General features: G+C 41.7%; 5 protein-coding genes and 1 pseudogene across 8 annotated transcripts; 3 read left to right on the top strand and 3 right to left on the bottom strand.

Moving 5' to 3' along the window:
• The first annotated feature begins 615 nt into the window (after nt 1-615).
• LOC101258668 (two-component response regulator ORR24) lies at nt 616-6,124 on the top strand. 4 transcript variants are annotated; one of them, XR_011221922.1, is made up of 8 exons: nt 623-1,497; nt 2,005-2,157; nt 2,568-2,960; nt 3,055-3,131; nt 3,896-4,283; nt 4,389-5,107; nt 5,248-5,411; nt 5,884-6,124. XR_011221922.1 is itself a non-coding variant. In XM_010324872.4 (7 exons), exons 1-7 carry the CDS (start codon nt 1,344-1,346, stop codon nt 5,926-5,928), a joined length of 1,929 nt encoding a protein of 642 aa, XP_010323174.2. In that variant the 5' UTR covers nt 623-1,343; the 3' UTR covers nt 5,929-6,124. The 4 variants fall into 4 exon arrangements, 2 of the variants coding, with proteins under 2 accessions (XP_004242565.2, XP_010323174.2); XR_742160.4 differs by having other exon boundaries at nt 3,896-5,107; XM_010324872.4 differs by lacking the exon at nt 5,248-5,411.
• A 1,161-nt stretch (nt 6,125-7,285) lies between these two features.
• LOC101244680 (receptor-like protein Cf-9) lies at nt 7,286-11,878 on the top strand (annotated as a pseudogene).
• Nucleotides 11,879-12,045: 167 nt separating this feature from the next.
• On the bottom strand, nt 12,046-14,739 carry LOC101244967 (pentatricopeptide repeat-containing protein At4g02750-like). The gene has a single exon (XM_004242934.4). The coding sequence runs from the start codon at nt 14,535-14,537 to the stop codon at nt 12,567-12,569; it is 1,971 nt and encodes a 656-aa protein (XP_004242982.3). The 5' UTR covers nt 14,538-14,739; the 3' UTR covers nt 12,046-12,566.
• A 1,761-nt stretch (nt 14,740-16,500) lies between these two features.
• On the bottom strand, nt 16,501-21,732 carry LOC101258969 (uncharacterized). The gene is made up of 3 exons (XM_004242518.5): nt 21,272-21,732; nt 17,905-17,928; nt 16,501-16,992 (listed from the first exon to the last, which is right to left on the bottom strand). Exons 1-3 carry the CDS (start codon nt 21,456-21,458, stop codon nt 16,694-16,696), a joined length of 510 nt encoding a protein of 169 aa, XP_004242566.2. The 5' UTR covers nt 21,459-21,732; the 3' UTR covers nt 16,501-16,693.
• Nucleotides 21,733-22,279: 547 nt separating this feature from the next.
• On the bottom strand, nt 22,280-27,323 carry LOC101259262 (uncharacterized). Its single transcript, XM_004242519.5, has 10 exons — nt 26,776-27,323; nt 26,048-26,228; nt 25,195-25,328; nt 24,680-24,792; nt 24,256-24,379; nt 23,612-23,767; nt 23,375-23,527; nt 22,961-23,040; nt 22,613-22,662; nt 22,280-22,502 (listed from the first exon to the last, which is right to left on the bottom strand). The coding sequence occupies exons 1-10, from the start codon at nt 27,148-27,150 to the stop codon at nt 22,372-22,374; spliced, it is 1,497 nt and encodes a 498-aa protein (XP_004242567.2). The 5' UTR covers nt 27,151-27,323; the 3' UTR covers nt 22,280-22,371.
• Nucleotides 27,324-30,244: 2,921 nt separating this feature from the next.
• LOC101259553 (VAMP-like protein YKT61) lies at nt 30,245-34,560 on the top strand. The gene is made up of 6 exons (XM_004242520.5): nt 30,245-30,989; nt 31,882-31,979; nt 32,071-32,175; nt 32,291-32,356; nt 33,288-33,374; nt 34,254-34,560. Exons 1-6 carry the CDS (start codon nt 30,797-30,799, stop codon nt 34,302-34,304), a joined length of 600 nt encoding a protein of 199 aa, XP_004242568.2. The 5' UTR covers nt 30,245-30,796; the 3' UTR covers nt 34,305-34,560.
• The last annotated feature ends 37,529 nt before the right edge of the window (nt 34,561-72,089 follow it).

Consider the following 72,089-nt stretch of genomic DNA (forward strand, 5'->3'; position numbering starts at 1 on the left):
ATAATTTTCGTGACCAATGAATGGCCAAGATTTCTTGAATTGTGAGTGTGTACATATGTGTCACATGGTGTACTTTTCTTAAATTCATAATACATAAAACGTGTCCTTTTTAACTTGATCTTAATAAATTATTTATGTTCGTCAGTTTTGAATATGTGAAAATAGTCACTTACCTTTTATGAAGTTGAATAATAAACACACACATTGTATATGGCTTAATACAAATAAATTTGAGTGTATTGAATTGTTAGATGCGTGGTTTTACTTGTTTAATTTTATACACATTCATATGTCAACTCGTGTAAATATTATTGTATGATATAAATATCAGCTAATACTAAGTTAAGTACATGACAAGATACTAATCAATTCGAATGTATATCACATGAATTACCAATATGTATATCTATATATTTAATTATGCAAGTGTAATATGTACATACGATAGATGTCAACTGAAATTAAATTAAAGAATACATTATTATGTTTTTTTTTTAATACAAATCTAAAAAAAGCTTACTTCCAAAAATGCATGCTTCAAAAAAGGTTCTATAATAAACAAACCTCTATTATTCACTTTCATTATATTATATAATATACATATATTCTACTATTATATAACACACACCAATAAGCAATATTTTATTACCCACCAATGGAGTAGAGGGGTATAGAGGGTAAGGGGGTGGGTGAGCATATTAGGAAAAAAAAAGCAAAAAAGACAAACACAAACAGAAGAAGAAGAAAAAGTCTAGTTGTGATGACTAGAATTTTTTTTTGTATGATTTGTTGTATTGTTGGGTTATAACCAAGCCATAAACCATCATTGTCCACACGTACAGCTTTATTACTTTCTTACTACAAACCATTTCAAAGTTTCAATCTTTGATCTCTTTTTTATGTGTTTGGATTTATTGAGGCAATTGAGGTTTATGGGATTTTGACAAAGATTTAAGAAAGTGATTTGTTTTGTGTGTTTGGATTCATTGAGACAATTGGGGTTTATGGGGTTTTGAGAAAACTCAAGAAAGTGATTTGTTTTGTATGTTTTGTGGTAAAGTTTTGAACTTTTTTGTGTGTTTGGATTTATTCTGGCTGTTGGAGTTTATGGGGTTTTGAGTAAGATTCAAGGAACTGATTTGTTTTGTGGTAAAGTTTTGAACTTTTGTGTGTGTTTGGATTTATTCTGGCAGTTGAGTTTATGGGGGTTTGAGAAACATTCAAGGAAGTAATTTTGTCTTGTGTGTTTTGTGGTAAAGTTTTGAACTTTTTTGTCTGAGATTCTTGATTTTGAGGTGCAATCTTTTTTTTTCTTTTTTGGTGTGTGTGGGGGGTTCAAGAAAATGACTGTGGAAGAAATTAGAGGGAATATGAGTGGTGGTGAAAGGGGAAATAATTATGATAATTTTCCTATTGGTATGAGAGTTCTTGCTGTTGATGATGACCCTATTTGTTTGAAGCTTTTGGATGGTTTGCTCAGGAAATGCCAGTATCAGGGTAAATGCTTGATGCTATGGATTTATTTGTTTTTGGTTAATTATGATAATTTGCCAATTAGGTGCTTGATTTCTTGTTTGTGAGGACTAGTTTTGAAGTAGTTTTTCTGTTTTTATGTGAGAAAAAAACAAAGGAACTCTTTTTCTTGTTTTATCATTGTTGTTTCTTGTTTTCAACACTCAACAGGAGCATTTTAAACTCTTTTGCCCTGGAAAATATAGTACAGTTTCTATTTGATTTTGACCATGTCCTTTCAATAATCATTGATAGAACAACAAGGGAAATTGGAGTTCTTTTGATTTACTTTTTTACTTTTGCTTTTGTACACATTCAATTCCCAAATTCTCTATTTTGAATCATTTGCTATCTCTCATTTCAAGTTTTACTAGCCTAGATTTTCCTGATTTATTTTGAGATCTTTCTAGCTTTATGAATCTTTTGTCTTCTCCTCTTCATGATTGTTGATAAATTGCATTATTATTCTGAAGATCTTTTGTTTTTGCACAGTAACTACAACAAGTCAGGCAAGGATGGCATTGAAGATGTTGAGGGAGAATAGAGATAGATTTGATTTGGTCATCAGTGATGTTCACATGCCTGATATGGATGGCTTTAAACTTCTTGAACTTGTTGGTCTTGAGATGGATCTTCCAGTCATAAGTAAGTAAAACATCTTCATTTATCTTATTTGCATAGATCTATCGTTTTCAACTTTTTGATCCCTTTAGCACTAATGGATATTGTGGGATGTATTGGATCTCTCCACCCTTGACTGGAGTTCTCGGGTTCAAATCCAGGGAATGGAGAAATTCCTGATAGGGAGAACTTACCTTTTTGATGAGATTACGTGGAGTGAATTTCGATTAGTCGGACCAGTAGGTCTTGGATACCATATGGTTAAACCAAAAAAAAAAATAGAACGTTTTTTGCTCCCTTGTGATTCTATATTAGCTTCGAGTAACTAATTGCATTTTATTTCACTTGTAATAGAGGATCTTTAGGGTAATGTTTGGATTTAACACTTAAGAATTTCTTAATTAGTTGATGTTTGAACTTTTTCTTTGGTCCAGTGTTGTCTGCAAACAGCGATACCAAACTTGTAAAGAAGGGAATCGATCATGGTGCTTGTGACTATTTGGTGAAACCTGTTCGAATTGAGGAGTTGAGGAACATATGGCAACATGTTATCAGAAAAAAGAAGGTTGAGCCTAAGAGCCAGAGCAAGTCTAATGATCAAGACAAATCTTATCAGGTAAGTGGAGAAAGTGGTCGAGGGCAATCACCAACAGGTAATGCATATCCAAGTGGAAAATGTAACAAGAAAAGGAAGGATGAAGAAGATGAGAACGATGAAAATGGAAATGACAATGAAGATCCAACAACTCAGAAGAGAGCTCGTGTCGTTTGGTCTATAGAACTTCACAGGAAGTTTGTTGCAGCTGTTGGTCAGTTGGGCATCGAAAGTGAGTTCTTTAGCATTGTTAAGTTTTTCTCCGACTATGCTTGTTATGAATTTTCCTGTATTAAATGGATATTTCTGTCCTATTTCTATTGCAGAAGCTGTCCCAAAGAGGATTCTTGACTTGATGAATGTTGACGGGCTTACAAGGGAAAATGTGGCAAGCCATCTGCAGGCACTAGTCTTATCTCCTTCTTCTTTGTTATTTCATTTGTTCTATTTGATCCTTTTTCTTTAAATCATTACACAATTAGTGATCTATTAGACATGGCTTGGATAGTGGATGTGAATAAGGTCAATATTTTTGAAGCACTGGCCAATAAATGTTTCACAATGATGAATCATTTGTGAGAGTATCGGATTTTGCACTCTTGCCTTGGATTATGCTTTCATGTGGCTAATAGGGCAAAATATGAAATAACCTTGCTATGTTCTAGGAATGATAATTAGCAAATGGCTGCAAATTATGCTTCACATGTCGGGATATTTTGTAGAAATTGGGAAGTAGTAATGCGGTAGTGTCTGAATCTAAAACAGCTATCTGTTAACATTATACTGATTTAATGGAGCTCAATTCTCTTTGTTGAGTAATTTAAGAGCACGTGATGAATAGCTGTGAGCATGCGCCAGTAAGGAGGTATGAGAGGTTGATTTAGCAAGAGTTAGTAGATGTAGCGGTAGGCCAAAGAAGAACTTGGGGAGGTGATAGAAGGTGAGTAGGTAACTGAGGGGGGGTGGAGGGGGCAGAAGAACTGGATGTCTATTTTCTTACAATACAGCGTCGGATACCTTTCTTTTGAGCCGAGGATCTATTGGAAACAACCTCTCTACCTTACAAAGGTAGGGGTAAGGTCTGTGTACATCCTACCCTCATTGTTGCTAAATGAAAAAGATTACAGTTTCAGAATTCTTAATCTGGTTTTCTTTTCTGTTCTGCAGAAGTATAGGCTTTACTTGAAAAGGATCAATTCAGTTCAAACCCAACAGGCAAACATGGTTGCCGCATTAGGGGGAAGGGACTATGTGCGAATGGGCTCACTGGATGGGCTTGGAGATTTTCGAACATTGGGTGGATCAGGACGGTATACTCATGCTGCCTTGTCATCGTACAGTTCAGGGGGCATGCTTGGCAGACTAAATAGTGCTGCTGGTCTAAGTGTGCGCAACCTTGCAGCACCTCAGCTACTCCAACCTAGTCATGGTCAAAATTTGAGCAATTCCGTTAATGCTTTCACAAAACTAAATCCAAGCATTCCGCCTGCCAGCCAGAATGCTAGTTTATTTCAAGGCATTCCTGCATCATTGGAGCTTGATCAATTGCAGCAGAGTAAGTCCTCAGCGCATATTCCTTTGGACGAGTCGAGACTGCTAACAACTGATGTGCTCGGTTGCTCGAATAACTCCTTACCCAATAATCCGATGTTGCTTCAAGGGAATCCCCAGCAACCACTGACTGGGGGAGGATTTGGAAATCAGCACTCTCAAAACATAACTCCCTTTAGCTCAGACTCGTTCAATACTGGTGTTAATGGATCTTCCAACTTTCTGGAACATGGTAGATGTAATGACTGGCAAAATTCCATTCAGCTATCAAAGTTCCAGTCTAATTCTTTCCCATTGACTGAATCCTTCATTAACAGCCATTTGCCACAAAATAGTGTAAGGGAAGCGGCGGCTCATTTACAGAATAGCCCTCTTGATTTTACTTCCACCGCCTCAGTTTCTCCTCCTTTTGAAGATTCAAGGGGAGAAATCCAATACCGTCAAAGTATGGCTAGTGCTGTTCAGAGTATGAATCAAACACCATCTCAAGCATGGGCTGATAATAAACAACAATATTCCCACAACTCAAATAATACTTTCGGCAACAACTTGAGTTCTCAGGTTCCCAACGATGGTAGCATGGCTTCTTTAAGCCACAGTATGAACCAAAACAATGAGAACTTTGGCAGAAGGATGGACATGTCATTGATTGGTAGATCAAGTGGAGGTTCTTCGACACTCGTGCAGCACACCGAGCATGAAAAGTTGACCCCAGATTCAAGGACAAGGTCAAATGAAGAATACCTCTTGGAGCCAACAAAGCAACAAGTTGGTTTTAGTCCACAAGGCTATGACTCCCTGGATGATCTTATGACTGCAATGAAACGGGTATGATTACCTTCTCTAATCTTGAAATGTCCAAATATTACTTTTTTCAGCATAAACAATATACATAGAAAACACTAGTTCAATGTAAGATAATGTATAGCTGGATTTTGCATCCAACTCATGAAAAAAAAAATCTGCAGAGGGGGTGATGACATATTCTTGCTTCACCAACAATAGCGATCAATACCACAAAAAGCGGGGCTGAATCAAATGGCTATGTTGGTTATCTCTTCCTATAACTTCTCAGGATTAAACACTGTTTCCCCTTTGGGATTCATCTGGCACTAAATCTGATGTCAGTAAGGTGCATACTTGTATCGACCTGTACACCTATATGAAGCTATAGTCAATGTCTATTGTGTTCTTCTACTCCGAGTACATTGTTCATTTCATCTCTTTTCAAGTTGAATCAGTCTAGTAATCAAAAACAGTATACTTCTCAACTATTTTTGCTCTTGCTAGTGTCCCAGAAAAATCATGAATTTCTTGCAATATGAGATTGAATGCCATGACTCTTATTTGTATACCGTCAAATCCTAGTTTCCAAGATACCACATCAGTCTAATCACCACTAGTCTTAGGTTATCAGAGGTCGCTAGGCATCAAAATTCAAAAAGTTCTCTTTTTTATTTTTGCCAGCACTTTTCGCTCATCACATTCTTGTCTGACATTCTTTTCTCATTTAACATACATTACCAAGAAGCAAAAGGGAATGCTTTTCGAAATTTTGTGCTCTTCAGACTTCATTTTAAAGGAATTTTTGTTATGCAATGCAGGAGCAAGATGGAGGTATGTTAGATGAAGGAACAATATGGATTTAACCATGAAGTTTTCTATAGCTGTCAGCAAAAAGAGGATCTAGCTAGGTTGCAGCATTACTAATGTTCTCCCTTTTAGGAGTTATAGTGTCAATATGTAGTAGTACTCCATCCCACCTTCTATTTCGTTATTTTCTTCTGGAAATGATGTTATTGACAGTACCATTTCTAATGCAAATTGCTTGCAGCTTCTTAGCTCCATGACTTCTCCAAGATCAAAGTTTTTTTTCTTTGTCATTTCTCTTTTCATGGCATTCTGCAGATAAATTTTGTGCTGTGATAAAGTTCAGATTACTTTAACGTGGTGATAAATCTAACAATATCTTGGAAAAAAATTAATCTTTCACAGCTAAGTTGCTTGGACTCTTTGAAAATGTCATTAAGTGTGTATTTGGTCCTTCAGAAGTAGTGTATATGTGAAGGATACGGCATGATTATGACAATATTTTGAAGAGTCGGAGTAAAATTGTTTTCAAAGTTATGAGTAAAATAGTCTATGTAATATTTTGTTGTTTTTGTACACTACACTCTGAAGAAAGAGTTAATAGCCTTTGATTGTTATGAGAATATTCGTCTTAAACTATCTTCTATGACTTCTTAAATATTTCACTTAATTGACACTCTACTTGTTGAAAAGAGAATAATAGAAAGTAAAAGCATAATAAATTCATCTGAACAGTAAGCATAACAAAATTATACGATTATTAATGTACAAGAAATATAAAAACTATAAAAACAATACTATAATTACTAATTTATCATAAATAAATATTTAATAAAATAAAATGTATGTTAATATTGTGAATAAATTTTTATAAGTCCACAAATTATAGCATAATAAATATCCAATTTATAGAAAGAAAACTACATTGCCCAAATTTCTTACTTGACTTGTTCCTAAAGATTAACTAGTCAATTTACTAGCCATTTTGTCCAATAAATTAAGATAGTGCATCCATCGATCAAATAATCCAAAGACCAATAAATAAACAAACAAAATAATCCAAAGACCAATTATTATATGAGACATTTTCCCAATCAAAATAGTGCATCCACCAAAAATCAAAAGGAAAAAATAATAATAACTAAAATGTTTGTTACAAAATTTTCATGAAGTATCCTTTTTTTAAATTTATGAAGTAATTTGATCTCAAATTTTGATGAACTGAGCTCAACTAATAAATAGGCAGCAGGGTAATCATCAATTCAAATTCATACTACTCGAGTTGTTATAGTTTCATGAGCTAATTTGCCTCCATAAGTAAAATCTACAAGTTCGTTATACATATACAATAATAATTGATTATTTACAAGTATTGTTGTGATAAATACATTATGAGAATAAAAATTATTGCATTCGTGTGAACGCACCAAAATCAGATGTTTTCAGTTTTGGAGTACTTCTTCTTCAAATCACAAGTGGAAAAAAGAATACATGTTACTATGGTCCAGATGACAATTTAGACCTTCTTGATTATGTGAGTTGTGAATATAAATTCATATATATATATATATATACCATTGAGATTTAATTTATAAATACCAGCAATTAAATATTTTTTTTAAAAAATATACAGGCATTTGAGATGTTTAAAGATGGTGATGGCATGGAATTTATGGATCAATCACTTGATGATACAACACATTCTTGTAAACTATTAAAATGCATGCAAATTGCATTATTATGTGTCCAAAAAAATCCATTGGATAGGCCTACAATGTTGGAAATTTCATCTATGTTCAAAAATATTGAAAATTTAGTTATGAATACTCCAAAGAGGCCTGCATTTTCTACAAGACAAGATGAAGATCAAGTTGGCAATAGTATTCCAAATGGGGAATTTGAAATTGACAATGCAACAATTACACAATTGGTTGCAAGATGATATATGCTACTCTTTGCAATGTATTTGATTTGTCTTATTTTAGAAAGTATGAATCTCAATTATAAACTTGATCTTAGTCAAAAGGCCGAGAAAGGTATGCTTTAATTAGTGCTCAGCCTACAACTTGTATACTTGCTTTTCTTCTTTGAGTAAATGTAGGGTAAGGTTGCGTACAATAGACCCTTCTGGTCCGATCCTTCCTCATATCCTGCTCGTGCATAGCGAGAGTTTGGTGCACCAACCTGTCTCCATTTTGTAATATTAGAGGGATGAAACATTACTCTAGATGTATACTTAAGGGACTATCTTGATATTTTTCTCAACGTGACAGGTAGGGATTACCAATTGACTAAATAACATATATGATATTATATACTCTATATAGACAAACCTGTATGGAGCTTTAAATACTTCTTAATTACATGTTCTAGAAGGAGTCAAGGAGAGATTTATGAGCCATCCTGGATTTGAATCCTTATCTCTCATGCACTTTATAGACCACTAGATCAAACCACTGGGGTGACGGATGACTAGTCATTTATATATAGAGTCGCAATCATCTGAATTTATCAAGTTTGAATGTCAAAGATACTCCTAGCGCGATCAAACCGTCAGTCAAACAGAAAAAAATAGAGTTGACATTTAACATATACACACACAAAATTATCTAACTATGAATGCAAGCTGCATAATGATTTGACCATCAATGAGGCTGGATTTTATTACTTGTTCTAGAAGGAGTAAAGGAAGATAGTTCATACCTCAAGTATATAAAATCTTGTGAAGTATTCCTTCATTTCTCAAGAACTTATTGCTTTTGTGTATATCATGAGCTCTCTATTTCTTCTTCTTCTTCTTCTTGTGTTGCAATATCCACTTGTTATCTTTTCAAGTCATCTATGTCGACGAGACGAGAGTTTGGTTTTGCAAAACCTGAAGCTTAAACTGTCCATAGATGACTCTGCTTCTACTGATTGTGAATCCAATGGTTACTTTCCCTATCCAAAGACACTTTCTTGGAATAGAACCACTGATTGTTGTACTTGGGATGGTGTAACATGTGATAAAGTTACAGGTCGAATAACTCGTCTTGATCTTAGTTGTAGCCAACTTCATGGAACAATTGACTCCAACAGCACCCTCTTCCAACTTTCTCATCTTCAAAACCTTAATTTAGCTTACAATGATTTCTCGCCTTCCCAAATTTCAAGCAAATTTGGCTGGTTTCCGAGTTTGACACATCTTAATCTATCGCGTTCTGGTTTTTCAGGGACAGTACCTTTACAAGTCTCATATCTATCTAAGTTGATATCACTTGATCTTTCTGCAGGTATTGAGGATTTGAGAGTTGAACCTCACACTTTCAAAATGCTCCTTCAAAACTTAACTCAACTAAGGGAGCTTTACCTCACCTCAACATATATATCTTCATCACTCCCATCAAACTTGCCCTCTTCCTTACAAAAGCTGAATCTTGTCGGAACGGAATTGTCTGGGAAAATCCCTGATGACATTTTCCATTTACCAAGATTGCAAATGCTTAACTTAGGGAGCAACTTGTATCTCACAGGGCATTTGCCAACAACTCAATGGAACTGCAGCAACTCTTTAAGGGAATTAGATCTTTCTTCCTCAGGCTTTTCGGGGAATATACCAGATTCTATTGGTCACCTCAACTCTTTGAGGAAATTAGATATATCAGGCTGCTACTTCTCTGGTATCATTCCTCCAACTATCGGTGATCTCACCGAGCTCACAAATTTGCAACTCTTCTCCAACAACTTCAATGGTCAACTACCATCAACAATATTAAATCTGGTGCAACTTGTTGAGTTTGATATCTCATCTAACAACCTTACAGGCAACATTCCAGATATTTTCGGTACTTCACCAAGCTCAAATCTCTGTCTCTTTCATATAACCTCTTTACGGGACTTTTTCCATCCTCTGTTACAAACCTAACAGAGCTAGAGAGTTTAGACCTCTCAAATTGTTCTATAACTGGTCCAATTCCTTCTAGCATCAGCACCGGATTCCCTAACCTCATCTTGCTCTTCCTACCATATAACTCCCTTAGCGGAGAAATACCATCTTGGATATTCAATCTTCCTTCCTTAAAATACTTAGTTTTGAGAGGCAATCAACTAACTGGTCAACTTAAGGAAGTCAGATACAACTTGTTAGAAGTTGTTGATGTCGGTGACAATAAGCTGAATGGACCTATTCCAACATCATTCTCTAAACTAGTGAACTTGACAACACTTGATCTTTCTACAAACAACCTTTCTGGTGGTCTAGATATTGGGTTATTTTCAAAATGCAAACAACTTCGACGTCTTGGCCTTTCTTTTAACAATCTGTCTGTATTTTCCAGTCAAAAAGATGCGTCCTTGCCTACTTCTCTTGGAAGTTTGTATGCATCTTCTTGCAACATAAGGGAGTTAAATTTCCTACGAGCTGCAAAATACATTGGTAACTTAGATCTTTCTAACAACAAGATGCATGGAAATATTCCTGATTGGGCATGGTCCAATTGGCAAGTCTCAGTGTCTTATTTGAATCTTTCTAGCAACTTTCTAACTGCTATTGACCTGCTTCATAACTTTGAGAGTCTTTACTATCTTGATATTGGATCTAACTTTATTCAAGGAGAATTACCTGCTCCACCTCCCTTATTGTTCCTCTTCATAGCCTCGAACAATAACTTCACGGGGAAGTTACCTAATTCACCATTATGCAAAATGCGTTCCCTTGTGATTCTTGATTTGTCCAATAACAGCCTGAGTGGAGTAATTCCAAAATGTTTAGTGAACATGAGCACAAGTCTCTCAGTGTTGGACCTGCACAACAATCATTTTAGCGGGGCAATTCCAAATAACTTTGGTAAGGGAAGTAGTCTGAGAAGTCTCAATTTGCGGAAAAATAAACTAGAAGGAGTGTTACCAAGAAAGCTTACCAATTGCAGAGGGCTCGAAGTAGTTGATCTCGGAGAAAACTTGTTGAATGATACATTTCCCAAATGGTTAGGATCACTTCCTAGGCTGCAAGTTCTCAGTTTGAGATCCAATAAGTTACATGGCCCGATTACCATTACAAGAAACCAAGTCTTATTCTCAAAGCTGAAAATCCTTGATCTCTCTTATAATGACTTCACTGGAAACCTGTCAGAAAGGTTCTTCAACAACTTGAAATCCATGATAATAGAAGATCAAACGGGAACTCCTTTAACTTATATTGGAGAAGTTCGATACCATGATTCCTTGACATTGTCTATAAAAGGACAGCAGATTGAACTTGTGAGGATTCTTTCTATCTTCACAACCATTGATTTCTCAAATAACAAATTTAAAGGTGATGTACCAAAATCCATTGGCAATCTTGGTTCACTTCGCGGGTTGAATTTGTCACACAACAGCCTTGTTGGACCTATACCTCAGTCTTTTGGAAATTTATCCGTTCTTGAGTCGTTAGACCTTTCGTGGAACCAACTTTCAGGGAACATTCCTCAAGAAGTTGCTTCACTGAAATCTCTTGCTGTCATGAATCTCTCACAGAACCGCCTGATGGGACGCATACCTAGAGGTCCACAGCTTGATACATTTGAAAATGATTCATATTCAGGAAATGCTGGATTATGTGGATTTCCGTTGTCAAGAAACTGCGGAGACGATGAGATGCCTCATTCTACTGTACCTGATATTGAAGACGAAGAAGATTCAGGTTTTATGGATTGGAGAGCTGCAATAATAGGATGTGGTTGTGGATCAGTGTTTGGGATGTTTATAGTATATATCATTTTCTTAACAGGGAGACCAAAATGGTTTGTAAACATTGTCAACCAACACATCAACAGGATCCTTTTGAAAATTGAGGCAAAGAGAAGAATTCAGGCAAAAAAGAGAAGACGACACAAAAGAAGAAGGATGAAGTTTTAGTATATACTTCATGCATTATTGCCTCGCAACATACACAGTTTCAGCTTACACCTTGTTTTGGCTGGTTATTACCTGTTGTATTGTACTGTATTGTTAGTTTTAATACCATGATTGTGTTGGTTGTTAAGTAAATTTATTGTTTTTTTTTATTGTTAGTAGCAAGCTACCTTGATGGATCTCCCCCTTAAAAAATCATATCTTGCATTAGAGGCCCATTTCGTGCAAGACCAGTAACGATAGTGTCCAAGAAACCTCATTTCTCCATGGCACCACATTAAACAGTTCCAAAGCTTCATCCACCCTGTTATCCTTTAAACAACCTTGAATAACAACATTCCAAGAATACAAATTACGTTCTGGCATCTTATCAAATAGCTCAAGAGCTTGATCGACTTTATATGCACAACAGAGAACAAAACAGTATTAACTCGTTTACACACAAGAATTTATGATAGAGAAATGTACATATGTGATTTTCTATTGCATCAACAAAGAAATGTTTACATGTGAATTTTGTTAGTATAACCCAAAAAAAAAAATCCTTCTCGAGGAGTCAGCTGGTGCATGGTTTGAAACTCGATGGATAATGAGTCCCAAAGTTTACCCTCAGCTGGTGCCGAACCTGTGTAGGGGCTTCTAGCTCACACATGAGCAATGGAATGGGCTAGAGAGTGGACAGAGTGAACTAATATTTGAATAGTAGTGTAATCTAGTCACCTGACCTGGTCGCCTTTCTGCATTGAGCTTTAGAACTTACATTAGCGAATAGTTCAAATTAAATTCTTCAATCCCTGGTTATCAATGCATCCCTTTGATTCATCTAAATCATCTTCTCTTGCATTAGAGGCAATAGATTTTCTTTAATAAGTGTGTAAATCTCCTCTTTCTCAGGGTGAGACTTGTCTCCCACAAAAAATATGTGATTTTTCCCATTGACTTCTATTTCACTAAAACCGGGTACCTTTTTCACTTTCCTCTCCTTCATTTTCTTTCTTACTTGCGCAAAATCACCCCATCTCCCAGAAGCCGCATAAGTGTTTGCCATTAATACATAAGCCCCTGAGTTACCCGGTTCAAGCTCTACTATTTCATTGCAGATCTGATTAGCTACTCCAACATCTCCATACAACTTACAAGCGCCAAGTAAAGCCCCTAAAACAGCAGCATCACGTTCCTCAGGAGGCATCCGTTGCACCACCCTTATAGCTTCATCAACTAACTTACCGCGACCTAAAATGTCAACAAGGCAACAATAATGTTCCGCTCTCGGTTCTAAACCATAGGCATGCCTCATTGACTCGAAGAGCTTTTGACCTTTCTTAACAAGACCAGCATGACTACAAGCTGACAAGAGTCCCACAAAAGTGATTTCGTCTGGCTGGTTACCGGACTTTAACATCTGCGCGAAGGATTGCAATGCTTGTTTACCAAGACCATGATTAGCATATGCCAGTATTATTGCTGTCCACGAAACAACATCCTTTACTTTGAGATTCTCAAAAGCGATCAATGATGAGTTTATATCTCCACATCTGGAGTACATAGTGACAAGAGCGTTATCAAGTGAAGTGTCTTGGTCAAATCCTAGAAGCAAAACAAGAACATGAGCTTGCATTAATTCCAGGATGCCCCCACATGAGGTCACTACACTGGTAAGAGTAGTCGGATTCGGCCTTAAGCCCGATCGAAGCATAAGAATGAATCGCTTTAAGGCTTCACCTTCAAGGCCACTTTTAGCATACCCATCAATCATTAAATTCCAACTTACAAGATCTTTATTAGACATCGAATCGAAAAGTTCGTTGGCCTTAGCCACTAGGCCTTCGTCAACATAAGCTGTTATCATAGCATTCCATGCAGCAGGATCCCTGTTTGGCATTTGATCAAAGTACTCTCTTGCCATTTCTATCATCTCATTTCGTGCAAGACCAGTAACGACAGTTGTCCAAGAAACCATATTTCTCCATGGCATTGCATTAAACAGTTCCAAAGCTTTCTCCACCCTGTTATCATTTAAACAGCCTTGAATCATAACATTCCAAGAATACAAATTACGTTCTGGCATCTTATCGAATAGCTCAAGAGCTTGATCGACTTGATGATTTTCAACATAAGCCCTGATCATAGCCGTCCAAACAATGACATTTTTCTCAGGAACCTGATCAAAAATACTTCGCGCCTCAGCAATCAAACCATTTTGAGCATACCCCACTATCGTTGTAGTCCACGTAACCACATTTTTCTCAGGCATTTGTTGAAGCAACTTTCGAGCCTCGTCCACTCTATGGTTCTGAAAATATCCAGAAATCAAACTGGTCCACGCGTAAACATTTCTATCCGGCATCAAATCAAAGATTCTCCGAGCCTCATCGATCCTCCCAGCTTTCGCGTAAGCATGAACCATAGCCGAATCAGACACTACACTCCTCTCAGGCATGGAATAAAACAATCTCTCGGCTTTAGGAAGATCCTTGTGTTTTAGATAAACAGTAATCATCGAAGCATGAGAAACAACATCCCTTTGAGGCATTTCATCGAACAACTGCCGTGCTTCTTTAACTTTGCCTTGACGTCCTAAATTCATAATCATTTTATTGCAGCTAAAAATGGACTGTTTTTCCAAGTGGGGTTCTGATTTCATTTGCAATGGAATCTGTTTCTTGGGTTTTAAATATGTTCTTGAAAGGAATGGACGGTTCAGAAGGCGACCATGATCATTACTTAGCAAATAATTTGAACCCCAAACTGTAAAACAGTAGCTTATTTCAATCAAATTTCTGGGTTTATACATGATTTTTTGATAATATTTCAAGCAGAAAGAGGAATTAAGTTATTTTTTGTAGGAAAATTGTAGTAGTAGATGCACAGATTTAGAGATTCATTTTCTTGTTAAGAAAGCTGAGAGGGAAATTTGAAAAAAAGAAGAAGAGACATTTCAGATAACAGAGGATAGTTATAGTTGACGGGCTCGAGTTGTGGAAGCCGTCACTAAAGATTGCGATATAATAAGTTGTTAACGGAGGTGCATGTAAATTTATGGCAAAAATGATGTTAGAATTTCGACTTCAAAAATCCGCATTTTTGACGTTGGAATCCAGATCACCAAAAAAATGGTGTTCTATAGCACACGAAAGTCGACGAAATGGGGTATACACGCTTCGGGGCTCGTTTGACCTTGAAGATGGATCGGAATGGCTGTGAGGGCCAACCGACTGCATAGCCAAGGTTTTGACGGACGTCCACAATTTTTTTTGGCATTTTTGACGTCGAAATTCGGATCACCCAAAAAATGGTGTGCTACACGAAAATCATTGAAATAGGGGTACCCGCGCTTCGGGGCTCGTTTGACCTTGAAATTGGGTATGACTGTCCGTGAGGGCCAACCGGATGCATAACCAAGGTCTTGATGGATGTCCACAAAAAAATTCGGCATTTTTGACGTCGAAATCCGGATTACCAAAAAATGGTTTGCTATAGCACATGCAAATCGTCGAAATGGGAGGTATGCGCGCTTCGGGGCTCGTTTGACCTTGGAAATGGGTTGGATGGCCGTGAGGGCCAACCGGCTGCATATTGAAAGTCTGATGGACGTCCACAAATTTTTTTAGCATTTTTGACGTCGGAATCTGGATCTCTAAAAAAATGGTGTGCTATAACAAACGAAAATCGACGAAATGAGGGGCATGCACGCTTCGGGGCTAGTTTGACCTTGAAAATGGGTCGGACTAGACGTGAGGGCCAACTGACTGCATAGCCAAGGTCTTGACGGACGTCCACAAAATTTTTTGACATTTTTAACGTTGAAATCCGGATCCCCAAAAGAATGGTGTGCTATAGCACACGAAAGTCGATGAAATGGGGGATATGAGCGCTTCGAGGCTCATTTGACCTCAAAAATAGGTCGAACTGGCCGTGAGGGCCAACCGGCTGCATAGCCAGGGTCTTGATGAACATCCACAAAATTTCTTGGCATTCTTAACGTCGAAATCAAGATCACAAGATAAAATGTTGTGCTATAGCACATAAAAATTGTCGAAATGGAGGTTATGCGTTCTTCGGGGCTCGTTGGACCTTGAAAATTGGTCAAACTGGCCATGAGGGCCAACTAGCTGCATAGCCAAGGTCTTGACGGACGTCCAAATTTTTTTTTGACATTTTTAACGTGTGAATATGGATCACCCAAACAATGGTGTGCTATAACACACGAAAATCGTCGAAATGTGGGTTATGCGCGCTTTGGGGCTAGCTTAACCTTGAAAATGGGTCGGACTGGACGTGAGGAACAACCGGGTGCATAGCAAAGCACTTGACGGACGTCCACAATTTTTTTTGGCATTTTTGACATTGAATTCCGGATCACCCAAAAAATGGTGTGCTATAGCACATGAAAATTGTTGAAATGGGGGTATACACACTTCGGTGCTCGTTCGACCATGAAAACGAGTTGGACTGGCCGCGAGGTCCAACCTACTGAAAATCCAAGGTCTTGACGGACGTTCAAATTTTTTTTTTGACATTTTTGACGTTAGAATCTGGATTTCCAAAAATTGGTGTGCTATAGCACATGAAAATCGTCGAAATGGAAATATGCGTGCTTCGGAACTCGTTTGACCTTTAAAATCGAAATTCACGCCTAGAAGTAGTCCTACTAAGGTGGGACGTGTCCCCTTGTAGAAAGATTCTCGAGTCTCATGACTCAAACTCGAGAACATGCACCAAAAATGTGTATAACGCCATCAATGACAGAGTGAACATCATAGAAACTATAGTGGGGAAGTTTATATTTCATATGATAATGGCAAGGTACACAGGAGAGCAGGTAAAATACATATATTAGATGAAGAAATATGAGCAATTTTGTGCTCATACAGAGAAATACAACTAGCATAAAGCTACATAGCGGACAACAAAATTTGAGCTAGTGTGATGAAAACTTCATTTTTGTATTCAGTCTTTCCAACCAACTTGGCGCGCTCTGCGTTCCCAAAGGTTAGTCAACTTCATTTCCTTGGCATACAACACAACAGCTCTTTCTCTCCCGACTTCACAAGTTTCCGTTGTAGCAATGCATTTCTCAGCCTCCTTTTGGTACTCGGTAGCTAACCTCCTCGCCTCCACAAAGGTGATGTTCATATGATGGGCGTGCTCCTTGTCAACAGCCTCCTGCAGTTTCAGCTCTTCCGATAATAAATCAACGAACTGTTTCTCCATCTCCTCCTTAAGGTCCGGATCATCTTTTCCGCAGTCTGTTGCCAATAGGAAACATTACTATGTAGCATTTCATGAGCTTAAAACAATCTTTTGCATGTGTTCTAGACTATGCCGCTCGGACTATTCAAATACGCTGCCGGGTGTGTGTTGGATCCTCCATAAGTAGTACTTTTTAGAGATTCCGACACGGGACAACATTTTAGGAGAGTCCGAGCAACATAGATTCTAGATAACCAAGCTCCTAGTAGCATTACATGCAAGAGCAGTATGAATACATTTTTGAGTTTGTAATATGGAGAAGTGGAAGACACACGGTAAGAGAAAATCACAACAAATATCTCTGAACTGTTTTTGTGGTGCGGAACATACTTCTTTCATTGTAAATTACATAGAGCATCTGTGAGCGTGTTACTTAAACCAATGTAGCTTCTTTCGTCTTGTTTCCCTCGTCTTTTTCACTCTGGAGACTTTCTGGTTTTAGCACTAAAACACTTTATACTTGCTCATAACCGCGTCTGAGGGTCCAAAATAAACTATAGGACGACAAGCTACATAAAAGAGAATCTAGGCAACACATCTATAGAAGGCTAATAGTCAGACAGTGCTTATTTAATGAAGTAGCTTGGTCTAAAGATCTAACGGATCGAATCTCCAAGTCAGAACCTACTTAAAAGGAAAACTCAAATTCGATTAGGTTCAATCATTCAGAGGTTTAAGTATCCATCGTCAAAGTGAAATTCAATTTAGGGATGTTTGTCACTATCATCTAATTGGCCTCAATTCTTGAGGACTGTATTTTTTTGTATTCATCAAAAGGCCTTTCAGATTGCATAATCTTAGAAATAATTGTATTAAGGGAAGAAAAACATCCAAGGTCACTTGCGATTCTTTTTGGAAGAGAATAAGAAAGGGTAAATAGTGAAGAGGAATTTGAATAGAAAGCACACCTGTGATTGTAAGATTCGCCAAGCCTGCACAAGCGGAAACCAAAAATAAGACAATGTTATTGGCATTGAAATTCCATCAACTGCACCTTATACATGATTATTTATAGAATTTTCACCAAGAATTGAAATATCAAAAGACGAAGATATCCAAAACTAGCAATCAAGAAGGCATGTCACATGTGACGGAGTTCAGTTTAACACCTCGACCAGCTATAGAAATATGAGTTTAAAGTTTTATAAACTGTAAACATAAATAATTATTTACACCATCAGGTCATTCAAAGGTTATCTACACGTAAGCCTCCTTAAAATGTGAGATTTGAGATATTGAAAATAAGATACCTTATTTACATAGACGGTGCATATTACTTAAACTCTAGCAACAATAACCTTTTCAACAAAGTATAAGGTCATTATGATCATAAGCTTCGGAGCGTGATATATGCCCAAGTATAAAAAAGCATAAAAGACGGCACTTGCACTATACAAGAATATGAAAGGACAAACGCAATGAAGAAGTCTCCAACAATCATATAATGTGTTCTCTACTTAAATGTCATTTTAGGATCTCCAGACTCACATAGGACACAAAAGAACATTGCAACACCAAACAGATAAGTGGGTATGTAAGTATCCCATGCGAAAAGGAAAGGATTCCATTCCTAATGTCAGTTTACTAACAATTATGTCCTCATTACATGTAATATGTAAAGTTTGTAAGTATCATTTGTTGGTAAAAAAAGAACAAATGAGGAGATTCAGTGCTCGGTACTTCTTCAGAATTACCTCCGCTTCTCAAGAAGAATCGAAAAGTTGATCCAGCACGGAGACTCTGCATGGTACTTTTTAAAAAGTACAATGTAGGATGGGAACTTCAGGTCATGCTTTTAGAGGTATCGGAAAAGAACATAAACAATAAATATTGCATGTAATTAAAGTTCTACATCCTTCAGCCCTTAGTTTTCAGCAAGGGTGGATTCTTGAAACACTATAATAGTAATAACTATGCCTCAACCCAAAACTAGCAGTAGGTATCGTCTACACAGATCCTTTTTCACTAAAATTAGAAGGAACTGTCAGTTCAACGGGACAGAAGAATTCTCTCATTTCTTCATAGTTAGCTTTAACTATAGGGCTAGGAAAGTAGAAACTTGATGTGAGGCTTGATCGATAAACTCCAAAACCATGAAGGAAAAATGTCTAACATAGAGCTTTGTGACAGTCTCTAGCAGAGCTCACTTATTTTGTCAGAGCCTATCAATCAAAGCTTCTATTAAGCTTCTACTAAACCTCAATCGTTGATAAGATCTAGCAATAGTCGTAAGATTAGCCATTTATTTTACATAAATAATGTCTTTATTCTTTTAGAAGCAAGACCTTCATCCCCACTTTTTGCTAGGCAACAAGTTTCTGATAAGGTGCATGAGGAACAAGATAATTAATTTTTTTTCGAGGATAAAGAACAAGATACTTAATGAAAGCATTTGTTAATCTGTTCTGGTTCGGTGGATTTAACCCAAACACAAAAGCAGAATACATCCTGTCACGAACCTTTACTACGTTGTTACCACATAAGCAAAAAATCACATCTTTACTAAGCTCATCTTTCATTGTTTGCTTAATTATGGGGACAACAAGGTAGAAACTTAAGGTGAGACTTGATTAACATGCTTCCAAACCAGGAAGAAAAAATGTAGCAGAGAGCTTTTGTGCAAAAGTACGTAGACACAACTCTCCTATTTTCCTTCATGAGCGTGTCAATCAAAGTTCTCTGGAGCTTCTACTACATCCTATCCGACCTCAATCTTTACTAAGTTCAAGCAATAATCATAAGATTACCAATTTATTTTATCAAAATAATGTCTGATTTTTTTTAGGTAAGACCTTCATCCCCACTTTAAGCAAGGGGAGCAAGTTTTTGATAAGGTACGAGGGGAGCAAGTTCGTTATTTGATCAGCCTCAGATCATTAGAGTGACCAAATCCCATATTGTAGACAGGATTAAATATCTATTCACTTCCTAATCTTTTTTATTTACTTACTTCCACCTAGGCAAGTCATGTTTTCGAAGACAATCAATGCTGCAAAAGAGATGGACCAGAAGGGTCTTTAGGCAAATCAAATCCGATAACATTGCTACAATCAGCTTTACACCGAGATCTTATCTTTGCAAGAACCAATTGGCTGAAACTTGGCAATCAAAGAGCAGGTTTTTTTTTTTTTTTGCAGCAGAAGATAACAGTGAACAAGACAATTAAGAGGTCACTTAATAAACTCTTCACATGCAATTGAAAATCTACAGTCAATCCAAAATTCTATAACCCACAGTCCAACCTCAACCCGAGAAAATACCGAAAACAAGCACTGACGTCCATATGACAACTCTGGAACCCAAATCACAAAAGACAAGATATACAACCCTCAAAACTTGCAATAAAAATAACACCGTCCAAAAGAATGAATCAAATAAAGAAAACCAAAAATGAAAACCAAGTTACAAACCTATAAAAAAAGATAGAATTTGTTAAGTAAATCATAAAAATAGGTCGAAACTTGCAATCAAAGAGCACTTCAGCAGTTTGTTTGAAGCAAAAGATAACAATCAACATGATAATTAAGAGGTTACTTAATAAACTCTTCACATACAACAGAAAATCTACAGCCAATCTATCATTATAAACACATAATTCAATGGTCAACATGAGAAAAAACCAAATAAGCAAGTATTGATGTCCATACGACAGCTCATCAGGGGAGGCGCTGCTGTGAAGTTTCTTGATAGTTTTGGTTCAAATCCACTATTTTATGCTTACAAATCCACTAAAATACGTACAAGTAATTTATCTGGATCCGCTATATTTCTAGAATCTCTTATAGTATTTTGACATGACTTACTTACTCCTGTTAATTCTTTTTTCTTGAGCCTAAGGTCTATCGAAAACAGTCTCTCTACCTCCATCCTCCGGTACAGATAAGGTCTGCATACGCTCAAAAATCTCCCCAGACCCCACTGGTGGGGTTACATTATACCTCATCTAGAATCTAAAACTCATAAACTCGAAATTCTAATTCCATCTTAGCAGCTCAAAACCCCAATTCACCAAAGACAAGAAGATCCCCAAACTTGAACCTCAAAACTTACAATAAAGCTAACACCATTCAAAAGAACGAATCAAATAAAGGAACCCCATAAAAGGATACCAAACAACAAACCTTAAAAACATGATCTTTTTGACAAGCAGAGCATGAAATCAACACCATTTCTTTATTTAATCAAATAAAGAAACCCCAAACAAAAAAAAAACTATAAAAACATGATCTTTATTATTTAATATAAAGCATAAACTTGGATCTAAAAATGACATACCAGGAGCAACTTCAAGCAAAGAAAGAGGAGGAGAACAGTCACATTTACAAGGCATACAAGATTGAGCAGCTTTAACTTTAAGTTTCTTGAACTTCCAATAAATAGCAGGACCAGATACACAAAGAGCAGAAACTACAGCAAAAATTACTAAACAACATCTTAAGCAATTCCCAGATTGCCTTGCCATGTTTCTTTATTGCTTTGAGAGCAAATTGGGAGTGAGATCTACAAGGCAAAATGGATCTACTGTGATGGGGTTAATTGGGATTTTTCAAATTGTTAAAGATGTTCAGCTGAAAATAAGTGCTGATTAATTAACTAGTACTGCTACTTTCCATCTACTTTCTTGAAGGTCTTACAGTAAATTCCCACTCTGTTTTTTTTTCTTTTTTTTGGTTGTCGGTTGTTGTTCAAGTTGACACTTGGATTAGCAAGATTGTTGAAAGTCCACCGTTAACTTTTGCGTATTTATATTTGAATTCGATTAAATTTAAATATTATATTACAAGATCAATTTTTTAGAGATATGTTATGTTTTTAATGAGATTTTTTTTTGTTTTTTAACGTTTAAGATAGAGTCATCTTAACCATTTTAGCATGACGAGTAACTTTATTTTCAATATTCGTTATTTATATTTAAATTCGATTATATTTTAGATTCGAACTTGAAATCTCATTATAAAGAAGAAAATATCTCAACGATTATGACATACCCCGTAGTTTCTTTTTTTCGTTCATATTTGATATTTATATATAAATCGAACTAAATTTTAAAATACAAAATACATATTTATTTTTTTATAACTTTTCAACACAATATTATTTTTTCACAAAGCACGTATTAAAAGTAAAGAAATTTCAATCCAAATTCCATCACAATCAATAGTAAAGTAGTGAAAATTTAGATAAGTATATTAAAAATATATACCTATTCAAAATACATATATATCTCGTATATATTCTTTTTCAAAAGATTAACCTATAGAAATAAAACTCAAATTAATATAATTCAATTTAATTTATGACACCTTTTTATTTTCTTCCACAATAATGTCCATTACATGATGTGTCTAAAGTGACACTATATATTCATATTGTATCTAATTTTGTTTGAGATCTTTATAGTACTCTTCTAGCCACTTTTCAATAATAGCCACTTCTTGCTTCCTTTGCATAATTAACCAGTCTGGGTCATTCTTTGTCTCTGATCTAAAGTCAACATGGTGTGCACCTAATTAATTACAAAAAATATATATTTATGAAATCAATAATAATAAAATAAATCAATATCTCTAAGTTTAATTCAATTAAAATGATGATATACGGAAGCATATTATATACCTTTCTGAGTTACCAAAGCCACAATGCTAGATGATATATTTTTCAATACACTGTCATAAAAAGAAGGATGGAAACAAAAATAATCAATTCGAAAGGCGAAATTAAAATTTAACGTTTGCTAAGTCATACTAAATGTGTTTTTATTTCATTAAAAAAAAAATCTCATGTGTATACGTTTCAAATCAAAAGCTACTTATCAATTATAGCAGATAACTTGTTTATCTTTTATGTTATTAATTCTATTTTCAATAGACGATAATCGATAATCATCGTTAAGGTAATTGATAATGTAAAAATTATTTATATTATCAGTATAAATAAAAAGTTATAATACTCTCATTAACTTACCCTCCTCTGCTCCAAGGATCTTGCATTCCATTAGAGAATATCATGTTGCTGCCAAATCTCTTGAGAACTTGCTCAATTCTCTGATATTATAAAAATAGAGAAATTATAGACATATTTTAGAATCTTATTATATTGAAATCAAAAATATGTCATGAACATTTTTTAAAAATACTTTTCTCTAAAATTTGATATTTACCTATTATAAAGTGTTCACATTCGAGAATTCTATAAATAAAAATTAAATAGTATTTATCGTTTTCTGTTATTTTTAATGGTTGCGAAGAACATTCATACATATCTTAAAACATAAATAAAGAATAGAAAAGAAAATGGGAGTAATCTTTTCTTTATGTATATCCTTAAATAGAGCTTACGAATATCAAATTTCAGATGAAAAAAAGAACGAAAACTCACATAGCCACCAAATTCAGTAGTGATCCAATGTGGTCTAGGTTTTACTCCAAATTGCTTCTTACAATCTTTTGAGAATTCCTTGAAGCTAAAGGAAGATGGAGGAAACATACTTTCATTTGAACAAGTCATTGGCATAACCATTTCTGTACATGCCTGAAAACGAATAAATTCTGGATATGTCACTGACACGTACAAGAAAAATAAATAAAATGTGTATTATGTAAAGTTTTTATATACCTGCCAATCCCAACCATGAAGACCATGAGAATCAGTACCACCTTCTAAATTGAAACATTTTTCTGTTTGTGTATAATTGTAATATAAACTTGCTGCAGCAAATGCCTTGCTAAGCTTTGAACCTCCTTTTGGCAATCCATCAATTATCTTGCACATCTTAATAATTCAAAAATAAATTCAAAAAATCAAAATAAAGAAGTAAACGCACGAAAAAGTATATATATAGAATTGTCTATCACGTGATAATTTTCAATTGACACCCTTTGAATAAGAGTGACTTTTATTGCAATCAGTCGATCTTTATAAGTAAATTTTTATAAAAACATGTCACTATTACAAGTAGATTATTCGCAACAAAGTATAAAAATAATAACTAGTCCATTATATTATGTTAATAATATGTTGAGCTACACTAATCAGGCGAACAATATTCATATTCTCAGTATATATAATCAAAAATCCAACAAAAGAAGAACATGCCATAAGAAATTGTTTATTTGCACGTACTTTTCAATTGACACCTCTTAAATCAGAGTGACTTTCATTTTATTCGAGGAACTTAGTAAGTCGATTATTATAAGTAAATTATTTGTAAGTGATAAATTGATAAAAACATAATAACTAATTTGCTATATTATGTGTACCTCTTTAACTGGATATGCTGGCAATGGCATCATAAAGTTAGCCTCAGTAGGATAATTAACCATAGCTGTGTATACAAAAGCTTCCCATAGCCAATCTCTAGCTGAAAAAACTGATTGTAAAGCCCTGAAATTTATATAAATATGTTAAACACATATCACTTTTTAATTCCGTCAGTTTGATCTTACTTATAATATCTGTTCCAAATCCAAATAAAGGAGTGTTACGATAGATAGACAACTAGCTAGTGTAAAATTAATTAATTCATGATAAATTTTTGTAAATTTATTATTATATTAATAATATGATATGAGCTTAAATGACGAAATAAAATTTTCTATAACCAACTCTAATCGAACTGAGATTAATTATTATTTTAATCAATATTTATATTTTTATTTTATTATTGCATTAAAAGAGACTTACTTGCAAGTTCTGAAAAGTTTACTAACTTTAATCAATCCATCATCATGTCTTGATAATGCATCCAACTCTTGCCAACTCCCCTTTATCACTTTATAACAATTCAAACTTGCATCCTATTTTATGAGGAAAAAAAATAAAGATAATTAATATTAGTAAATCATTCATAATAAGTAAAACTCTTAATCTTAAAAAAATAAGATAAAACATTTTTTATAATAGGTTGAAAAATACGAATAGCGTAAAAAATCATTTACACTTCAATAAAGGTGGATACAAATAGTTTAGTTAAATTCAGATTGCATTAATTTATCGTCTATATGTTGTTAATATATATAAATCAAGTCCTAGCATGCATGAGTTTGGATCAATGGCACAGACATGAGGGTTGAATCGCTGCTCATCTTGTATAATACATACATAAAAAGATATATATGATACATTACGTAAAAACAAAATTGATCTGAATAACATGATTATAGGTCCATCAATTCCTAAGCCTCATGAGTATCACAAACCTTGAAATCTTGGGAAACAGCATCATAGAAGCTTGACCATGGTGTGATATTTTCAAATTGCAATATTGGTGCTGAAGATGCCACTGCTCCAATGGCTATATGTGGATACTTTAGTCTAAACCAAGCAGCCAACACTGATTGACCAAAAAAATAGTCAAAAGAGAAACAATAAACAAACACTCGTTTCACTTTACGTGATACAATTCAAAGTACAAGTATCAAAATAACTAACAGTTAATGTAAATTGGAACACAAAGTTACATAATAAATATTTACATCACAATATTTGATAATTCAAAATATTGAGGAAAAAAACATAGTAACAGTATCACAAAAAGAAGGTATACTATATACCAAGGCAAAATAATTTATTGTTGTATTCTCTTTTTTTTATGTATATACTTCTTGAATACAAAAACAAATGCAGTAATTAAGTAGGAGAAAAGTTGTTTAGCAACCATAAAATATAAGTTCTCACTTGTTTAAAATGTGGATTTCTAACTAACGTTTTTATCAATAAGTCCACTAATGTAACATGTCATGTCATTTCCATTTATAATATATCAAGACAAAAGATAAAACTAAAAGTTAGGAACTTTCTCATTTAAGTATTACATTTTTTTTTCAATTTTGGGATCGTTTGATTCATACGATAAGATGATTAGATAAAATATTTCATAATATATTAAGTTTAAGATAAAATTTATATTTTATTTGATTAAAGATACAAATTTATTATGCAATCTTGTATATTATTCAACATTATAATTCTAAAAATTATGATTAAATTTAGATAACTTAATCCTCAAATCGAACGATACTGTTACTTTTTTTCTTAATTTAAATTACTTACTTCCACCATAAGAGCCACCAAAAACCACAACAGGTGATGAATCAGAAGAAAGATTTTGCTTCAAGCTCCTTATGAGGACAGCATAATCAGCCAATGCTTGTTGTGAATTCAAGTAACCCAAAGTCTTTGCTGATTTGTAAGAATTATTTCCAAATGGCATTGAATCTCCATAAAACCTATGCTAAAAATATTCCAATACAAAAACAAAAACACTATCAATGTCATCCCACTAAAAAGATAAATAAAAATAAAATGAAAAAGAGTCAAAAATACGAAATATCTTAATTTTATCTAAATAAACATAAAATGAAAAAGAGTCAAAAATACGAAATATCTACTGCGCCTTAGGTTGATGTATGCTCTTGTTGCTAATAGATAGTTTATTTATGTAAAATTTTACCGTGTTTGGAGAAAGTGACAAATATTTACCGAGAAACGTAAAAGGAAAAACTTATATTACAATTTGATTTCCGATGAAAGAGATTCAAATGAACTTTCTTTTTCCCTGATTGGAGAGCTTTGGTAACACAAAAGATAATCTTCTAAATCATAATATAAAGTAAAGTTTGAACCTTATTCAAAGTATGTTAACTCGTGAAATCTACCAAATTATGTTAGATTAATTCCATGAAACGAAAAATAGATAAATATGAGACCATTTGCTAATAATAAGGTATGAACCTAAAAAATAATTTAATAACATATTTTAAAGATTAATTTGCACGTACTTCGATGAAGATCAGGAGTGCATTAAAGTTCGGAGCAATATCAATCATGAATCCAGTGTTTGCAGCAAACCAATCAATATTCCCTTCATTGCCAGTGTAAACAAAGATGGGCCCTCCTCCATCTTTATTCCAATATTGATCATTTATGAGATATTTTTGATAAAATACTTTACAACTCTTTGGTAGAAAAGTGAAATGATCAAGAATTTGTGGAAAATAATGAGTTTTAAAGGGTATTTTTGTCTTTTCATCATGCTTCTTTACTAGTAATGAAGATTGATAAGTTCCTGGAAGATATATTGACTTAATTTCTGAAACACCAACAGAAATTATGAACAATATAATCAAGAAAATGTAAGAAGAAAAAGAAGCCATAGATATAAAAAAAAATAATCTTATTTTCTTGATTTGATGAAGATGATAATGATTTATTTATTCATCAACTTGTGAGTTATGTCTTTTTCTTAGGCTAACTTTATATGATGTGTATACTGAAAAAGCTGTTGCATAATGTTTGTGATATTTTTTGGATGATTGTGAATCATTTTAAGGCTTTTTATATCACTTTAGTTTGTTATATACATGAAGAAGGATAAGGGGCATATAAGGTAACATTTGTTTTGGGGTATTATTTAATTCGGATTCATATTATGTTTTCGATTTTTAAAATCTTATTAATCTAGATTTTTAAGGAATAAACATGTTAAAAAACGTAAAATCTCTCAATTAAAAGATTATCTATTTTCTATAGTTTTAAATCTGAAACTTCTGATTAAGAGGCGAAAATATTAGGATCGAAAATAAGCAGGTGTGATGCGGAAGCTAGCAATGCAAACTTCGAAAGACTACGAGTAAGAAGATAACGAGAAATATACCAAAAGACTCAAAGATTTAACGTGGTTCGGTCAATCGACCTACATCTACAAAGGAGATAAGCAATCCACTATAAATATGAGAGTACAAAATACAGAGAGAAACAACATCAACCAATTCACTCGGAATACATGGGAGGTTCACACAAGTAATAACGTATCAAGCTTGTGACCCACAAATTCTCTCCCTAACCAAAACTCTTAAACCCTTTAAGACTACATTGTGAATGCTGATTCAGTTAGAAAAAAACATTCCTATATTTATAGAGTCCTAAACCTTTTTCTACCAAAAAGAGGATTTTGTCAATCCAAAACCTTTTCCTAAAAGGAAAACCTATTTATGATAAGAAATTAAGGCAAATAAAATCCAACATAAAAGATTTTAATTTAAGAGACGATTGAATTTTAATCACTACATTACACCTTTTAAGTAAATATGTATGCTTAAGCAAAGGTTGATCTTCTATCATCTTGACTTATAATTGTATACTTTGAATCCAAGTTCATGATGGTAATTAAGATTTTGTCCTAAATTAATATCCACATTATATTATTAATCAGTATTAACCGATTTCTTTTTTAATATATATAAAAATATAATTTTTTGGAAAATTATTGTATATGGCTCACATACATATAAATTAAATTATGATGATACCCTTTACCAAAGGGGTCAATGCCATTAATTAGTATGTCATATTTGTAGCACAAAAGACAAAAAAATGATGATTTTGAAGAGTATTATGGGTCCTAGGCCTTTTGTATTATTATAAATTTTTAGCCTCTTGCATTGATTTAAAATATGAAAATGACTTACAATCAAATAGTCAAAGATTCCATAATAAACCTAAAATAAATTGCTCAAAATTTATGCTTTCTCAAGCTCTAATTTTCAGTTTAAGCCTATTTAGGGTATAAATTAACATTATGACAAGAAAATGAAGGGATTATGACACTTGTGAATAAAATAATTCATTGGTCTTAACACCCATTGACACTATTTATCAACATGTCAAATAGGACATTTTATCCACAAACACACATAACAATGTCACAATCTATTTTTTAAATATGATATAATGATGTGTCATGTATGAATATTGTAGGTTAGTTTGGTTTCATGCATAAAATGGTATAGTTATAATTTACCTAGAATTCAATATTTTAGTTATGAGAAATGGAAATAATGTTTGTCTAAATTAAGCAGAAATTTAAATATCATAAAATAAATATGAAATAAAGAATACATGAATTAATAATATATGTATCAAAACAATTAAGACTAACATAATCATTTGTAACTCTGTAACATAAGTACCCTTTAAGAAAAGTCAGGATCTATTGATATGTTAATTTATTTTAAAATTGATATTCTATAGACTATAAAAGTTATTTTTTAAAAAAAATAATTATTGTATCTGAGAGCTTCTTGTTAAGAAAGAAAAAAGTACTTATTCTTACACTGAATCTTCAAACCATTACAAAATACAGTCAAAGCTCTTTATAACGATGTTTTTTGTTTAAATATTTTTTGGCTTGCTGTAGAGAAAAGTTATTACATAGAACATATAATATAACATAATATTAAAAAATAGATTCCAAAAAAGACGTTACACTGAAATATCGTTAGAGACGATGATCGTTATAGAAATGTCGGACTATACATTTTAATTTTGTATCTTTCACAATTTTGGGGCTTTGGCCCAGATGCTGATGATACTTAGTTGGGCCACTGACCAGCCCAAGCCCGCTAGGAATGGGGATTGTCCTTTCTCAGCCCATTTTAAAATCATTTCTCTATTAGCACAAAAATAAAAATAAAAATAAAATGGACTAAATTTGTAAAAAAAATATTTTCACCTAATTATTTTAGTAGGCAATGGATGTGATTTTGGTTAAATTTAAAAGAGAAAAGTACTTGAAGTTGAAACAAAAAAATTCTATCTAGATTAAATTTGCTTCTATACAACTTGAGATTGCTCAATTATATTTACACCCTTCGTTATATTTTGTATTGATTCATATATTTGCGTTTTAATAAATTATATTATATATTTTTTTGGGTGAAACCCTTAGTCCGAGCGAATAAGATGTTAATTTTAGGAGCTTAAACTATGTGATTGAATAAATTCTCTTACGGATCAAAGACTCCTCATCCTCTCCTTCTTCAAACTCTGATCCATATTTTTCATAGAGAAATCTTGAATTAAGGATAGATCAAAAGCCCTCGCAGGTTAGGTGAAAGGCGAAGAAGGTCTGAACTAATTGATCTACACACTTCTTACTTGATGTAGCTTGTTATATGAGGCGTGAGTGAGAATATACTTCCGTCTGAGTTTGCAACATTATTGCCAATAAAGCTACAATATAAAATGTCTCTCACCATAAAAAATACTTTGACAGAAACCTATTTATTTTCTTAACATAATTAAGAATTTCTATTAGGTTGAAGTCCCGTTTATATAAACTTCTTTTTTTTTTACTAAATATAACTATAACTTCTTAAAACATGTTTAACACATTTCATATAAACACATGATTATGACTTATTTTAATTAGACACTTAAATATATAATAAACGTTCTTTTCATCTCTTTTTCAAACTTATTCATATTTTTCTAAAGCGTATCTTAAGTTAGGCTTTAATTAAGCCTAAGGTGTAGAATTAATAATATAATTTAAATAATTAACTTATATTTTTATATATGATTGGTGCTTAAGAACATTTACAAATGCTTTTTCAAAATCTTAGTGATGACACATATTAAACTATAATACATACTATAACTCAAATGTTTAATAAATATAATCAATTTTAAATAGTAAATGGGCAAATTTTAATCCTCTCCTTTTTTTTTTGTTTTTCATAATTTTATTGACCAATATTCTAACCCCATTCTCTCTCTCTCTTTTTTTTCCTTTTTCTTATTCTTATTCCTTCTCCATTAAATAATTAATAGCAATAAAATAAAATAAAATAAAATAAATAGTAATAAAATTCAACACATCGCGTAATCTGAAGAAGAATCAGTTCTATTCCTTGGAAGGCGGCCATAGAAGAGAGGAAAAAAAAAATTCTTTGAAATTTATTTTGGTGTTTTTGGATAATTTTTTGAAGAAGTTTGAGAGGTTTAGAGAGAAAAACAGAGATGAAGATCACAGCTTTGATGGTGTTGAAATGCAATCCAGAAGGTTCGGATCCTGTGATCTTAGCAAACGCTTCTGATGTTAACCATTTTGGGTATTTTCAGAGATCCAGCGTTAAGGAATTTATCGTTTTTGTGGGTCGAACTGTTGCTAAAAGGAACCCACCTGGACAACGACAATCTGTTCAGCATGAAGGTTTGATTTTTCCAACACCCTTTTGGTTGATTTGGTTATGGGGTTGTCTTATCTTGGTTTTGGGGAATCAAATATGTTGTTTGGTTTTGGTGGAATTGTAGATGTCTTGTGGATTGATGATTTTTTTGTTTTTTATTGGATGTTTGGATTTGTGATATTATGTAGGTTGCAGCTCAATTTGCTGTTTCTATTGGTAAATTGTATAGATGGATGAATAATGTTGCAAAGTTAGACAAAAAAAGTAGGATTTCTTCCCATCTGTTTTAGCTTTGTAGATAATTGAATATAGTTAGCTGGTACCTATGGCTGGAGGGAGGTGGCAGGTACCTGTAGTCAAGGTGCGTGCAAGTGGGCATAGACACCGATTGTTATGAAAAAAGATGCAAAGTTGCAGCTTGTGGTCCTATAGGTGCTGCTGATGCTTTGAGACTTGAATTTTGTGATTTTCTGTTTTCATTTCTCTTTTTTTGTTTGTTTGTTTTGGGAATGGTTTTGCACAAACGTTTATCAATAACCTCCAGGTACATGTTAGTCTACCCAGAAGCCACTTTTTTGAACTACACGGGGTATGTTGTCCTTGTACAAAAGTAGAAGGATGAAGTTTTGACTAGCTTGGTTGGGAAAATTGTTGTGTTTAACGGATTGATCTTTTTCAGTTATATTTCTTGAAGTCTTCACATTCTTACACGAGTAATGTTAATCGGTGTTTTTGATATATATCAACTAGTGTAGGATATAGAAATTTGGTGGATTGGTTCTCAATCACAGCGTCTAGCACAAAGTAGTGATTTTTAAGTCGTATTTGATCTATATACTGACCCAATGGTATACTCCTCGATTGTGTTTTGGTCACACATACACCAGTTTTGACTTGTGTTTTTTTTTACCTTAGAATACAAGGTGCATTCATACAATCGAAATGGTTTATGTGCTTTGGGCTTCATGGATGATCACTATCCAGTTCGAAGTGCATTTTCACTGCTCAACCAGGTATAGGCTCTTTATTTTAGATATTCATCTTTGAGAGGAGAAACTCTATATATGGAGAAATCAAACTATGGATCTGCATCTGATTTTCCAGGTTTTGGATGAGTATCTGAAGAATTTTGGTGAGTCATGGAAAGCGGTTCAAAGCGACAATGCTCAACCATGGCCTTATCTGAATGAAGCTCTAGCCAAATTTCAGGTTCCCCTTCTGTTTTTGTTTTCTGGGAGATGATGGAATTTCATTTTCAATCAAATTCTTCCCACTTTCATCTTAAAACAATTGATGTTTGAGCTGATCATGTTGACCCCTACAGGATCCTGCTGAGGCCGATAAGCTGTTCAAAATTCAACGAGAGTTGGATGAAACAAAAATTATTCTCGTAAGTATTGTGTTATTCTCATGATTGCCTGCTTAATGTCATCTTTTTAAGCTCTTTATTCCAAGATGATTGGGAGCAGTTTGCATTTGGATAATGTTTGTTGGTCATTGAGTGAGTTCCAGAAGACCTGAACAGAATACATATTCTCCATTTATTTGGTTAATGATCTGATGGTTATATATGGACATGTAACTCCTGTAGAGCTTCTGCTCGTGCATTGAATTACCGAGGAAGTTACTAATTAATTTTGTATTGCTTTTACAAGCTGGAGTCTACCACATTGGTTTGAGGGGAATAGGTTATATATATATGTGTGTCTGTGTGGTGTGGGGTGCTGGGTATCCCACATATAAGCTAGCTCTTTGAGATGGTGTTAGGCCCAAGGTCTGTTTTCTAGAATTTGACAAGTATGTTGCCACTTTCTGGTGGATGTGTATCTACCTTCATTATTTGATGTCTAGTTAAGTTTATTTTTGAGTTCCTAATATATTTGTTATGTTATCCAAGTAGTTTAACGGTCTTATGCTTTCGTTGATAAGCTTCCCAAGTTATTTACACTTTGTCCCTCAGTCCCTCTTGTAGGCCATGGTTATTCTTTTGAGTAGTACCTGGTTTGACCTTCCTGGTGCATTTTAAGCAAACTATTCTTATATGGACATCCTAAAGCTTTAAAATCAAATGCTCGTGTTGAAAACATGCTGTTGGGTGGAAATTAGGAAAGCAAATATATTCTTACATTGCGTTAGTTAAATGTGTTTTTAGAAGTAACTTCTCTTTTGAGACGCTAGTTGTGTTTATTTGTATTTCCTTTCTAAATATGCACTGTTCTTATCAAATATTCATGCATATTAATGCATGAAGGAGTTCTGGTCCTCTTTTTTTGGTTGCTGTTAGCTGTGCTGATATTGGTTTCTCTTACCTTTTGACACAGCATAAGACAATTGACAGTGTCTTAGAACGTGGTGAGAAGCTAGACAGTTTGGTTGAGAAGAGTTCAGATCTCAGTGCTGCTTCACAGGTAATGCATCTGTTAAGAGGATTATAATCTTGAAAAGAAATCTATAAGGGGATTATAATCTTGAAAAGAAGATGAACGCTGTTTAACAATGAACAGTTCTTCATCTTTCCTCTTAGGTGGAATATTTTTCCTCTACTATTTTTTATCAATTTATTTTGACAATTCAGATTATGTCTACTGTTGTGTGGATAATACTCGGATCTTTCAACAATGTTATTGCTATTGCTCACTAACTAAAAAGATCCAAGTGGTTTTTTTACGATCAGTATCAAGTTGCACGGGGAGGTTATTTGCAATTTATTTGTGGGAAGCATTTTACAAGTCACATTTTCTCTACAAGCATGGTGGACATGGCATGATAGGTGGAGGCACATGCATGCCATGGAACCGTTAGTTGAATAATATGGACATACAGAACTGAGCAACAAGTTTTGTAGTATTATCACACTAAATACACACATCTTCCTGCTAAGTGAATTCGTGTCAAAGAACACAGTCGAATATTGTTCTGCATTATATGTCCATTGGGTTTTGGGAGTTCTTTAGTTGAATTTAAAGACACTTCATGCTAAATTTTCTACTTGTGGGGGGAGAGGAACAAATGAAGCTTCTTGGTGGCTGGGAAAGTAAAAATCTGAAATAAGCTGTGTTCTCTTATACATGAACTGTATTTCACTGAATCCCTTTGTGATATGGCCATGGATGGATATGGATCACCCTAATTAAAAACACAATGTGCTTGTTTCTGCTGTTAGTCTTTTATTACTATTTCTTCTGCTAATGTTAATATTATAGAAGCTGCTGACTCTTATACATTATCTGTGAGCCTCTACTAGTTTAGGCTTTTTTCCTGACATAACCTGTTTGATTTCTAAACAGATGTTCTACAAGCAGGCAAAGAAAACCAATTCATGCTGTACAATTTTATAGACTGTTTTCTGAAGATGGGAGGGGGCGATTCAACCACGGATAAACTTGTGTCTATGTTGCATATGAAGTATCGGAGAATTGTTTGTTTATATCATCCATGATATTCTATAAGCTTGAATTCTTTTTGTTCTCTATTGTAATATGATCTCAGATGAAGAGAAAGAGTCAGTCTCAGATTGATAATGTTGTTTGAAAGTTGTGATGTGATGATGTTCACCTACATATAGTTACTATATAACATATTTCCTGTTTCTGATGTCTTGGCTTCCTGTCATTTGACACAGTTTTTGATGTATGCTGAGACTGAATACCCAAAATCCCCATTCCGCAACCAATGTGAGACAAATTTGATACCCCTGCGCTCCATGCTCATGACAGGCCTTCATACTGGAGGATGGAGTCATCGGGTAAATCAAAAAATCGAGATGGATCTAATTCTGATCATGATAAAAGTGAGCCTTAGCGTAACTTATTTTCAAAAGCTAGCTAATGACATTAGCCATTAGTAATTGTATAGTGGTATGCTATACTACTAAAGGTAGCAAGTACCTTCAAATCTCTGTACGCTGGTGTCATCTCTTTAAGTATTTTATCGGAGATGACATAATATAATATGAAAGATCGATTTCAAAGGAAAATCAGCATAACAGAACATTATTGTGAACCATGATTATTCAGAACTCTTCATCTGTTTAAACAAGAAACTTAATATTTGGTATAATATTATAAAGTCGGATTGTATCAAACAATTGTAGGGACAACAATGTGGAAACTTGAGGCTAACATGGTATTCTTAGTCACTAAGTTTACACCAAATCCAATAATGTCTCTATCCATAGAAACTTCACGAGTTCAAACGAATCCAAAGTTTACATTAAAAAAAAAAGGAAGTTAATAGCTAAGAATACGCAAAAAAAATATATTTTAAAATTTTTAAGTTTTATGGTATTGTACGAATTTTCTATATGAACTATTAGATGTGAGTTTCATATGTCAAACTTATTACAGACTATTTATCTACATACTCTTTTAACATATTCCATGAAATGTCACCATCCTCCTATCGTTTGACCTTCCAAATAGGTCGGACAAGCCGTGATGGCCAACCGTATGCATAGACAAGGTCTTGACGGACGTCCACGAAAAAATTTGGCATTTTTGATGTCGGAATCCGGATCACCAAAAAAATGGTGTGCTATAGCACACGAAAATCGTCGAAATGAAGGGTATGCTCGCTTCGGGGCTCGTTTGACCTTCCAAATGGGTCGGACAAGCCGTGATGGCCAACCGTATGCAAAGACAAGGTCTTGACGGACGTCCACGAAAAATTTTGGAATTTTTTGACATCGGAATCCGGATCACCCAAAAAATGGTGTGCTATAGCACACGAAAATCGTCAAAATGAGGGGTATGCTCGCTTCGGGGCTCGTTTGACCTTCCAAATGGGTCGGACAAGCCATGATGGCCAACCGTATGCATAGACAAGGTCTTGACGGACGTCCACGAAAAAATTTGGCATTTTTGACGTCGGAATCCGGATCACCCAAAAAATGGTGTGCTATAGCACACGAAAATCATCGAAATGAGGGGTATGCTCGCTTCGGGGCTCGTTTGACCTTCCAAATGGGTCGGACAAGCCGTGATGGCCAACCGTATGCATAGACAAGGTCTTGACGGACGTCCACGAAAAAATTTGGCATTTTTGACATCGAAATCCGGATCACCCAAAAAATGGTGTGCTATAGCACACGAAAATCGTCGAAATGAGGGGTATGCTGCTTCGGGGCTCGTTTGACCTTCCAAATGGGTTGGACAAGCCGTGATGGCCAACAATATGCATAGACAAGGTGTTGAAGTACGTCCACGAAATGTTTTTGCATTATTGACATCGGAATCCGGATCACCCAAAAAATAGTGTGCTATAGTACACGAAAATCGTCGAAATAAGGGGTATTCTCGCTTCGGGGTTCGTTTGACCTTCCAAATGGGTCGGACAAGCCGCGATGGCCAATCGTATGCGTAGACAAGGTCTTGAGGGACGTCCACAAAAATATTTTGGCATTTTTGACGTCGGAATCCTGATCACCCAAAAAATGGTGTGCTATAGCACACGAAAATCGTCGAAATGAGGGGTATGCTCGCTTCGGGGCTCGTTTGACCTTCCAAATGGGTCGGACAAGCCGTGATGGCCAACCGTATGCATAGACAAGGTCTTGACGGACGTCCACCAAAAAATTTGGCATTTTTGACGTCGGAATCCGGATCACCCAAAAAATGGTGTTCCATAGCACACGAAAATCGTCGAAATGAGGGGTATGCTCGCTTCGGGGCTCGTTTGACCTTTCAAATGGGTCGGACAAGCCGTGATGGCCAACCGTATGCATACATAATGTCTTAACGGACGTCCACGAAAAAATTTGGCATTTTTGACGTCGGAATCCGGATCACCCAAAAAATGGTGTGCTATAGCACACGAAAATTGTCGAAATGAGGGGTATGCTCGCTTCGGGGCTCGTTTGATCTTCCAAATGGGTCGGACAAGCCGTGATGGCCAACCGTATGCATAGACAAGGTCTTGACGGACGTCCACGAAAAAATTTGGCATTTTTGACGTCGGAATCCAGATCACCCAAAAAATGGTGTGCTATAGCACACGAAAATCGTCGAAATGAGGGGTATGCTCGCTTCGGGGCTCGTTTGACCTTCCAAATGGGTCGGACAAGCCGTGATGGCCAACCGTATGCATAGACAACGTCTTGACGGACGTCCACCAAAAAATTTGGCATTTTTGACATCGGAATCCGGATCACCCAAAAAATGGTGTGCTATAGCACACGAAAATCGTAGAAATGAGGGGTATGCTCGCTTTAGGCTCGTTTGACCTTCCAAATGGGTCGGACAAGCCGTAATGGCCAACCGTATGCATAGACAAAGTCTTGACGGACGTCCACGAAAAATTTTGGCATTTTTGACGTCGGAATCCGGATCACCCAAAAAATGGTGTGCTATAGCACACGAAAATCATCGAAATGAGGCGTATGCTCGCTTCGGGGCTTGTTTGACCCTCCAAATGGGCCGGACAAGCCGTGATGGCCAACCGTATGCATAGACAAGGTCTTGACGGACGTCCACGAAAAAATTTGGCATTTTTGACGTCGGAATCCGGATCACCAAAAAAATAGTGTGCTGCACACGAAAATCATCGAAATGAGGCGTATGCTCGCTTCGGGGCTCGTTTGACCCTCCAAATGGGCCGGACAAGCCGTGATGGCCAACCGTATGCATAGACAAGGTCTTGACGGACGTCCACGAAAACATTTGGCATTTTTGACGTTGGAATCCGGATCACCCAAAAAATGGTGTGCTATAGCACACGAAAATCGTCGAAATGAGGTGTATGCTCGCTTCGGGGCTCGTTTGACCCTCCAAATGGGCCGGACAAGACGTGATGTCCAACCGTATGCATAGACAAGGTCTTGACGGACGTCCACCAAAAAATTTGGCATTTTTGACGTCGGAATCTAGATCACCCAAAAAATGGTGTGCTATAGCACACGAAAATCGTCGAAATGAGGCGTATGCTCGCTTCGGGGCTCGTTTGACCCTCCAAATGGGCCGGACAAGCCGTGATGGCCAACCGTATGCATAGACAAGGTCTTGACGGACGTCCACGAAAAAATTTGGCATTTTTGACGTCGGAATCCGGATCACCCAAAAAATGGTGTGCTCACGAAAATCATTGAAATGAGGCGTATGCTCGCCTCGGGGCTCGTTTGACCCTCCAAATGGGCCGAACAAGCTGTGATGGCCAACCGTATGCATAGACAAGGTCTTGGAGGACGTCCACGAAAAAATTTGGCATTTTTGACGTCGGAATCCGGATCACCCAAAAAATGGTGTGCTATAGCACACGAAAATCGTCGAAATGAGGCGTATGCTCGCTTCGGGGCTAGTTTGACCCTCCAAATGGGCCGGACAAGCCGTGATGGCCAACCGTATGCATAGACAAGGTCTTGACGGACGTCCACGAAAAAATTTGGCATTTTTGACGTCGGAATCCGGATCACCCAATAAATGGTGTGCTATAGCACACGAAAATCGTCGAAATGAGGCGTATGCTCGCTTCGGGGCTCGTTTGACCCTCCAAATGGGCCGGACAAGCCGTGATGGCCAACCGTATGCATAGACAAGGTCTTGACGGACGTCCACCAAAAAATTTGGCATTTTTGACGTCGGAATCCGGATCACCCAAAAAATGGTGTGCTATAGCACACGAAAATTGTCGAGATGAGGCGTATGCTCGCTTCGTGGCTCGTTTGACCCTCCAAATGGGCCGGACAAGCCGTGATGGCCAACCGTACGCATAGACAAGGTCTTGACGGACGTCCACGAAAACATTTGGCATTTTTGACGTCGGAATCCGGATCACCCAAAAAATGGTGTGCTACACGAAAATCGTCGAAATGAGGCGTATGCTCGCTTCGGGGCTCGTTTGACCCTCTAAATGGGCCGAACAAGCCGTGATGGCCAATCGTATGCATAGACAAGGTCTTGACGGACGTCCACGAAAAAATTTGGCATTTTTGACGTCGTAATCCGGATCACCCAAAAAAATGGTGTGCTATAGCACACGAAAATCGTCGAAATGAGGCGTATGCTCGCTTCGGGGCTCGTTTGACCCTCCAAATGGGCCGGACAAGCCGTGATGGCCAACCGTATGCATAGAAAATGTCTTGAAGGACGTCCACGAAAAAATTTGGCATTTTTGACGTTGGAATCCGGATCACCCAAAAAATGGTGTGCTATAGCACACGAAAATCGTTGAAATGAGGCATATGCTCGCTTCGGGGCTCGTTTGACCCTCCAAATGGGCCGGACAAGCTGTGATGGCCATCCGTATGCATAGACAAAGGTCTTGACGGACGTCCAAAAAAAATTTGGCATTTTTGACGTCAGAATCCGGATCACCCAAACAATGGTGTGCTATAGCACACGAAAATCGTGGAAATGAGGCGTATGCTCGCTTCGGGACTTTTTTGACCCTCCAAATGGGCCGGACAAGCCGTGATGGCTAACCGTATGCATAGACAAGGTCTTGACGGACGTCCACGAAAAAATTTGACATTTTTGACGTCGTAATCCGGATCACCCAAAAAATGGTGTGCTATAGCACACGAAAATCGTCGAAATGAGGCGTATGCTCGCTTCGTGACTCTTTTGACCCTCCAAATGGGCCGGACAAGCCGTGATGGCTAACCGTATGCATAGACAAGGTCTTGACGGACGTCCACGAAAAAATTTGGCATTTTTGACGTCGGAATCCGGATCACCCAAAAAATGGTTCGCTATAGCACACGAAAATCGTTGAAATGAGGCGTATGCTCGCTTCGGGGCTCGTTTGACCCTCCAAATGGGCCGGACAAGCCGTGATGGCCAACCGTATGCATAGACAAGGTCTTGAAGGACGTCCACAAAAAATTTTGGCATTTTTGACGTCGGAATCCGGATCACCCAAAAAATGGTGTGCTATAGCACACGAAAATTGTCGAAATGAGGCGTATGCTCGCTTCAGGGCTCGTTTGACCCTCCCAATGGGCTAGACAAGCCGTGATGGCCAACCGTATGCATAGACAAGGTCTTGACGGACGTCCACGAAAAAATTTGGCATTTTTGACGTCGGAATCCGGATCACCCAAAAAATGGTGTGCTATAGCATACGAAAATTGTCGAGATGAGGCGTATGCTCGCTTCGGGGCTCGTTTGACCCTCCAAATGGGCCGGACAAGCCGTGATGGCCAACCGTATGCATAGACAAGGTCTTGACGGACGTCCACGAAAACATTTGGCATTTTTGACGTCGTAATCCGGATCACCCAAAAAATGGTGTGCTATAGCACACGAAAATCGTCGAAATGAGGCGTATGCTCGCTTCGGGACTCTTTAGACACTCCAAATGGGCCGGACAAGCCGTGATGGCTAACCGTATGCATAGACAAGGTCTTGACGGACGTCCATGAAAAAATTTGGCATTTTTGACGTCGGAATCCGGATCACCCAAAAAATGGTGTGCTATAGCACACGAAAATCGTCGTAATGAGGCGTATGCTCGCTTCGTGGCTCGTTTGACCCAACAAATGGGCCGGACAAGACGTGATGGCCAACCGTATGCATAAACAAGGTCTTGACGGACTTTCACGAAAAAAATTGGCATTTTTGACGTCGGAATCTGGATCACCCAAAAAATGGTGTGCTATAGCACACGAAAATCGTCGAAATGAGGCGTATGCTCGCTTCGGGGCTCGTTTGACCCTCCAAATGGGACGGAAAAGCCGTGATGGCCAACCGTACGCATAGACAAGGTCTTGACGGACGTCCACGAAATAATTTGGCATTTTTGACGTCGAAATCCGGATCACCCAAAAAATGGTGTGCTATAGCACATGAAAATCGTCGAAATGAGGCGTATGCTCGCTTCGGAGCTTGTTTGACCCTCCAAATGGGCCGGACAAGCCGTGATGGCCAACCGTATGAATAGACAAGGTCTTGACGGACGTCCATGAAAAAATTTGGCATTTTTGACGTCGAAATCCGGATCACCCAAAAAATGGTGTGCTATAGCACACCAAAATCGTCGAAATGAGGCGTATGCTCGCTTCGGGGCTCGTTTGACCCTCCAAATGGGCCGTACAAGCCGTGATGGCCAACCGTATGCATAGACAAGGTCTTGACGGACGTCCACGAAAAAATTTGGCATTTTTGACGTCGGAATCTGGATCACCCAAAAAATGGTGTGCTATAGCACACGAAAATCGTCGAAATGAGGCGCATGCTCGCTTTGGGGCTCGTTTGACCCTCCAAATGGGACGGACAAGCCGTGATGGCCAACCGTATGCATAGACAAGGTCTTGATGGACGTCCACGAAAAAAATTGGCATTTTTGACGTCGGAATCCGGATCACCCAAAAAATGGTGTGCTATAGCACACGAAAATCGTCGAAATGAGGCGTATGCTCGCTTCGGGGATCGTTTGACCCTCCGAATGGGCCGGACAAGCCGTGATGGCAAATCGTATGCATAGACAAGGTCTTGACGGACGTCCACGAAAACATTTGGCATTTTTGACGTCGGAATCCGGATCACCCAAAAAATGGTGTGCTATAGCACACGAAAATCGTCGAAATGAGGCGCATGCGCGCTTCGGGGCTTGTTTGACCCTCCAAATGGGCCGCACAAGCCGTGATGGACAACCGTATGCATAGACAAAGTCTTGACGGACGTCCACGAAAAAATTTGGCATTTTTAACGTCGGAATCCGGATCACCCAAAAAATGGTGTGCTATAGCACACGAAAATCGTCGAAATGAGGCGCATGCTCGCTTCGGGGCTCGTTTAACCCTCCAAATGGGCCGGACAAGCCGTGATGGCCAACAGTATGCATAGACAAGGTCTTGACGGACGTCCACGAAAAAATTTGGCATTTTTGACGTCGGAATCCGGATCACCCAAAAAATGCTGTGCTATAGCACACGAAAATCGTTGAAATGAGGCGTATGCTCGCTTCGGGGCTCGTTTGACCCTCCAAATGGGCCGGACAAGCCGTGATGGCCAATCGTATGCATAGACAAGGTCTTGACGGACGTCCACAAAAAAATTTGGCATTTTTGACGTTGGAATCCGGATCACCCAAAAAATGGTGTGCTATAGAACACGAAAATCGTCGAAATGAGGCGTATTCTCGCTTCGGGGCTCGTTTGACCCTCCAAATGGGCCGGACAAGCCGTGATGGACAATCGTATTCATAGACAACATCTAGACGGATGCCACAAAAAAATTTGGCATTTTTGACGTCGAAATCCGGATCACCCAAAAAATGGTGTGCTAAGCACACGAAAATCGTCGAAATGAGGCGCATGCTCGTTCGGGGCTTGTTTGACCCTCCAAATGGGACGGACAAGCCGTGATGGCAAACCGCATGCATAGACAGGGTCTTGACGGACGTCCATGAAAAAAATTGGCATTTTTGACGTCGGAATCCGGATCACCCAAAAAATGGTGTGCTATAGCACACGAAAATCGTCGAAATGAGGCGTATGCTTGCTTCGGGGCTCGTTTGACCCTCCAAATGGGACGGACAAGCCGTGATGGCCAACCGTATGCATAGACAAGGCCTTGACGAACGTTCATGAAAACATTTGGCATTTTTGACGTCGGAATCCGGATCACCCAAAAAATGGTGTGCTATAGCACACGAAAATCGTCGAAATGAGGCGTATGCTCGCTTCGGGGCTCGTTTGACCCTCCAAATGGGCCGGACAAGCCGTGATGGCCAACCGTATGCATAGACAAGGTCTTGACGGACGTCCACGAAATAATTTGGCATTTTTGACGTCGAAATCCGGATCACCCGAAAAATGGTGTGCTATAGCACACGAAAATCGTCGAAATGAGGCGTATGCTCGCTTCGGAGCTTGTTTGACCCTCCAAATGGGCCGGACAAGCCGTGATGGCCAACCGTATGAATTGACAAGGTCTTGACGGACGTCCACAAAAAAATTTGGCATTTTTGTTGTCGGATTCCGGATCACCCAAAAAATGGTGTGCTGTTGCACACGAAAATCGTCGAAATGAGGCGTATGCTCGCTTCGGGGCTCGTTTGACCCTCCAAATGGGCCGGACAAGCCGAGATGGCCAACCGTATGCATAGACAAGGTCTTGACGGACGTCCACGAAAAAATTTGGCATTTTTGACGTCGGAATCCGGATCACCCAAAAAATGGTGTGCTATAGCATACGAAAATCGTCGAAATGAGGCGTATGCTCGCTTCGGAGCTCGTTTGACCCTCCAAATGGGACGGACAAGCCGTGATGGCCAACCGTATGCATAGACAAGGTCTTGACGGACGTCCACGAAAAAAATTAACATTTTTGACGTCGGAATCTGGATCATCCAAAAAATGGTGTGCTATAGCACACGAAAATCGTCGAAATGAGGCGCATGCTCGCTTCGGGGCTCGTTTGACCCTCCAAATGGGACGGACAAGCCGTGATGGCCAACCGTATGCATAGACAAGGTCATGATGGACGTCCACGAAAAAAATTGGCATTTTTGACGTCGGAATCCGGATCACCCAAAAAATGGTGTGCTATAGGACACGAAAATCGTCGAAATGAGGCGTATGCTCGCTACGGGGCTCGCTTGACTCTCCGAATGGGCCGGACAAGCCGTGATGGCAAACCGTATGCATAGACAAGGTCTTGACGGACGTCCACGAAAACATTTGGCATTTTTGACGTCGGAATCCGGATCACCCAAAAAATGGTGTGCTATAGCACACGAAAATCGTCGAAATGAGGCGTATGCTCGCTTCGGGGCTCGTTTGACCCTCCAAATGGGACGGACAAGCCGTGATGGCCAACCTTATGCATAGACAAGGTCTTGATGGACGTCCACGAAAAAAATTGGCATTTTTGACGTCAGAATCCGGATCACCCAAAAAATGGTGTGCTATAGGACACGAAAATCATCGAAATGAGGCGTATGCTCGCTACGGGGCTCGTTTGACCCTCCAAATGGGCCGGACAAGCCGTGATGGCCAATCGTATGCATAGACAAGATCTTGACGGACGTCCACAAAAAAATTTGGCATTTTTGACGTTGAAATCCGGATCACCCAAAAAATGGTGTGCTATAGCACACGAAAATCGTCGAAATGAGGCGCATGCTCGCTTCGTGGCTTGTTTGACCCTCCAAATGGGACGGACAAGCCGTGATGGCAAACCGTATGCATAGACAAGGTCTTGACGGACGTCCATAAAAAAATTGGCATTTTTGACGTCGGAATCCGGATCACCCAAAAAATGGTGTGCTTTAGCACACGAAAATCGTCGAAATGAGGCGTATGCTTGCTTCTGGGCTCGTTTGACCCTCCAAATGGGCCGGACAAGCCGTGATGGCCAACCGTATGCATAGACAAGGTCTTGACGGACGTCCACGAAAAAATTTGGCATTTTTGACGTCGGAATCCGGATCACCCAAAAAATGGTGTGCTATAGCACACGAAAATTGTCGAGATGAGGCGTATGCTCGCTTCGTGGCTCGTTTGACCCTCCAAATGGGCCGGACAAGCCGTGATGGCCAACCGTATGCATAGACAAGGTCTTGACGGACGTCCACGAAAACATTTGGCATTTTTGATGTCGGAATCCGGATCACCCAAAAAATGGTGTGCTACACGAAAATCGTTGAAATGAGGCGTATGCTCGCTTCGGGGCTCGTTTGACCCTCCAAATGGGCCGAACAAGCCGTGATGGACAATCGTATGCATAGACAAGGTCTTGACGGACGTCCACGAAAAAATTTGGCATTTTTGACGTCGTAATCCGGATCACCCAAAAAAATGGTGTGCTATAGCACACGAAAATCGTCGAAATGAGGCGTATGCTCGCTTCGGGGCTCGTTTGACCCTCCAAATGGGCCGGACAAGCCGTGATGGCCAACCGTATGCATAGACAAGGTCTTGAGGGACGTCCACGAAAAAATTTGGCATTTTTGACGTCGAAATCCGGATCACCCAAAAAATAGTGTGCTATCGCACACGAAAATCGTCGAAATGAGGCGTATGCTCGCTTCGGGACTTTTTTGACCCTCCAAATGGGCCGTACAAGCCGTGATGGCTAACCGTATGCATAGACAAGGTCTTGACAGACGTCCATGGAAAAAATTTGGCATTTTTGACGTCGGAATCCGGATCACCCAAAAAATGGTGTGCTATAGCACACGAAAATCGTCGAAATGAGGCGTATGCTCGCTTCGTGACTCTTTTGACACTCCAAATGGGCCGGACAAGCCGTGATGGCTAACCGTATGCATAGACAAGGTCTTGACGGACGTCCACGAAAAAATTTGGCATTTTTGACGTCGGAATTCGGATCACCCAAAAAATGGTGTGCTATAGCACACGAAAATCGTCGAAATGAGGCGTATGCTCGCTTCGGGGCTCGTTTGACCCTCCAAATGGGCCAGACAAGCCGTGATGGCCAACCGTATGCATAGACAAGGTCTTGAGGGACGTCCACCAAAAAATTTGGCATTTTTGACGTCGAAATCCGGATCACCCAAAAAATAGTGTGCTATAGCACACAAAAATCGTCGAAATGAGGCGTATGCTCGCTTCGGGGCTTTTTTGACTCTCCAAATGGGCCGGACAAGCCGTGATGGCCAACCGTATGCATAGACAAGGTCTTGACGGACTTCCACGAAAAAATTTGGCATTTTTGACGTCGGAATCCGGATCACCCAAAAAATGGTGTGCTATAGCACACGAAAATCGTCGAAATGAGGCGTATGCTCGCTTCAGGGCTCGTTTGACCCTCCAAATGGGCCGGACAAGCCGTGATGGCCAACCGTATGCATAGACAAGGTCTTGACGGACGTCCACGAAAAAATTTGGCATTTTTGACGTCGGAATCCGGATCACCCAAAAAATGGTGTGCTATAGTACACGAAAATCATCGAAATGAGGCGTATGCTCGCTTCGGGGCTCGTTTGACCCTCCAAATGGGCCGGACATGCCGTGATGGCCAACCGTATGCATAGACAGATCTTCACAGGCGTCCACGAAAAAATTTGGCATTTTTGACGTCGGAATACGAATCACCCAAAAAATGGTGTGCTATAGCACACGAAAATCGTCGAAATGAGGCGTATGCTCACTTCGGGGCTCGTTTGACCCTCCAAATGGGCCGGACAAGCCGTGATGGCCAACCGTATGCATAGAGAAGGTCTTGACGGACGTCCACGAAAACATTTTGCATTTTTGACGTCGGAATCCGGATCACCCAAAAAATGGTGAGCTATAGCACACGAAAATCGTCGAAATGAGGCGTATGCTCGCTTCGGGGCTCGTTTGACCCTCCAAATGGGACAGACAAGCCGTGATGGCCAACCGTATGCATAGACAAGGTCTTGACGGACGTCCACGAAAAAATTTGGCATTTTTGACGTCGGAATCCGGATCACCCAAAAAATGGTGTGCTATAGCACACGAAAATCGTCGAAATGAGGCGTATCCTCGCTTCGGGACTCGTTTGACCCTCCAAATGGGCCGGACAAGCCGTGATGGACAACCGTATGCATAGACAAGGTCTTGACGAACGTCCACGAAAACATTTGGCATTTTTGACGTCGGAATCCGGATCACCCAAAAAATAGTGTGCTATAGCACACGAAAATCGTCGAAATGTGGCGTATGCTCGCTTCGGGGCTCGTTTGACCCTCCAAATGGGCCGGACAATCCGTGATGGCCAACCATATGCATAGACAAGGTCTTGACGGATATCCACGAAATAATTTGGCATTTTTGACGTCGGAATCCGGATCACCCAAAAAATGGTGTGCTATAGGACACGAAAATCGTCGAAATGAGGCGTATGCTCGCTTCGGGGCTTTTTTGACTCTCCAAATGGGCCGTACAAGCCGTGATGGCCAACCGTATGCATTGACAAGGTCTTGACGGACTTCCACGAAAAAATTTGGCATTTTTGACGTCGTAATCCGGATCACCCAAAAAAATGGTGTGCTATAGCACACGAAAATCGTCGAAATGAGGCGTATGCTCGCTTCGGGGCTCGTTTGACTCTCCAAATGGGCCGGACAAGCCGTGATGGCCAACAATATGCATAGACAAGGTGTTGAAGTACGTCCACGAAATGTTTTTGCATTATTGACATCGGAATCCGGATCACCCAAAAAATAGTGTGCTATAGTACACGAAAATCGTCGAAATAAGGGGTATTCTCGCTTCGGGGTTCGTTTGACCTTCCAAATGGGTCGGACAAGCCGCGATGGCCAATCGTATGCGTAGACAAGGTCTTGAGGGACGTCCACAAAAATATTTTGGCATTTTTGACGTCGGAATCCTGATCACCCAAAAAATGGTGTGCTATAGCACACGAAAATCGTCGAAATGAGGGGTATGCTCGCTTCGGGGCTCGTTTGACCTTCCAAATGGGTCGGACAAGCCGTGATGGCCAACCGTATGCATAGACAAGGTCTTGACGGACGTCCACCAAAAAATTTGGCATTTTTGACGTCGGAATCCGGATCACCCAAAAAATGGTGTTCCATAGCACACGAAAATCGTCGAAATGAGGGGTATGCTCGCTTCGGGGCTCGTTTGACCTTTCAAATGGGTCGGACAAGCCGTGATGGCCAACCGTATGCATACATAATGTCTTAACGGACGTCCACGAAAAAATTTGGCATTTTTGACGTCGGAATCCGGATCACCCAAAAAATGGTGTGCTATAGCACACGAAAATTGTCGAAATGAGGGGTATGCTCGCTTCGGGGCTCGTTTGATCTTCCAAATGGGTCGGACAAGCCGTGATGGCCAACCGTATGCATAGACAAGGTCTTGACGGACGTCCACGAAAAAATTTGGCATTTTTGACGTCGGAATCCAGATCACCCAAAAAATGGTGTGCTATAGCACACGAAAATCGTCGAAATGAGGGGTATGCTCGCTTCGGGGCTCGTTTGACCTTCCAAATGGGTCGGACAAGCCGTGATGGCCAACCGTATGCATAGACAAGATCTTGACGGACGTCCACCAAAAAATTTGGCATTTTTGACATCGGAATCCGGATCACCCAAAAAATGGTGTGCTATAGCACACGAAAATCGTCGAAATGAGGGGTATGCTCGCTTTAGGCTCGTTTGACCTTCCAAATGGGTCGGACAAGCCGTAATGGCCAACCGTATGCATAAACAAAGTCTTGACGGACGTCCACGAAAAATTTTGGCATTTTTGACGTCGGAATCCGGATCACCCAAAAAATGGTGTGCTATAGCACACGAAAATCATCGAAATGAGGCGTATGCTCGCTTCGGGGCTTGTTTGACCCTCCAAATGGGCCGGACAAGCCCTGATGGCCAACCGTATGCATAGACAAGGTCTTGACGGACGTCCACGAAAAAATTTGGCATTTTTGACGTCGGAATCCGGATCACCAAAAAAATAGTGTGCTGCACACGAAAATCATCGAAATGAGGCGTATGCTCGCTTCGGGGCTCGTTTGACCCTCCAAATGGGCCGGACAAGCCGTGATGGCCAACCGTATGCATAGACAAGGTCTTGACGGACGTCCACGAAAACATTTGGCATTTTTGACGTTGGAATCCGGATCACCCAAAAAATGGTGTGCTATAGCACACGAAAATCGTCGAAATGAGGTGTATGCTCGCTTCGGGGCTCGTTTGACCCTCCAAATGGGCCGGACAAGACGTGATGTCCAACCGTATGCATAGACAAGGTCTTGACGGACGTCCACCAAAAAATTTGGCATTTTTGACGTCGGAATCTAGATCACCCAAAAAATGGTGTGCTATAGCACACGAAAATCGTCGAAATGAGGCGTATGCTCGCTTCGGGGCTCGTTTGACCCTCCAAATGGGCCGGACAAGCCGTGATGGCCAACCGTATGCATAGACAAGGTCTTGACGGACGTCCACGAAAAAATTTGGCATTTTTGACGTCGGAATCCGGATCACCCAAAAAATGGTGTGCTCACGAAAATCATTGAAATGAGGCGTATGCTCGCCTCGGGGCTCGTTTGACCCTCCAAATGGGCCGAACAAGCTGTGATGGCCAACCGTATGCATAGACAAGGTCTTGGAGGACGTCCACGAAAAAATTTGGCATTTTTGACGTCGGAATCCGGATCACCCAAAAAATGGTGTGCTATAGCACACGAAAATCGTCGAAATGAGGCGTATGCTCGCTTCGGGGCTAGTTTGACCCTCCAAATGGGCCGGACAAGCCGTGATGCCCAACCGTATGCATAGACAAGGTCTTGACGGACGTCCACGAAAAAATTTGGCATTTTTGACGTCGGAATCCGGATCACCCAATAAATGGTGTGCTATAGCACACGAAAATCGTCGAAATGAGGCGTATGCTCGCTTCGGGGCTCGTTTGACCCTCCAAATGGGCCGGACAAGCCGTGATGGCCAACCGTATGCATAGACAAGGTCTTGACGGACGTCCACCAAAAAATTTGGCATTTTTGACGTCGGAATCCGGATCACCCAAAAAATGGTGTGCTATAGCACACGAAAATTGTCGAGATGAGGCGTATGCTCGCTTCGTGGCTCGTTTGACCCTCCAAATGGGCCGGACAAGCCGTGATGGCCAACCGTACGCATAGACAAGGTCTTGACGGACGTCCACGAAAACATTTGGCATTTTTGACGTCGGAATCCGGATCACCCAAAAAATGGTGTGCTACACGAAAATCGTCGAAATGAGGCGTATGCTCGCTTCGGGGCTCGTTTGACCCTCTAAATGGGCCGAACAAGCCGTGATGGCCAATCGTATGCATAGACAAGGTCTTGACGGACGTCCACGAAAAAATTTGGCATTTTTGACGTCGTAATCCGGATCACCCAAAAAAATGGTGTGCTATAGCACACGAAAATCGTCGAAATGAGGCGTATGCTCGCTTCGGGGCTCGTTTGACCCTCCAAATGGGCCGGACAAGCCGTGATGGCCAACCGTATGCATAGAAAATGTCTTGAAGGACGTCCACGAAAAAATTTGGCATTTTTGACGTCGGAATCCGGATCACCCAAAAAATGGTGTGCTATAGCACACGAAAATCGTTGAAATGAGGCATATGCTCGCTTCGGGGCTCGTTTGACCCTCCAAATGGGCCGGACAAGCTGTGATGGCCATCCGTATGCATAGACAAAGGTCTTGACGGACGTCCAAAAAAAATTTGGCATTTTTGACGTCAGAATCCGGATCACCCAAACAATGGTGTGCTATAGCACACGAAAATCGTGGAAATGAGGCGTATGCTCGCTTCGGGACTTTTTTGACCCTCCAAATGGGCCGGACAAGCCGTGATGGCTAACCGTATGCATAGACAAGGTCTTGACGGACGTCCATGAAAAAATTTGACATTTTTGACGTCGGAATCCGGATCACCCAAAAAATGGTGTGCTATAGCACACGAAAATCGTCGAAATGAGGCGTATGCTCGCTTCGTGACTCTTTTGACCCTCCAAATGGGCCGGACAAGCCGTGATGGCTAACCGTATGCATAGACAAGGTCTTGACGGACGTCCACGAAAAAATTTGGCATTTTTGACGTCGGAATCCGGATCACCCAAAAAATGGTTCGCTATAGCACACGAAAATCGTTGAAATGAGGCGTATGCTCGCTTCGGGGCTCGTTTGACCCTCCAAATGGGCCGGACAAGCCGTGATGGCCAACCGTATGCATAGACAAAGTCTTGAAGGACGTCCACAAAAAATTTTGGCATTTTTGACGTCGGAATCCGGATCACCCAAAAAATGGTGTGCTATAGCACACGAAAATTGTCGAAATGAGGCGTATGCTCGCTTCAGGGCTCGTTTGACCCTCCCAATGGGCTAGACAAGCCGTGATGGCCAACCGTATGCATAGACAAGGTCTTGACGGACGTCCACGAAAAAATTTGGCATTTTTGACGTCGGAATCCGGATCACCCAAAAAATGGTGTGCTATAGCATACGAAAATTGTCGAGATGAGGCGTATGCTCGCTTCGGGGCTCGTTTGACCCTACAAATGGGCCGGACAAGCCGTGATGGCCAACCGTATGCATAGACAAGGTCTTGACGGACGTCCACGAAAACATTTGGCATTTTTGACGTCGTAATCCGGATCACCCAAAAAATGGTGTGCTATAGCACACGAAAATCGTCGAAATGAGGCGTATGCTCGCTTCGGGACTCTTTTGACACTCCAAATGGGCCGGACAAGCCGTGATGGCTAACCGTATGCATAGACAAGGTCTTGACGGACGTCCATGAAAAAATTTGGCATTTTTGACGTCGGAATCCGGATCACCCAAAAAATGGTGTGCTATAGCACACGAAAATCGTCGTAATGAGGCGTATGCTCGCTTCGTGGCTCGTTTGACCCAACAAATGGGCCGGACAAGACGTGATGGCCAACCGTATGCATAAACAAGGTCTTGACGGACTTTCACGAAAAAAATTGGCATTTTTGACGTCGGAATCTGGATCACCCAAAAAATGGTGTGCTATAGCACACGAAAATCGTCGAAATGAGGCGTATGCTCGCTTCGGGGCTCGTTTGACCCTCCAAATGGGACGGACAAGCCGTGATGGCCAACCGTACGCATAGACAAGGTCTTGACGGACGTCCACGAAATAATTTGGCATTTTTGACGTCGAAATCCGGATCACCCAAAAAATGGTGTGCTATAGCACATGAAAATCGTCGAAATGAGGCGTATGCTCGCTTCGGAGCTTGTTTGACCCTCCAAATGGGCCGGACAAGCCGTGATGGCCAACCGTATGAATAGACAAGGTCTTGACGGACGTCCATGAAAAAATTTGGCATTTTTGACGTCGAAATCCGGATCACCCAAAAAATGGTGTGCTATAGCACACCAAAATCGTCGAAATGAGGCGTATGCTCGCTTCGGGGCTCGTTTGACCCTCCAAATGGGCCGTACAAGCCGTGATGGCCAACCGTATGCATAGACAAGGTCTTGACGGACGTCCACGAAAAAATTTGGCATTTTTGACGTCGGAATCTGGATCACCCAAAAAATGGTGTGCTATAGCACACGAAAATCGTCGAAATGAGGCGCATGCTCGCTTTGGGGCTCGTTTGACCCTCCAAATGGGACGGACAAGCCGTGATGGCCAACCGTATGCATAGACAAGGTCTTGATGGACGTCCACGAAAAAAATTGGCATTTTTGACGTCGGAATCCGGATCACCCAAAAAATGGTGTGCTATAGCACACGAAAATCGTCGAAATGAGGCGTATGCTCGCTTCGGGGATCGTTTGACCCTCCGAATGGGCCGGACAAGCCGTGATGGCAAATCGTATGCATAGACAAGGTCTTGACGGACGTCCACGAAAACATTTGGCATTTTTGACGTCGGAATCCGGATCACCCAAAAAATGGTGTGCTATAGCACACGAAAATCGTCGAAATGAGGCGCATGCGCGCTTCGGGGCTTGTTTGACCCTCCAAATGGGCCGCACAAGCCGTGATGGACAACCGTATGCATAGACAAAGTCTTGACGGACGTCCACGAAAAAATTTGGCATTTTTAACGTCGGAATCCGGATCACCCAAAAAATGGTGTGCTATAGCACACGAAAATCGTCGAAATGAGGCGCATGCTCGCTTCGGGGCTCGTTTAACCCTCCAAATGGGCCGGACAAGCCGTGATGGCCAACAGTATGCATAGACAAGGTCTTGACGGACGTCCACGAAAAAATTTGGCATTTTTGACGTCGGAATCCGGATCACCCAAAAAATGCTGTGCTATAGCACACGAAAATCGTTGAAATGAGGCGTATGCTCGCTTCGGGGCTCGTTTGACCCTCCAAATGGGCCGGACAAGCCGTGATGGCCAATCGTATGCATAGACAAGGTCTTGACGGACGTCCACAAAAAAATTTGGCATTTTTGACGTTGGAATCCGGATCACCCAAAAAATGGTGTGCTATAGAACACGAAAATCGTCGAAATGAGGCGTATTCTCGCTTCGGGGCTCGTTTGACCCTCCAAATGGGCCGGACAAGCCGTGATGGACAATCGTATTCATAGACAACATCTAGACGGATGCCACAAAAAAATTTGGCATTTTTGACGTCGAAATCCGGATCACCCAAAAAATGGTGTGCTAAGCACACGAAAATCGTCGAAATGAGGCGCATGCTCGTTCGGGGCTTGTTTGACCCTCCAAATGGGACGGACAAGCCGTGATGGCAAACCGCATGCATAGACAGGGTCTTGACGGACGTCCATGAAAAAAATTGGCATTTTTGACGTCGGAATCCGGATCACCCAAAAAATGGTGTGCTATAGCACACGAAAATCGTCGAAATGAGGCGTATGCTTGCTTCGGGGCTCGTTTGACCCTCCAAATGGGACGGACAAGCCGTGATGGCCAACCGTATGCATAGACAAGGCCTTGACGAACGTTCATGAAAACATTTGGCATTTTTGACGTCGGAATCCGGATCACCCAAAAAATGGTGTGCTATAGCACACGAAAATCGTCGAAATGAGGCGTATGCTCGCTTCGGGGCTCGTTTGACCCTCCAAATGGGCCGGACAAGCCGTGATGGCCAACCGTATGCATAGACAAGGTCTTGACGGACGTCCACGAAATAATTTGGCATTTTTGACGTCGAAATCCGGATCACCCGAAAAATGGTGTGCTATAGCACACGAAAATCGTCGAAATGAGGCGTATGCTCGCTTCGGAGCTTGTTTGACCCTCCAAATGGGCCGGACAAGCCGTGATGGCCAACCGTATGAATTGACAAGGTCTTGACGGACGTCCACAAAAAAATTTGGCATTTTTGTTGTCGGATTCCGGATCACCCAAAAAATGGTGTGCTGTTGCACACGAAAATCGTCGAAATGAGGCGTATGCTCGCTTCGGGGCTCGTTTGACCCTCCAAATGGGCCGGACAAGCCGAGATGGCCAACCGTATGCATAGACAAGGTCTTGACGGACGTCCACGAAAAAATTTGGCATTTTTGACGTCGGAATCCGGATCACCCAAAAAATGGTGTGCTATAGCATACGAAAATCGTCGAAATGAGGCGTATGCTCGCTTCGGAGCTCGTTTGACCCTCCAAATGGGACGGACAAGCCGTGATGGCCAACCGTATGCATAGACAAGGTCTTGACGGACGTCCACGAAAAAAATTAACATTTTTGACGTCGGAATCTGGATCATCCAAAAAATGGTGTGCTATAGCACACGAAAACCGTCGAAATGAGGCGCATGCTCGCTTCGGGGCTCGTTTGACCCTCCAAATGGGACGGACAAGCCGTGATGGCCAACCGTATGCATAGACAAGGTCATGATGGACGTCCACGAAAAAAATTGGCATTTTTGACGTCGGAATCCGGATCACCCAAAAAATGGTGTGCTATAGGACACGAAAATCATCGAAATGAGGCGTATGCTCGCTACGGGGCTCGCTTGACTCTCCGAATGGGCCGGACAAGCCGTGATGGCAAACCGTATGCATAGACAAGGTCTTGACGGACGTCCACGAAAACATTTGGCATTTTTGACGTCGGAATCCGGATCACCCAAAAAATGGTGTGCTATAGCACACGAAAATCGTCGAAATGAGGCGTATGCTCGCTTCGGGGCTCGTTTGACCCTCCAAATGGGACGGACAAGCCGTGATGGCCAACCTTATGCATAGACAAGGTCTTGATGGACGTCCACGAAAAAAATTGGCATTTTTGACGTCAGAATCCGGATCACCCAAAAAATGGTGTGCTATAGGACACGAAAATCATCGAAATGAGGCGTATGCTCGCTACGGGGCTCGTTTGACCCTCCAAATGGGCCGGACAAGCCGTGATGGCCAATCGTATGCATAGACAAGATCTTGACGGACGTCCACAAAAAAATTTGGCATTTTTGACGTCGAAATCCGGATCACCCAAAAAATAGTGTGCTATCGCACACGAAAATCGTCGAAATGAGGCGTATGCTCGCTTCGGGACTTTTTTGACCCTCCAAATGGGCCGTACAAGCCGTGATGGCTAACCGTATGCATAGACAAGGTCTTGACAGACGTCCATGGAAAAAATTTGGCATTTTTGACGTCGGAATCCGGATCACCCAAAAAATGGTGTGCTATAGCACACGAAAATCGTCGAAATGAGGCGTATGCTCGCTTCGTGACTCTTTTGACACTCCAAATGGGCCGGACAAGCCGTGATGGCTAACCGTATGCATAGACAAGGTCTTGACGGACGTCCACGAAAAAATTTGGCATTTTTGACGTCGGAATCCGGATCACCCAAAAAATGGTGTGCTATAGCACACGAAAATCGTCGAAATGAGGCGTATGCTCGCTTCGGGGCTCGTTTGACCCTCCAAATGGGCCAGACAAGCCGTGATGGCCAACCGTATGCATAGACAAGGTCTTGAGGGACGTCCACCAAAAAATTTGGCATTTTTGACGTCGAAATCCGGATCACCCAAAAAATAGTGTGCTATAGCACACAAAAATCGTCGAAATGAGGCGTATGCTCGCTTCGGGGCTTTTTTGACTCTCCAAATGGGCCGGACAAGCCGTGATGGCCAACCGTATGCATAGACAAGGTCTTGACGGACTTCCACGAAAAAATTTGGCATTTTTGACGTCGGAATCCGGATCACCCAAAAAATGGTGTGCTATAGCACACGAAAATCGTCGAAATGAGGCGTATGCTCGCTTCAGGGCTCGTTTGACCCTCCAAATGGGCCGGACAAGCCGTGATGGCCAACCGTATGCATAGACAAGGTCTTGACGGACGTCCACGAAAAAATTTGGCATTTTTGACGTCGGAATCCGGATCACCCAAAAAATGGTGTGCTATAGTACACGAAAATCATCGAAATGAGGCGTATGCTCGCTTCGGGGCTCGTTTGACCCTCCAAATGGGCCGGACATGCCGTGATGGCCAACCGTATGCATAGACAGATCTTCACAGGCGTCCACGAAAAAATTTGGCATTTTTGACGTCGGAATACGAATCACCCAAAAAATGGTGTGCTATAGCACACGAAAATCGTCGAAATGAGGCGTATGCTCACTTCGGGGCTCGTTTGACCCTCCAAATGGGCCGGACAAGCCGTGATGGCCAACCGTATGCATAGAGAAGGTCTTGACGGACGTCCACGAAAACATTTTGCATTTTTGACGTCGGAATCCGGATCACCCAAAAAATGGTGAGCTATAGCACACGAAAATCGTCGAAATGAGGCGTATGCTCGCTTCGGGGCTCGTTTGACCCTCCAAATGGGACAGACAAGCCGTGATGGCCAACCGTATGCATAGACAAGGTCTTGACGGACGTCCACGAAAAAATTTGGCATTTTTGACGTCGGAATCCGGATCACCCAAAAAATGGTGTGCTATAGCACACGAAAATCGTCGAAATGAGGCGTATCCTCGCTTCGGGACTCGTTTGACCCTCCAAATGGGCCGGACAAGCCGTGATGGACAACCGTATGCATAGACAAGGTCTTGACGAACGTCCACGAAAACATTTGGCATTTTTGACGTCGGAATCCGGATCACCCAAAAAATGGTGTGCTATAGCACACGAAAATCGTCGAAATGAGGCGTATGCTCGCTTCGGGGCTCGTTTGACCCTCCAAATGGGCCGGACAATCCGTGATGGCCAACCGTATGCATAGACAAGGTCTTGACGGATATCCACGAAATAATTTGGCATTTTTGACGTCGGAATCCGGATCACCCAAAAAATGGTGTGCTATAGGACACGAAAATCGTCGAAATGAGGCGTATGCTCGCTTCGGGGCTTTTTTGACTCTCCAAATGGGCCGTACAAGCCGTGATGGCCAACCGTATGCATTGACAAGGTCTTGACGGACTTCCACGAAAAAATTTGGCATTTTTGACGTCGTAATCCGGATCACCCAAAAAAATGGTGTGCTATAGCACACGAAAATCGTCGAAATGAGGCGTATGCTCGCTTCGGGGCTCGTTTGACTCTCCAAATGGGCCGGACAAGCCGTGATGGCCAACCGTATGCATAGACAATGTCTTGACGGACGTCCACGAAAAAATTTGGCATTTTTGACGTCGGAATCCGGATCACCCAAAAAATGGTGTGCTATAGCACACGAAAATCGTTGAAATGAAGCATATGCTCGCTTCGGGGCTCGTTTGACCCTCCAAATGGGCCGGACAAGCCGTGATGGCCATCCGTATGCATAGACAAAGGTCTTGACGGACGTCCAAGAAAAAATTTGGCAGTTTTGACGTCAGAATCCGGATCACCCAAAAAATGGTGTGCTATAGCACACGAAAATCATCGAAATGAGGCGTATGCTCGCTTCGGGACTTTTTTGACCCTCCAAATGGGCCGTACAAGCCGTGATGGCTAACCGTATGCATAGACAAGGTCTTGACGGACATCCATGAAAAAATTTGGCATTTTTGACGTCGGACTCCGGATCACCCAAAAAATGGTGTGCTATAGCACACGAAAATCATCGAAATGAGGCGTATGCTCGCTTCGGGGCTTTTTTGACCCTCCAAATGGGCCGTACAAGCCGTGATGGCCAACCGTATGCATAGACAAGGTCTTGACGGACTTCCACGAAAAAATTTGGCATTTTTGACGTCGGAATCCGGATCACCCAAAAAATGGTGTGCTATAGCACACGAAAATCGTCGAAATGAGGCGTATGCTCGCTTCGGGGCTCGTTTGACCCTCCAAATGGGCCGGACAAGCCGTGATGGCCAATCATATGCATAGACGATGTCTTGAGGGACGTCCACAAAAAAATTTGGCATTTTTTACGTCGGAATCCGGATCACCCAATAGCACACGAAAATCGTCGAAATGAGGCGTATGCTCGCTTCGGAGCTCGTTTGACCCTCCAAATGGGCCGGACAAGCCGTGATGGCCAACCGAATGCATAGACAAGGTCTTGACGGACGTCCACAAAACATTTGGCATTTTTGACGTCGGAATCCGGATCACCCAAAAAATGGTGTGCTATAGCACACGAAAATCGTCGAAATGAGGCGTATGATCGCTTCGGGGCTCGTTTGACCCTCCAAATGGGCCGGACAAGCCGTGATGGACAACCGTATGCATAGACAAGGTCTTGACGGACGTCCACGAAAAAATTTGGCATTTTTGACGTCGGAATCCGGATCACCCTAAAAATGGTGTGCTATAGCACACGAAAATCGTCGAAATGAGGCGTATGATCGCTTCGGGGCTCGTTTGACCCTCCAAATGGGCCGGACAAGCTGTGATGGCCAACCGTATGCATAGACAAGGTCTTGACGGACGTCCACGAAAAAATTTGGCATTTTTTACGTCGGAATCCGGATCACCCAAAAAATGGTGTGCTATAGCACATGAAAATCGTCGAAATGAGGCGTATGCTCGCTTCATGGCTCGTTTGACCCTCCAAATGGGCCGGACAAGCCGTGATGGCCAACCGTATGCATAGACAAGGTCTTGACGGACGTCCACGAAAACATTTGGCATTTTTGATGTCGGAATCTGAATCACCCAAAAAATGGTGTGCTATAGCACACGAAAATCGTCGAAATGAGGCGTATGCTCGCTTCGGGGCTCGTTTGACCCTCCAAATGGGCCGGACAAGCCGTGATGGCCAACCGTATCCATAGACAAGGTCTTGACGGACGTCCACGAAAAAATTTGGCATTTTTGACGTCGGAATCCGGAACATCCAAAAAATGGTGTGCTATAACACACGAAAATCGTCGAAATGAGGCGTATGCTCGCTTCGGGGCTCGTTTGACCCTCCAAATGGGCAGGACAAGCCGTGATGGCCAACCTTATGCATAGATTAGGTCTTGACGGACGTCCACGAAAAAATTTGGCATTTTTGATGTCGGAATCCTGATCATTCAAAAAATGGTGTGCTATAGCACACGAAAATTGTCGAAATGAGGCGTATGCTCGCTTCGGGGCTCGTTTGACCCTCCAAATGGGACGGCAAGCCGTGATGGCCAACCGTATGCATAGACAAGGTCTTGACGGATGTCCATGAAAAAATTTGGCATTTTTGACGTCGGAATCCGGAACACCCAAAAAATGGTGTGCTAAAGCACACAAAAATCGTCGAAATGAGGCGTATGCTCGCTTCGGGGCTCGTTTGACCCTCCAAATGGGCCGAACAAGCCGTGATGGACAACCGTATGCATAGACAAGGTCTTGACGGACGTCCACGAAAAATTTTGGCATTTTTACGTCGGAATCCGGATCACCCAAAAAATGGTGTGCTATAGCACACGAAAATCGTCGAAATGAGGCGTATGCTCGCTTCGGGGCTCGTTTGACCCTCCAAATGGGCCAGACAAGCCGTGATGGCCAACCGTATGCATAGACAAGGTCTTGACGGACGTCCACGAAAAAATTTGGCATTTTTGACGTCGGAATCCGGATCACCCAAAAAATGGTGTGCTATAGCACACGAAAATCGTCGAAATGAGGCGTATGCTCGCTTCGGGCTCGTCTGACCCTCCAAATGGGCCGGACAAGCTGTGATGGCCAACCGTATGCATAGACAAGGTCTTGACGGACGTCCACGAAAAAATTTGGCATTTTTGACGTCGGAATCCGGATCACCCAAAAAACGAAAATCGTCGAAATGAGGCGTATGCTCGCTTCGGGGCTCGTTTGACCCTCCAAATGGGCCGGACAAGCCGTGATGGCCAACCGTATGCATAGACAAGGTCTTGACGGACGTCCACGAAAAAATTTGGCATTTTTGACGTCGGAATCCGGATCACCCAAAAAATGGTGTGCTATAGCACACGAAAATCGTCGAAATGAGGCGTATGCTTGCTTCGGGGCTTTTTTGACTCTCCAAATGGGCCGGACAAGCCGTGATGGCCAACCGTATGCATAGACAAGGTCTTGACGGACTTCCACGAAAAAATTTGGCATTTTTGACGTCGGAATCCGGATAACCCAAAAAATGGTGTGCTATAGCACACAAAAATCGTCGAAATGAGGCGTATGCTCGCTTCGTGACTCTTTTGACCCTCCAAATGGGCCGGACAAGCCGTGACGGCTAACCGTATGCATAGACAAGGTCTTGACGGACGTCCACGAAATAATTTGGCATTTTTGACGTCGGAATCCGGATCACCCAAAAAATGGTGTGCTATAGCACACGAAAATCGTTGAAATGAGGCGCATGCTCGCTTCGGGGCTCGTTTGACCCTCCAAATGGGCCGGACAAGCCGTGATGGCCAACCGTATGCATAGACAAGATCTTGACGGACGTCCACGAAAAAATTTGGCATTTTTGACGTCGGAATCTGGATCACCCAAAAAATTGTGTGCTATAGCACACGAAAATCGTTGAAATGAGGCATATGCTCGCTTCGGGGCTCGTTTGACCCTCCAAATGGGCCGGACAAGCCGTGATGGCCATCCGTATGCATAGACAAGGTCTTGACGGACGTCCACGAAAACATTTGGCATTTTTGACGTCGGAATCCGGATCACCCAAAAAATGGTGTGCTATAGCACACGAAAATCGTCGAAATGAGGCGTATGCTCGCTTCGGGGCTCGTTTGACCCTCCAAATGGGTCGCACAAGCCGTGATGGACAACCGTATGCATAGACAAGGTCTTGACGGACGTCCACGAAAAAATTTGGCATTTTTGACGTCGGAATCCGGATCACCCAAAAAATGGTGTGCTATAGCACACGAAAATCGTCGAAATGAGGCGCATGCTCGCTTCGGGGCTCGTTTGACCCTCCAAATGGGCCGGACAAGCCGTGATGGCTAACCGTATGCATAGACAAGGTCTTGACGGACGTCCACGAAAAAATTTGGCATTTTTTACGTCGGAATCCGGATCACCAAAAAAATGGTGTGCTATAGCACACGAAAATCGTCGAAATGAGGCGTATGCTCGCTTCGGGGCTCGTTTGACCCTCCAAATGGGCCGGACAAGCCATGATGGCCAACCGTATGCATAGACAAGGTCTTGACGGACGTCCACGAAAAAATTTGGCATTTTTACGTCGGAATCCGGATCACCCTAAAAATGGTGTGCTATAGCACACGAAAATCGTCGAAATGAGGCGTATGCTCGCTTCGGGGCTCGTTTGACCCTCCAAATGGGCCGGACAAACCGTGATGGCCAACCGTATGCATAGACAAGGTCTTGACAGACGTCCACGAAAAAATTTGGAATTTTTGACATCGGAATCCGGATCATCCAAAAAATGGTGTGCTATAGCACACGAAAATCGTCGAAATGAGGCGTATGCTCGCTTCGGGGCTCGTTTGACCCTCCAAATGGGCCGGACAAGCCGTGATGGCTAACCGTATGCATAGACAAGGTCTTGACGGACGTCCACGAAAAAATTTGGCATTTTTGACGTCGGAATCCGGATCACCCTAAAAATGGTGTGCTATAGCACACGAAAATCGTCGAAATGAGGCGTATGATCGCTTCGGGGCTCGTTTGACCCTCTAAATGGGTCGGACAAGCTGTGATGGCCAACCATATGCATAGACAAGGTCTTGACGGACGTCCACGAAAAAATTTGGCATTTTTGACGTCGGAATCCGGATCACCCAAAAAATGGTGTGCTATAGCACACGAAAATCGTCGAAATGAGGCGTATGCTTGCTTCGGGGCTTTTTTGACTCTCCAAATGGGCCGGACAAGCCGTGATGGCCAACCGTATGCATAGACAAGGTCTTGACGGACTTCCACGAAAAAATTTGGCATTTTTGACGTCGGAATCCGGATCACCCAAAAAATGGTGTGCTATAGCACACGAAAATCGTCGAAATGAGGCGTATGCTCGCTTCGGGGCTCGTTTGACCCTCCAAATGGGCCGGACAAGCCGTGATGGCCAACCGTATGCGTAGACGATGTCTTGAGGGACGTCCACAAAAAAATTTGGCATTTTTGACGTCGGAATCCGGATCACCCAATAGCACAAGAAAATTGTCGAAATGAGGCGTATGCTCGCTTCGGGGCTCGTTTGACCCTCCAAATGGGCCGGACAAGCCGTGATGGCCAACCGAATGCATAGACAAGGTCTTGACAGACGTCCACAAAACATTTGGCATTTTTTACGTCGGAATCCGGATCACCCAAAAAATGGTGTGCTATAGCACACGAAAATTGTCGAAATGAGGCGTATGATCGCTTCGGGGCTCGTTTGACCCTTCAAATGGGCCTGACAAGCCGTGATGGACAACCGTATGCATAGACAAGGTCTTGACGGACGTCCACGAAAATATTTGGCATTTTTGACGTCGGAATCCGGATCACCCTAAAAATGGTGTGCTATAGCACACGAAAATCGTCGAAATGAGGCGTATAATCGTTTCGGGGCTCGTTTGACCCTCCAAATGGGCCGAACAGGCTGTGATGGCCAACCGTATGCATAGACAAGGTCTTGACGGACGTCCACGAAAAAATTTGGCAGTTTTGACGTCGGAATCCGGATCACCCAAAAAATGGTGTGCTATAGCACATGAAAATCGTCGAAATGAGGCGTATGCTCGCTTCGGGGCTCGTTTGACCCTCCAAATAGGCCGGACAAGCCGTGATGGCCAACCGTATGCATAGACAAGGTCTTGACGGACGTCCACGAAAATATTTGGCATTTTTGACGTCGGAATCCGGATCAACCAAAAAATAGTGTGCTATAGCACACGAAAATCGTCGAAATGAGGCGTATGCTCGCTTCGGGGCTCGTTTGACCCTCCAAATGGGCAGGACAAGCCGTGATGGCCAACCTTATGCATAGACAAGGTCTTGACAGACGTCCACGAAAAAATTTGGCATTTTTGACGTCGGAATCCGGATCATTTAAAAAATGGTGTGCTATAGCACACGAAAATCGTCGAAATGAGGCGTATGCTCGCTTCGGGGCTCGTTTGACCCTCCAAATGGGACGGACAAGCCGTGATGGCCAACCGTATGCATAGACAAGGTCTTGACGGACGTCCATGAAAAAATTTGGCATTTTTTACGTCGGAATCCGGATCACCCAAAAAATGGTGTGCAATAGCACACGAAAATCGTCGAAATGAGGCTTATGCTCGCTTCAGGGCTCGTTTGACCCTCCCAATGGGCCGGACAAGCCGTGATGGCCAACCGTATGCATAGACAAGGTCTTGACGGACGTCCACGAAAAAATTTGGCATTTTTGACGTCGGAATCCGGATCACCCAAAAAATGGTGTGCTATAGCACACGAAAATCATCGAAATGAGGCGTATGCTCGCTTCAGGGCTCGTTTGACCCTCCAAATGGGCCGGACAAGCCGTGATGGCCAACCGTATGCATAGACAAGGTCTTGACAGACGTCCACGAAAAAATTTGGCATTTTTGACGTCGGAATCCGGATCACCCAAAAAATGGTGTGCTATAGCACACGAAAATCGTCGAAATGAGGCGTATGCTCGCTTCGGGGCTCGTTTGATCCTCCAAATGGGCAGGACAAGCCGTGATGGACAACCGTATGCATTGATAAGGTCTTGACGGACGTCCACGAAAAAATTTGGCATTTTCGACGTCGGAATCCGGATCACCCAAAAAATGGTGTGCTATAGCACACGAAAATCGTCGAAATGAGGCGTATGCTCGCTTCGGGGCTCGTTTGACCCTCCAAATGGGCCGGACAATCCGTGATGAACAACCTTATGCATAGACAAGGTCTTGACGGACGTCCACGAAAACATTTGGCATTTTTGACATCGGAATTCGGATCACCCAAAAAATGGAGTGCTATAGCACACGAAAATCGTCGAAATGAGGCGTATGCTCGCTTCAGGGCTCGTTTGACCCTCCAAATGGGCCGGACAAGCCGTGATGGCCAACCGTATGCATAGACAAGGTCTTGACAGACGTCCACGAAAAAATTTGGCATTTTTGACGTCGGAATCCGGATCACCCAAAAAATGGTGTGCTATAGCACATGAAAATCGTCGAAATGAGGCGTATGCTTGCTTTGGGGCTCGTTTGACCCTCCAAATGGGCCGGACAAACCGTGATGGCCAACCGTATGCATAGACAAGGTCTTGACGGACGTCAACGAAAAAATTTGGCATTTTTGACGTCGGAATCCGGATCATCAAAAAAATGGTGTGCTATAGCACACGAAAATCGTCGAAATGAGACGTATGCTCGCTTCGGGGCTCGTTTGACCCTCCAAATGGGCCGTACAAGCCGTGATGGACAACCGTATGCATAGACAAGGTCTTGACGGACGTCCACGTAAACATTTGGCATTTTTGACGTCGGAATCCGGATCACCCAAAAAATGGTGTGCTATAGCACACGAAAATCGTCGAAATGAGGCGTATGCTCGCTTCGGGGCTCGTTTGACCCTCCCAATGGACCGGACAAGCCGTGATGGCCAACCGTATTCATAGACAAGGTCTTGACGGACGTCCACGAAAAAATTTAGTATTTTTGACGTCGGAATCCGGATCACCCAAAAAATGGTGTGCTATAGCAAACGAAATTCGTCGAAATGAGGCGTATGCTCACTTCGGGGCTCGTTTGACCCTCCAAATGGGCCGTACAAGCCGTGATGGCCAACCGTATGCATAGACAAGGTCTTGACGGACGTCCACGAAAACATTTAGCATTTTTGACGTCGGAATCCAGATCACCCAAAAAATGGTGTGCTATAGCACACGAAAATCGTCGAAATGAGGCGTATGCTCGATTCGGGGCTCGTTTGACCCTCCAAATGGACCGGACAAGCCGTGATGGCCAACCGTATGCATAAACAAGGTCTTGACGGACGTCCACGAAAATATTTGGCATTTTTGACGTCGAAATCCGGATCACCCAAAAAATGGTGTGCTATAGCACACGAAAATCGTCGAAATGAGGCGTATGCTCGCTTCGGGGATCGTTTGACCCTCTAAATGGGCCGTACAAGCCGTGATGACCAACCGTATGCATAGACAAGGTCTTGAGGGACGTCCACGAAAACATTTGGCATTTTTGACGTCGGAATTCGAATCACCCAAAAAATGGTGTGCTATAGCACACGAAAATCGTCGAAATGAAGCGTATGCTCGCTTCGGGGCTCGTTTGACCCTCCAAATAGGCCGGACAAGCCGTAATGGCCAACCGTATGCATAGACAAGGTCTTGAAGGATGTCCACGAAAAATTTTGGCATTTTTGACGTCGAAATCCGGATCACCCAAAAAATGGTGTGCTATAGCACACGAAAATCGTCGAAATGAGGCGTATGCTCGCTTCGGGGCTCGTTTGTCCCTTCCAATGGGCCGGACAAGCCGTGATGGCCAACCGTATGCATATACAAGTTCTTGACAGACGTCCACGAAAAGATTTGGCATTTTTGACGTCGGAATCCGGATCACCCAAAAAATGGTGTGCTATAGCTCACGAAAATCGTCGAAATGAGGTGTATGCTTGCTTCGGGGCTCGTTTGACCCTCTAAATTGGCCAAACAAGCCGTGATGGCCAATCGTATGCATATACAAGGTCATGACGGACGTCCACGAAAAAATTTGGCTTCTTTGACGTCAGAATCCGGATCACCCAAAAAATGGTGTGCTATAGCACACGAAAATCGTCGAAATGAGGCGTATGCTCGCTTTGGGGCTCGTTTGACCCTCCAAATGGGCCGTACAAGCCGTGATGTCCAACCGTATGCATAGACAAGGTCTTGACGGACGTTCACAAAAAAATTTGGCATTTTTGACGTCGGAATCCGGATCACCCAAAAAATGGTGTGCTATATAGCACACGAAAATCATCGAAATGAGGCGTATGCTCGCTTCGGGGCTCGTTTGATCCTCCAAATGGGCCGGACAAGCCGTGATGGCCAACCGTATGCATTGACAAGGTCTTGACGGACGTCCACGAAAAAATTTGGCATTTTTGACGTCGGAATCCGGATCACCCAAAAAATGGTGTGCTATAGCACACGAAAATCGTCGAAATGAGGCGTATGCTCGCTTCGGGGCTCGTTTGACCCTCCAAATGGGCCAGACAAGCCGTGATGAACAACCTTATGCATAGACAAGGTCTTGACGGACGTCCACGAAAACATTTGGCATTTTTGACATCGGAATTCGGATCACCCAAAAAATGGAGTGCTATAGCACACGAAAATCGTCGAAATGAGGCGTATGCTCGCTTCGGGGCTCGTTTGACCCTCCGAATGGGCCGGACAAGCCGTGATGGAAAACCGTATGCATAGACAAGGTCTTGACGGACGTCCACGAAAACATTTGGCATTTTTGACGTCGGAATCCGGATCACCCAAAAAATGGTGTGCTATAGCACACGAAAATCATCGAAATGAGGCGTATGCTCGCTTCGGGGCTCGTTTGACCCTCCAAATGGGCCGCACAAGCCGTGATGGACAACCGTATGCATAGACAAGGTCTTGACGGACGTCCACGAAAAAATTTGGCATTTTTGACGTCGGAATCCGGATCACCCAAAAAATGGTGTGCTATAGCACACGAAAATTGTCGAAATGAGGCGTATGCTCGCTTCGGGGCTCGTTTGACCCTCCAAATGGGCCGGACAAGCCATGATGGCCAACCGTATGCATAGACAAGGTCTTGACGGATGTCCACGAAATAATTTGGCATTTTTGACGTCGAAATCCGGATCACCCAAAAAATGGTGTGCTATAGCACACGAAAATCGTCGAAATGAGCCGTATGCTCGCTTCGGGGCTCGTTTGACCCTCCAAATGGGCCGGACAAGCCGTGTTGACAAACCGTATGCATAGACAAGGTCTTGACGGACGTCCACGAAAAAATTTGGCATTTTTGACGTTGGAATCTGGATCACCCAAAAAATTGTGTGCTATAGCACACGAAAATCGTCGAAATGAGGCGCATGCTCGCTTCAGGGCTCGTTTGACCCTCCAAATGAGACGGACAAGCCGCGATGGCCAACCGTATGCATAGACAAGGTCTTGACGGACGTCCACGAAAAAATTTGGCATTTTTGACGTCGGAATCCGGATCACCCAAAAAATGGTGTGCTATAGCACACGAAAATCGTCGAAATGAGGCGTATGCTCGCTTCGGGGCTCGTTTGACCCTCCAAATGGGCCGGACAAGCTGTGATGGCCAACCGTATGCATAGACAAGGTCTTGAAGGACGTCCACGAAATAATTTGGCATTTTTGACGTCGAAATCCGGATCACCCGAAAAATGGTGTGCTATAGCACACGAAAATCGTCGAAATGAGGCGTATGCTCGCTTCGGGGCTCGTTTGACCCTCCAAATGGGCCGGACAAGCCATGATGGCCAACCGTATGCATAGACAAGGTCTTGACGGACGTCCACGAAAAAATTTGGCATTTCTTACGTCGATATCTGGATCACCCAAAAAATTGTGTGCTATAGCACACGAAAATCGTCGAAATGAGGCGTATGCTCGCTTCGGGGCTGGTTTGACCCTCCGAATGGACCGGACAAGCCGTGATGGCAAACCGTATGCATAGACAAGGTCTTGACGGACGTCCACGAAAACATTTGGCATTTTTGACGTCGGAATCCGGATCACCCAAAAAATGGTGTGCTATAGCACACGAAAATCGTCGAAATGAGGCGTATGCTCGCTTCGGGGCTCGTTTGACCCTCACAATGGGTCGCACAAGCCGTGATGGAAAACCGTATGCATAGACAAGGTCTAGACGGACGTCCACGAAAAAATTTGGCATTTTTGACGTCAGAATCCGGATCACCCAAAAAATGGTGTGCTATAGCACACGAAAATCGTCGAAATGAGGCGCATGCTCGCTTCGGGGCTTGTTTGACCCTCCAAATTGACTGGACAAGCCGTGATGTCCAACCGTAGGCATAGACAAGGTCTTGACGGACGTCCACAAAAAAATTTGGCATTTTTGACGTCGGAATCCGGATCACCAAAAAAATGGTGTGCTATAGCACATGAAAATCGTCGAAATGAGGCGTATGCTCGCTTCGGGGATCGTTTGACCCTCCAAATGGGCTGGACAAGCCGTGATGGCCAACCGTATGCATAGACAAGGTCTTGACGGACGTCCACGAAAAAATTTGGCATTTTTGACGTCAGAACTCGGACTACCCAAAAAATGGTGTGCTATAGCATACGAAAATCGTCGAAATGAGGCGTATGCTCGCTTCGGGGATCGTTTGACCCTCCAAATGGGCCGGACAAGCCGTGATGGCCAACCGTATTCATAGACAAGGTCTTGACGAACGTTTACGAAAAGATTTGGCATTTTTGACGTCAGAATCCGGATCACCCAAAAAATGGTGTGCTATAGCACACGAAAATCGTCGAAATGAGGCGTATGCTCGCTTCGGGGCTTGTTTGACCCTCCAAATGGGCCAGACAAGCCGTGATGGCCAACCGTATGCATAGACAAGGTCTTGACGGACGTCCACGAAAAAATTTGGCATTTTTGACGTCGGAATCCGGATCAACCAAAAAATGGTGTGCTATAGCACACAAAAATCGTCGAAATGAGGCGTATGCTCGCTTCGGGGCTCGTTTGATCCTCCAAATGGGCAGGACAAGCCGTGATGGCCAACCTTATGCATAGACAAGGTCTTGACAGACGTCCACGAAAAAATTTGGCATTTTTGACGTCGGAATCCGGATCATTCAAAAAATGGTGTGCTATAGCACACGAAAATCGTCGAAATGAGGTGTATGCTCGCTTCGGAGCTCGTTTGACCCACCAAATGGGCCGGACAAGCCGTGATGGCCAACCTTATGCATAGACAAGGTCTTGACGGACGTCCACGAAAAAATTTGGTATTTTTGACGTCGGAATCCGGAGCACCCAAAAAATGGTGTGCTATAGCACACGAAAATCGTCGAAATGAGGCGTATGCTCGCTTCGGGGCTTGTTTGACCCACCAAATGGGCCGGACAAGCCGTGATGGCCAACCGTATGCATAGCCAAGGTCTTGAAGGATGTCCACGAAAAAATTTGGCATTTTTGACGTCGGAATCCGGATCACCCAAAAAATGGTGTGCTAAAGCACCCGAAAATCGTCGAAATAAGGCGTATGCTCGCTGCGGGGCTCGTTTGACCCTCCAAATGGGCCGGACAAGCTGTGATGGCCAACCGTATGCATAGACAATGTCTTGAAGGACGTCCACGAAATAATTTGGCATTTTTGACGTCGAAATCCGGATCACCCGAAAAATGGTGTGCTATAGCACACGAAAATCGTCGAAATGAGGCGTATGCTCGCTTCGGGGCTCGTTTGACCCTCCAAATGGGCCGGACAAGCCATGATGGCCAACCGTATGCATAGACAAGGTCTTGACGGACGTCCACGAAAAAATTTGGCATTTTTTACGTCGAAATCTGGATCACCCAAAAAATTGTGTGCTATAGCACACGAAAATCGTCGAAATGAGGCGTATGCTCGCTTCGGGGCTCGTTTGACCCTCCGAATGGACCGGACAAGCCGTGATGGCCAACCGTATGCATAGACAAGGTCTTGACGGACGTCCACGAAAAAATTTGGCATTTTTGACGTCAGAATTCGGATCACCCAAAAAATGGTGTGCTATAGCACCCGAAAATCGTCGAAATGAGGCGTATGCTCGCTTCGGGGCTCATTTGACCCTCCAAATGGGCCGGACAAGCCTTGATGGCCAACCGTATGCATAGCCAAGGTCTTGACGGACGTCCACGAAAAAATTTGGCATTTTTGACATCGGAATTCGGATCACCCAAAAAATGGTGTGCTATAGCACACGAAAATCGTCGAAATGAGGCGTATGCTATCTTCGGGGCTCGTTTGACCCTCCAAATGGGCCGGACAAGCCGTGATGGCCAACCGTATGCATAGACAAGGTCTTGACGGACGTCCAAGAAAAAATTTGGCATTTTTGACGTCGGAATCTGGATCACCCAAAAAATGGTGTGCTATAGCACACGAAAATCGTCGAAATAAGGCGTATGCTCGCTGCGGGGCTCGTTTGACCCTCCAAATGGGCCGGACAAGCCGTGATGGCCAACAGTATGCATAGACAAGGTCTTGACGGACGTCCACGAAAAAATTTGGCTTTTTTGACGTCGGAATCCGGATCACCCAAAAAATGGTGTGCTATAGCACACGAAAATCGTCGAAATCAGGCGTATGCTCGCTTCGGGGCTCGTTTGACCCTCCAAATGGGCCGGACAAGCCGTGATGGCCAACCGTATGCATATACAAGGTCTTGACGGACGTCCACGAAAAAATTTGGCATTTTTGATGTCGGAATCTGGATCACCCAAAAAATGGTGTGCTATAGCACACGAAAATCGTCGAAATGAGGCGTATGCTCGCTTCGGGGCTCGTTTGACCCTCCAAATGGGCCGGACAAGCCGTGATGGCCAACCGTATGCATAGACAAGGTCTTGACGGACGTCCACGAAAATATTTGGCATTTTTGACGTCGGAATCCGGATCAACCAAAAAATGGTGTGCTATAGCACACGAAAATCGTCGAAATAAGGCGTATGCTCGCTGCGGGGCTCGTTTGACCCTTCAAATGGGCCGGACAAGCCGTGATGGCCAACAGTATGCATAGACAAGGTCTTGACGGACGTCCACGAAAAAATTTTGCATTTTTGACGTCGGAATCTGGATCACCCAAAAAATGGTGTGCTATAGCATCCGAAAATCGTCGAAATAAGGCGTATGCTCGCTGCGGGGCTCGTTTGACCCTCCAAATGGGCCGAACAAGCCGTGATAGCCAACCGTATGCATAGACAAGGTCTTGACGGACGTCCACGAAAAAATTTGGCATTTTTGACGCGGAATCCGGATCACCCAAAAAATGGTGTGCGTAGCACACAAAAATCGTCGAAATGAGGCGTATGCTCGCTTCGGGGCTCGTTTGACCCTCCAAATGGGCCGTACAAGCCGTGATGGCCAACCGTATGCATAGACAAGGTCTTGACGCACGTCCACGAAAAAAGTTGGCATTTTTTACGTCGGAATCCGGATCACCCAAAAAATGGTGTGCTATAGCACACGAAAATCGTCGAAATGAGGCGTATGCTCGCTTCGGGGCTCGTTTGACCCTCCAAATGGGCCGGACAAGCCGTGAAAGCCAACCGTATGCATAGACAAGGTCTTGACGGACGTCCACGAAAAAATTTGGCATTTTTGACGTCGGAATCCGGATCACCCAAAAAATGGTGTGCTATAGCACACGAAAATCGTCGAAATGAGGCGTATGCTCGCTTTGGGGCTCGTTTGACCCTCCAAATGGGCCGAACAAGCCGTGATGGCCAACCGTATGCATAGACAAGGTCTTGACGGACGTATACAAAAACATTTGGTATTTTTGACGTCGGAATCCGGATCACCCAAAAAATGGTGTGTTATAGCACACGAAAATCATCGAAATGAGGCGTATGCTCGCTTCGGGGCTCGTTTGACCCACCAAATGGGACGGACAAGCCTTGATGGCCAACCGTATGCATAGACAAGGTCTTGACGGACGTCCACGAAAAAATTTGGCATTTTTGACGTCGGAATCCGGATCACCCAAAAAATGGTGTGCTATAGCACACGAAAATCGTCGAAATGAGGCGTATGCTCGCTTCGGGGCTCGTTTGACCCTCCAAATGGGTTGGACAAGCCGTGATGGCCAACCGTATGCATAGACAAGGTCTTGATGAACGTCCACGAAAAAATTTGGCATTTTTGACGTCGGAATCCGTATCATCCAAAAAATGGTGTGCTATAGCACACGAAAATCGTCGAAATGAGGCATATGCTCGCTTCGGGGCTCGTTTGACCCTCCAAATTGGCCGGACAAGCCGTGACGGCCAACCGTATGCATAGACAAGGTCTTGACGGACGCCCGCGAAAAAATTTGGATTTTTGACGTCGGAATCCGGATCACCCAAAAAATGGTGTGCTATAGCACACGAAAATCGTCGAAATGAGGCGTATGCTCGCTTCGAAGCTCGTTTGACCCACCAAATGGGCCGGACAAGCCGTTATGGCCAACCTTATGCATAGACAAGGTCTTGACGGACGTCCACGAAAAAATTTGGCATTTTTGACGTCGGAATCCGGATCACCCAAAAAATGGTGTGCTATAGCACACGAAAATCGTCGAAATGAGGCGTATGCTCGCTTCGGGGCTTGTTTGACCCATTAAATGGGCCGGACAAGCCGTGATGGCCAACCGTATGCATAGCCAAGGTCTT

Source organism: Solanum lycopersicum, chromosome 7 (genome assembly GCF_036512215.1).
Source record: "Solanum lycopersicum chromosome 7, SLM_r2.1".
In the NCBI taxonomy this organism is placed as follows: Eukaryota; Viridiplantae; Streptophyta; class Magnoliopsida; order Solanales; family Solanaceae; genus Solanum; species Solanum lycopersicum.

Excerpts from the sequence above, each read along its gene's own strand:
- LOC101258668 (XM_004242517.5), top strand. The coding sequence starts at position 1,344 with ATGACTGTGGAAGAAATTAGAGGGAATATGAGTGGTGGTGAAAGGGGA. Across the intron at positions 3,132-3,895 it reads ATGTGGCAAGCCATCTGCAG|AAGTATAGGCTTTACTTGAA; the intron begins GCACTAGTCTTA and ends TCTGTTCTGCAG. Across the intron at positions 5,108-5,883 it reads TTATGACTGCAATGAAACGG|GAGCAAGATGGAGGTATGTT; the intron begins GTATGATTACCT and ends TATGCAATGCAG.
- LOC101244967 (XM_004242934.4), bottom strand. The coding sequence starts at position 14,537 with ATGTATAAACCCAGAAATTTGATTGAAATAAGCTACTGTTTTACAGTT.
- LOC101258969 (XM_004242518.5), bottom strand. The coding sequence starts at position 21,458 with ATGGCAAGGCAATCTGGGAATTGCTTAAGATGTTGTTTAGTAATTTTT. Across the intron at positions 17,929-21,271 it reads TTTGCTTGAAGTTGCTCCTG|GCTTGGCGAATCTTACAATC; the intron begins GTATGTCATTTT and ends CCGCTTGTGCAG. Across the intron at positions 16,993-17,904 it reads GGCGAATCTTACAATCACAG|ACTGCGGAAAAGATGATCCG; the intron begins GTGTGCTTTCTA and ends TATTGGCAACAG.
- LOC101259262 (XM_004242519.5), bottom strand. The coding sequence starts at position 27,150 with ATGGCTTCTTTTTCTTCTTACATTTTCTTGATTATATTGTTCATAATT. Across the intron at positions 26,229-26,775 it reads CACTCCTGATCTTCATCGAA|CATAGGTTTTATGGAGATTC; the intron begins GTACGTGCAAAT and ends GAATATTTTTAG. Across the intron at positions 23,528-23,611 it reads TTCATGGTTGGGATTGGCAG|GCATGTACAGAAATGGTTAT; the intron begins GTATATAAAAAC and ends ATTCGTTTTCAG.
- LOC101259553 (XM_004242520.5), top strand. The coding sequence starts at position 30,797 with ATGAAGATCACAGCTTTGATGGTGTTGAAATGCAATCCAGAAGGTTCG. Across the intron at positions 32,176-32,290 it reads AAGCTCTAGCCAAATTTCAG|GATCCTGCTGAGGCCGATAA; the intron begins GTTCCCCTTCTG and ends TGACCCCTACAG. Across the intron at positions 33,375-34,253 it reads ATCTCAGTGCTGCTTCACAG|ATGTTCTACAAGCAGGCAAA; the intron begins GTAATGCATCTG and ends ATTTCTAAACAG.